The sequence below is a fragment of the Zea mays genome, chromosome 3, assembly GCF_902167145.1.
Source record: "Zea mays cultivar B73 chromosome 3, Zm-B73-REFERENCE-NAM-5.0, whole genome shotgun sequence".
Lineage (NCBI taxonomy): Eukaryota > Viridiplantae > Streptophyta > Magnoliopsida > Poales > Poaceae > Zea > Zea mays.
This window is the reverse complement of record NC_050098.1, coordinates 16,601,109-16,672,736: the sequence shown is the minus strand read 5'-3', so window position 1 is coordinate 16,672,736 and position 71,628 is coordinate 16,601,109. Positions and strand designations below refer to the sequence as shown.

Genomic DNA, 71,628 nt, shown 5'->3' with positions numbered 1-71,628 from the left:
CATCCCGACAAGGTAGTCTTTCTGAACTGTATAGCCAAGATACACTAATTACAAGGTACCTACCTAACTTATGAGGAGAAATTTACCTAAACACTACCCACCTCAGATTTGCAAAGATGGACCAATATCATTATATCAATATGTCATATGCTGAGTTTTTATAATCAGAAGATCAAACCCCACGTTCGATTGGAAGAAAATACCTGAACTTTCCTAGAGTTAGTTCGCTAGCCAGTGAACCGTACTACTAAATCGGGACCAAACCGAACACACCTCTCAATCCAAAGATCCAAAGCAAAATGGTAAATTCAGGGCGAACACGAGGTCACGGAACTGTACCGTAATCGAGCCTGTCCCCGCTGGCGATGTGCATCCAGGACGAGAAGTAGTTATGGAGATGTGTAAATCCCTCTACATGGAGCAACTGAACTCTAGTCTCCAGTAAACAAACATCGACTAAAATAAATTGAGATGACAATAGTCAGGAGCTGAAGAATTTGCAGACCAACTAAAATAATCTTCAAACTTTACATTTTCTATAAAATTAATTGATGTGTGACCCAAAACACATTCACATATTATATTCGATTACCAGGTATGAAGCTTATATCAAAAGTAACAGTACATCATATGTACGACATCAGCATATTAAATTTGTAGTGAGGTGTGCAAAGGTTATGATATTGTTTTTTCTTCCGGTTCTACTCCTACCATGTTCAATATTTCTACACTAAGACAACCTAAGGTTTTCTTTTGCTCATGTAATAGCACCCAATCCACATTAGACAAGAAAATGAACATCAATTCTAAAACTTTATTTAGCGCCAGGAGATAACTTTGATTTGTATCTACATTACTCCAAGATTCACCTTGACAAACTGTGCTACTGTCAGAATCCCAGCAACCCATGCTACAAGAGAGGAACACTTATATAGAAAACAAGATCAGATTGGTCGTACCTTTGCAGATCCCATGTCATTGCGCTTGGCAGCCACCCTGATGTCTTTCTCCACATTCTTCTCCTCTCTCTACAAAGACAAAGAGAAATAAGAACAACCCACTCCAAAATTTAACAAGAAAAATAGTGAAAACAACAACAGTGAAAACAACATGAATAATTGAGTTCAATTATTTTTTTAGCCAATAGCTCAACTCTATTCACTGAGTTGCATAATATAATGGATTGGTTCATTTGAAGCTGGCAAACACACAAAAAATAGGAAATGTATCAGTTTATACTTAACACAAGAAATAGAGTCAATGTTTTGTTGTACCTTTTAGAAAAGTATATTTAGGTAATGAACTTTCTGTCTTTCTTCAACAAAAGCATAATAATGTGTGATTCCTTTCAGGGTTAGTTCATCGATTAGATTAATCAAATAAGGTCTAGGCAGATATTTCTCTTTGAATTCCTTAGCAGTTACAGAAAAGGTAGGTTAATATCAGATCAGTGCCTACAATACACTTCCTCTACTAATCCAAGTAAGCTTACAAACGACATCAAGGCACCAAAACAAAACTCGACGAGAATGGGGGAGAATTTGGTATCTGTGATGATATAGGAATGTAGCTATTTAGGTAGCTTCTGAAATAGTTGTGCCTTGGTTGGATAACTCACTTGATGGGTTGCTATGTACATATGGTCTCAAAATAAATAAAATGTGTTTGACGCTCATGAAGCTGTCGCTATCATCATTGGCAGTATACGAACAGGTCAATTTGTGGGGGTATTGTTTTAATTTCTGTTCCAAGTTTTTTTATCAATACTATATCTGCAAAACAAAGAGAAAACACGACCATGAATCTTGATGCCAGACTAAGAAATAGACCACTTTATTAATGTAGGCTTACAAGTTGAAACAATCTTTGTAAGTGGTCAAGTTCACTGCCAAACCAAGGTGTCCATATCTCCCAGAACGGCCAACCTAGGAATATGACAACACAAATAATTTTAAACTCAGGAAGGTTATAAAACAATCAACTTCTAGAGAAGAAAAGATATAAAAAGCACCCTGTGTAAATATGTCTTAGATGTCTTAGGGGAGTCAAAATTAGTGACCACATAAACAGCCTAGATATCAATTCCTCTGGTAAACATATCTGCAAAAAAAGAACCATGACACTTTTATAAATAAACAGCCTAGATGCGAGACTAAGAAACAGAGCCATGATATTTTTATAAAGAAACCTTCATAAATGACAATTGAACAGATGCTGAGAATTAAACTACTAAATTCAAAAAATACTAATAAGGTAGGAAAACATCAGTACAGACACTCAGTTTCTGTTGTCTTGCAACATCTTAGGCTCTTAGCATGAATGTGAAGCATGAATAGCCAAGTTCAGTTATTTTCTTAGCCAGTAGCTCAATTCTATTCACAGAGTTGCATAATATAATGGACTGGTTAATTTGAAGCGGGCAAACACACAAAAACGAGAAATGTATAAGTTTATACTTAACTGCGTTTTGTAGGTGAAATGTAACTGCTGCCTAGGTTATTGGCTCCATTAATTTGGTGAGTCATTTGAGTATTTTGACACAATTCATGTCTACAAATTGAGTTCTGAGTTCTAATAACAATACGTTCCTTAAATGATTAGACCTTAAATGATTAGAGATGCTGCTCCACTGCACCGTCCTGCTCCTACAAAAGCAGTAATCCAGGAACATAAAGAAAGATATTCAAAACACGCAATGAAGCAAATACATACACGAAGTTAGTAAGCTACCACAATTCATGCCTAGCAAAAACAAAAACTGGAATCCATGCTGAAACCCAAGCAACCAGAGGACTCGACGCGAGATCTCTCTGCATCATTGCGGCAAAATACGATACCACACAGGCAGAGAAAAACAAGCAAAAAACGATACAAAAGGCTAAGATTCCTCCGACCTGCGGGTGACATTGCTCCCAAACCCAACCCCGAGCGGAGCACAACTTCCCTGGAGCGAGTAGTGGAGGTCACAACATTGCGGTGAACCGAGCGGGAGCAGGCGTGGGGAAGGGAGGGCGACGAGCCTAGATCTGGGGCCAGGCAGATCTACACCTTGAGAGACCTTGGTGGCCTTGTCCTTGATGATGATGACCTCCTCGACAGTGGCGACCTCGCAGAACAAGACGAGCAGGTTGGCCTCGGTCACGTGCTTGGGCACGTCGCCATGGTAGAGGCACGCACAGCAACGCGGCGAGGGAGGCGAGATGGCGCCCAGCAACAGGACGAGGTGAACAAAGGGACGCGCCGTGTCAGGCGTTCGAGCCATGGAGCGACGACGGTGTGGACTCCTCCTGCGCGGAGATAATGCCGGCGACACATCGGTGAGGGAGAGGTCCAACCACGCTCCACCACACGCATCAGTGTCCCCGGGGAACTACGACAGTGTAGGTGTCACGCCGTCCTTGCCGGCGACTACGCAGATGTGCATTTGTGAGGGAGAGGTCCCGGCGCGCTCCACCGCACGCATCAGCATCCCTAGGCGAACCGCGGAAGTCGGTGGGAGACGGTGGTTTAAGGGAGACCGAGGGGGGCTTCGCGAGTGGGTGGTGGGGAGCTGTTGGTGGTGCTGGACCAGCAGTGGCTGTTGCGAGGCGAGCGCCATGCCGAGCGGGCAGTGGCGGCCGTTGCGGGCGAGCCTCGATGGTTGAGGGCGGCAGTTGCGAGGAAGCGAAAGAGGCAACGATAGGGTCACCGACGTACCTTGGCGACGTCGAGGGGGTTGACGAGAATGGCGGACACGACGGCGGCGCCGGCCGCCACCAGAGCCCGCTTGGTGAATCCGGCGAATCCCCTAGCCTTACTCCATGGCTGGCCGGCCACGTTGAGAGCGGAGGCAGGGGAAGGGACCGGAAGGAGGAGGGGCGCTAACCATCTCGGGTGGGAGTGGCGGGCATGTGGAGGACAAGGGCGGCGGGGAGGCACGTTGATGGTGCGGTAGGGGCGAACGAGGCGGGGGAGGAGAACACGCGGGTGAGGGGGCGAGGCCGGAGCTAGTGGATTGGGATGCAGAGTGGGTGTGCAGTTGTTGAGCGGAGGCAAGGTGGGTGCGGATCTCCCGGCCATTTCGCGGAGACGGGCGATGTACAACAGTGAGTGCGCCGCTGGGCCAACGATGGGCCTTTCGTCCACACGCTGGGCCGCACGAACCCCTAGCACAGGCGCACTGGTATGGCATTTGTTTCATTAGTGCCACACCGACTATTGAGAGTGACGGAACATGGTTTATAAGCGTAGCTGTGTATCATATGTTGCTCACTGAGAGAGATGGAACTGTGTATGAACTGTTTATTTTGTTGCGCGGGACTAACGGAGGCAGAACAGCCGTTGGCAGAACGCGTCAGAGGCAGAACGGCAGACTACTATTGCTTACTTAATAAGTAGTAGAGATTTTGCACCCACCACAACGCGGGACTAATCGTGCACGCAACAACAATAATGTGCCCACAAAACTGTCGTCGCCATCACTCGGTCCATGGGGGTACACGGGAGGGCAATGGTTCATGTCCTGCGGGTATATATATCTCTGGCACACGGTATCTGCCGCGCGCGCATCGCAGTGTTGCGATAAGTGGAAGAGGCTGCATGCATGCATAGGATTCCCGGGAGGGCGGCGGCGGCGCAAAGCGGAGCATGAGCCGCGTTTTACGTACGTGTACCTGCAGTACAGGGCAAGCGAGATCTCTCGCTCACATGGCGCCGTACCCTTTTCTTTGTTTGCCCTTTGCCGGGGGTGGGGTGGGGTGGGGTGGGGTGGTGTGGTGTGGATGGATAGATGGATGTGGATGTGTGGGTGGGTGGGTGCGTGCTGCGTGCTTCTACTACTACGGTACCACACCGCGGATCGGAGGAGAACGTGCAGAGATACCTTGGCGGCTTTGGCCAACCACCGCCACCAGCCAACTATAGCTAGCTGGTAGCCATCTGTCTGCCCCCGTGTCTTTCATCGCAGAAGCGTCGCTGGCTTCTGGTGTGGTTTTGGTTGGTGCCTTTTGTTGTTGTTAACGGAGTAGTACGTACTAGCCCGCTAGCCGCATGGGATTTCGACGCGAAAGCAAGGGACGAGGATGGTAAAAGCCGAAAGGTATGTATGTACTGCCCGTCTCGGATCCCAGAGTGATTGATTTAGCAAATGTTATTTACTGTTCTCTACTGCACTCCGTAAACAAACTACTGCTGTACTACTGTACGACGATTAGTTAGTTAGTTAGTTAGTTAGGGCTAGTTTCGCAACCCTGTTTTTCCAAGGAAGATTTCCGTTTCCCCAAAATAAAATTAGTTTATTTTCCTTTGGTAAAATGGAGTTGGTAAAGTAGCTCTTTAGAATATTATTACCAGGTGCAAAGTCGCATCCATCCATGATGAAACGCGGCTGCGCGCAAAACAAAAAAAAACAATAAAAAGATCCAGCTACCGGTACCGGGGTGGTGGTGCGGTGCAAATCGAGATCCAGAAGCAAGCAACATACTGATACACAGTATATATAAAGCGATGGAGGAGTGCATGCATGTGGAGTGTGCCGGCGGCGGCGGTGGTAACAGGTAGGCATTGCAATGTACCGTACCTTTCTTTCTTTTTTTTTTTTTTGTGTGTGTGTGTGTGTGACATGGCTGGTTAGTGGTTAGAGCATTGATTAAAGCAGTTACCGCGAGGCAATTATAGTAGAAGTACTATACTAATAGTTAAGCGTTGAGAAGTAGTACTGCTATACTCCCCCGTAATATGCATGCCACGCCACGCCACGCGGCTGCATGTTCTTTACGTACTATTCACCGAGCAGGACGACGACCCGACACTTGTCAGGCTCAGTTAAGGGCGGCGAACTACTGCCACTGCTCCAGTACCATGCTGCCACTTGCCAGGCACAGCGGCGGCAGGGGGAGATTTGCGTCTGTCAGACGCGTCGAGAATATTGGGAATGTTTGGGGACAGCAGCCGAAGGGAAGCCACGGACGACAGAGAGACAGACAGGTGACAGACCGCACCGTCGCAGTCGACGGAGCGGAGCTGACAGCAGAAGCAGATAGCAGGAACACGTCTGTCCCGTTTTTTTATTTATTTATTTACTGCCCGGGGAGCCCCGCACGCTACAGCTTGCAGCGGCAGAGGCAGAGCCGTGTGATGCCGTGCGCCAGGAACGGAACGGAACGGAACGGGAACGGGAATCCTACCTTGGTTGCATGAGACGTCCAACGTCCGGGCTTCGCTAATGGCTTACTAGTCGTACACTACTATGCACACCCGTTTTGACTTTGGAGCCCTGCCACTGATCGCCTCCTAATTTTACGGCGACACCAGACGAACAATGCAAGTAATAAATAATGCCCCCACCGGAATGCGGACATACTCCGCCGTTACTCCTAGGGGTGACCAGGAGTCCAGGACACACACATACTCCTCGGATGCGCTCGTAGTACTGCTCACATATATATATTTTTAGTCCCTTCGCAACCTCCTGTTCACCTGCTCCTAGTGGTGAATGGATCTTTGGTGTGGACCCGGCAGATCGCCATGTGAAGGAAGAAAGGAAGGAAGGAAGCAGTCCTCGACGCTTCGTCCCCTGCCTTGTTTTCCTCCTCTCCACTTGACCAGGGGAGAAGCCAACGAACCGTTCAGTCAGTAGCCTGGGGTTAAATCCATCCGCCCAACCCCACCGATGTCAAACAACTACTGACTGAATGGCAGATTCTCACGCTTGCCTCTGCAGACACTCCTTGCGCCGTTGTGCTGCCGACCAACTTTTTCGCTGCACTCGACACACGAACCAAGGTCATGATAGAAGCAACACAAAACTACACCCGTATAGAGCAAAAGCTCATCGTTTTTCTTCAACTGTCAGCAAGTATAGTTTAACAAATACAACGAACAAATCTGTAGGAATTCTCTTTACAAGCTTTCAATTCCCCCATTCATCCTCCCCCATGCATAAACAACAGCCTCTTTCCCAATTCTACACTCCCCCCCTCCAAAAAAAAAACAGAACTTATTTGTACGAGAGCCCTGTACCATGCCATGACCGCGCGGCGCACCTACTGACTGACTGACGGCGTCGCGACGGCCGACGGCGGACCGGGCACCAGATCCACGCCACGCCGGTCCCGTCCCGTGCTGCGCGCCAGGGAGAACGCCACCGCCCCCGTCGTCAGCCCGCGCGGATCCGCTTCTTGGGCGGCGCCAGGGCGCGGAACACGGTGGTGAGGTCGCGCGCGACGGGGAAGAAGGCCCGGCGCGCCGGCGCCGGCGCCGGCGCCGCGGAGGAGGGCGGGGACGGCCTGCTGCGCTTGCTGGCGGGCGTCGGCGGCGGCGGAGGCGCCCACGCCGGCTTCCGCGGCGCCGGCGGGCACTCGGCCGGCCGCCGCAGCAGGCTCCCCTCGGACGTCGGCGTCGCGGGCTCCGCCTCCTGCGGGGCCTCCGGCCCGCGGGTCTCCCCCTGCTTCTGCTCCTCCGCCGGCGGCGGGGCCGCCACCGACTCCGCGTCCGGCGCCGGCACCGGCGACGGCGACGACGAGGCCGCCGACGAGCAGGCCGGCTCCGGCGCCCGTGGCTTATTCGTCCTGATCGGCGGCAGCGCCCGGAGCACGTCGGCCGCCGTGGAGCTCATCCTGCCGGTGCGAGCGACGGAGGGAGGGAGGGAGGGAGGGAGAGGGAGTGAAAGTGCAAGGCGGTAGCGCCAAGCCGTGGAGGTTGTTAAATAGTCGTCGACTAGAGCGACGAAGATTAACCGCTTTGAGCAACTTTTCTGTGGGCCCGCCTTTATTACTACTGTACCAAGTAGTACCATCCATCGACTTCGGCTACTAGTTTGGCATGGCGCATGCCAAACATGGATTTCCAACCACAAAAAACTACGTACAAGTAAAAAAAAAGAGCTCTTTCCCCATGCTGTTGATTCTCATGTAGGTTCGACTGCTGGATCAGAACCCATTGAGGCACATGCGGCAAAACTGACCACCGACCGGGTTCATGCTTGATGATGATGGATCCTTTGCTGATATTGTGGGGTTCCTTATAAAAGAATGAAAAAACTTCTGCACTTGTTGCCACTTTGACAAATCTAGCAGGACCGCTGAAATTTTACGACGGCCGTTCTCTATTTTCTGCGCGGAATTCAAAAGAAAGGAATACTCTGCCTATATATAAGCACAGAAAGTTCCCGTTGCAATTCCGACCGTCGGTATCCTAACAGCCACTAGTCTTTTGTTCACTAAACGAAAGTGGATTTCCAAATATTTCAATGAAGGTACAGTTAGATTTCCAAATATTTAAACGAAAGTTGTTCCAGCTTTCGAATGAGATGATGTCGCTGAATGAAGTTGGTGCTGTTGAAAGAATAGACAGTTCAGCCTATCAAGATGACCTTTTTGAAAATTCCCATCCTAATGCCACTGTTGGTCTTGAATTCCCGTTCTATCTCTTTTGTGGTTATTTTTTTAATTGAAAACAAAGATATGTATCGTTAAAGATAATTGAAGATGTATACAAACTCTAAGGAGAAATATATACAATCTTAGAGATATAGAAGGATTTTATCTAGTCAATTTGGCTTGCACTCCGAGACACTTCTACATCTCTACTCCTTTAAAGCACCAATTTCATGCATTCTACGTCACGTGCAAAGCACGTAGATCTGTTCTTCTCTTCCACTTCTCACCTACTAATTGGCTGCCACAGATAGGCTGTTACACTATAGTGGGTTGAGAAACCACTAAAACATAACATGATAGGAAGTCACTCCATCTCGCTAGATGAAGGATGATAAACGACTGAGCGGACTATAAAAAAATAGGTTGGACACTTCTTCAACTCGTACCATTCTCGGCCTTTTGGCTACAATAAGTTGTTATTTTTGTTCTTATTAGTTTATTATATGATATATGAATCATATGTTTACTTTAATATTAAATTTATTTTTATCGTTATTAAATATAATTATGTGTCGCGAGCATTATATACTAGTATGTAGCTATAAGTGTCTCCTAGCTGCCAATGCAAATAATAGCGTATGAATAGGGTTTTCTATCCATACCTAAATACTTTTCATATGATATCAAGAGCCATAGATAAGTGTCGTAATTCTAACTTCCGTTTTCGCTGCCCTAATAAGTAGATAAATCCCTAAATTCTCCGCAAACATCTGTCGGCTAGAAAGCCTCTCTAAATGAGATATAGATTAGATCCCCCATATATCTTCCCCATTTGTACCTAGAGATATCCTCCATGGGCAACAAATAATGTATCAATAGGATTTTCTCCGGTCCTGGCATTTTCTACAATATTTTTCCTCATTCTCCTATAACTAATAAGAAATTAACCTTAATTAAGTTGTCACTATTCTTTGCTATAGGTTGCTGATGTTAATTTGGACAAAGCAAATAATTTAATATCATAAATATTAGTACACTTATACATATTAAATATATTTATTATAAAACTATACTTTATAATTAATCTAATGATACTTACTATTATAAATATGAGTATCCTTTATATATTTAGTTACATTTAAGATTGTTTGGCCTCTTAAGGATATATAAAAACACATATGTAGCAGCCTATTAAATATAAATAAAACTATGTCCGGTCTAAGACGCGCACATATATTACGATTTAAAGTTTTAATTTTTTTATCAATAATTGAGCTAATGATTTTAAATTGCCATAATATAAATTTAATACTGCTAGATTTATAGGTAAATGTACCATCTAATTATCATGACACTATAAGGACAAATAATACAACAAAATTCATAAAAGTGTAATTTCGAAAATTATGTCATGCCAAATTGTGTGTTATAAAAGATAATGGAAATAGTAATCTTTTTTCTTATCCTTCTCCGTAGCTGTTTAGTCGTAGTAGAAAAAAGAAAGGAAAGAGATGCAACAGTTGGGTAGTTTTATTTGAAGTAGTTTGCGCGGTCAGCTTCGCCATAATCAATGCCGTAGCTGGAGCGGCGTGCTCATGTCCCATCGATCTCTCTCGCCATCTCAATCAGCACCTACGTATTTTTGTTTGATTTTTCGGGATGGATGATGATGATGATGATCAGTAGAGTAGAGTACGACTACGGAGTAGGATTTGCGTAGACGGAAACGCCACCGCCGGGTCGCGACGACAGCGAGTCATGGATGCAATGCAAGACAGCCAACCGATCCACTCAGGGACCATGCGCGAAACGCCGTTTCAAAATTAATTATCCCGCGAGGCCTCCACTGCATTATTAAGGTATGTATAACCTCATTTAATATTCGCAAAGAGACCGTCTCTTTACGACTCTCTATACATGTTGTCTTTTAATTACATTTATAATTTATAGTTTTAAGTTTATATTATACAGTCTCTTAGTTGTGTCTTATCTTATAAAGTCTCAGCTTGTACATGTTCTTAGCACGTCGAGGTATCGATTTTATTTTTTAGCGAAGGATATACAAATCTCACATCTCACAACTATTCTCATATCCTTTTTTATATGCTGAGGGAAAAGTTCAATCTACACCACGGTCAGTACCAACTAGTCAAGCACTTTCCGGAGCAATTCTTTATTGTCTTCTCGGACCCAAGGTCGAAACAGTGGGCATTGGATAGGAGATCAGTCTCGTTTCGTGGCCGGGTTTTCCACTTTCGTGATTGGTCGGAGGACAGCTATGCTAGGAGGACAAACTTTGAATTTAGAGTTAAAGTTCGTGTTGAAGGGATCCCGGTGCACTGCTGGGGGGAAGAAGTGGCTTCAAAGGCTTTGGGCAAGAGCTGCGCAATCCACTATGTGCAAGAGCGCACAAGGCGTAGGGAGCGTACTAGGTTTTTTGATCTCTAGGCCTGGTGCTCTGACCCTTGTGACATTCCTAAAAAGGTCATGCTAACGGTTTTAGAACCAGACAGAGAACTTCCACCGGTCACCACACCCTTAACTCTAGTTGGTGCCCAACACGATACTCCTGCTGATCTGAAAGCTGGACACGTCTACACTCTTCGCAACCACATTGAGGTGGTGGAGGACCTCTCATTCCTCCGTGGGAGGGGTTCCAGGGGGAACCGCCTAATCGTAAGCAGCGTAGGGAGTTTGTGTGGAGTTACGGCGCTCCGGACACAGTGGGCGAAAAAAGAGAACGTGCTGAAGCTTGCAGAGGAAGAGAGATGGTGCGCCGTGATTGGGGTCATGATGATGATAATGGGGATTTCCACCGTGACAGACGCAGCGGCAACCGTCGACATCGCAGCCTCTCTGGTTGGGCGCGTTCGTCACGATGCAGGGGGGAATGGATGACTGCTACAGCTCCAACGACAGGAATAGGCACTCAACACCCTTTCGTCGTCGTGGTCTTGGTTTGATGTCGTCAGCGCGCTGGGTGCCCAAGGGGAAGGTCAGCTCTGTCTCTTTTGCAGACCCCGTTGTTACCGCTGTTTGGCCGCAGGTGGAGTGCCATGGGCCATCTGAAGATGTTGGAGACAGACCCGGTTCGATGGCCGCTGACGTTCAGGTTGCGCTGCACGGCCCTACTGCCTCCACGCACAAGGTAAACAATACGGTTGATCTTGCTAATGTTTTCACCACAATTTACAAAAGCTTAGACAGTGTGCCTGTTTGCTCCCCCGGCCTTGGCATGATCAAAATGAGTACAACTTTACTGAACACTGCCCAGCTGCCCATCCGATTGAGTGTCCACATCCCAATTGCTTAGACAGTGTCCTGGAGAGTGGCCCTAGCGTTGAACCGAACTCTGCTTGGCCGGCCAATATCTTATCTGGCCACCAGACTATGCTTTCAGAGTTACAACTTGTGAACGATAATTGAGCTATTGACTTCACCATGCCTGCTGCCGATCTGGGCGGGCTGATAGGTGTCTCAGCCACCCACGATCCAGCCGTAACTGACAATCAGGAAGCCGTGAGAAATCTACCTTCCCTCGGATCAGAGAACGTCCCGACAGACAACACCAAATTGATAGACTTCATAGCGACAATAACCAAGCCACCAGAGCCACCTTTGATCTCATCCCCGCCGCAATCACACCCGTTAAAATCTCAGAAGCAATCCATCACTAGAAGATCAAGTGTTAGACTGGCTGCAAAGAAATGCATTAAGACCGGGCGTAACCGGGATGCAATATCCAAGGCCCAGGAAATCATACTTGCCAAACTTAACAATTCGGCTGTTAAAAAAGTTGACTGCACTAGTTCTTCAAAATGTTCTAACTTTGATGAGTCATTTGAGCAGATGGCAAGCCTTCTCACAAAGCCTCTCTCCAAGAAGCAAATGGATGCAATCATGGAGCTGTTAAATCAAGACAAGGTGAAGACAGCGAAGAATAAAAAGAAGGGGAGAAAGGTGATGCCGGCCATCAAAGCTGTCGAGGTGGGGGAGAACTGAGCTGCTTTGTCTGGACCGGTTGGTGGTGCTTTTGGTGACCAATGTGTTCTCAGATGGTCAGGCTCTCTCGGAGCGGTTGTATCTCTGCTGGCGTTATTGCTTCTGGGCGCTGGTTTAGGTCCCCCAGCATGCTTGTGTATCTCTGTTGTACTTTCAGGTTGTCGGTTAGGGTCGGGCTGTGTTTTTGCTCGGCGAACCCTTGTTTGAAGGTTCTACCTCCTGTTAGGTTATTACAGCAGGCTCTCCTGCTGCTTCATGTGTGGTGGCAGCGTGCCGTTTTAAGTGGAGTGGTAGTTTTTACCTTATGAATCAAAAATGTGCTATTTTTTCTTGGAATGTTCGGGGGCTAAATGACCACGCGAAGAGAGAAAGTGTTAGACATACAATTCTGTCCACCGGTGCTTCCATTGTTTGCCTACAAGAGACAAAGATCTCGAATTGGTCCAATGTTTTATTAAAGGAAACTGTAGGCGCCAAGCTTGCTAATCAATCTTTTCACTTGCCTTCTCTGGGCGCCTCGGGCGGCATCCTTATCGCAGCTGATTCAGATTTCTTTGACATGGCTCTCTTACCATGTTCAGCAGCATATTCTCTATCAGTCAGGATCAGCTCTAGATCACATGAGGAGGTTTGGGACCTCACGGGGGTTTACGGGCCCCAGCTGGACAATGAAAAAAATGATTTTCCTTTCTGAACTCCGTAACATCCAAACCGTGGTCAAACCATAATGGGTATTACTAGGTGACTTCAACATGATCAGGAGAGCAAGGGAGAAAAACAAAGGGTCAGTCAACAGAAGAGTCATGAGACAATTTAATAACACGATTGATGATCTGCACCTCTTAGAGCTAGAGCTCACCGATAGAGCATTCACCTGGTCAAATGAACAACTTAACCCAACCATGACTAAGATTGACAGATTCTTAGCGACAACAGAGTGGCACGACCTATTCCCCTCGGCTGACCTTCGCTCCATGTGCACCATGACGTCGGACCACTGCCCTCTTATAATGCAAAGCCACTCTTTGGGTTCCCCATACCATGGGTTCAGATTCGAATCTTTTTGGCCTCAGATTGAGGGGTTCAATGAGGTAGTCAATCAAGCATGGAACTCTACAGTGAACACTGATAATGCCATCCTTCGACTTCATGTAAGGATGTCTCGCACAACCAAGGCTCTTTTGGTCTGGAGGCGCAACACTGTTGGCAACTTCAAAGTGCAGATGGCCATCATTCAGATCATCCTCACTCTCCTGGAAAAAGCGCAAGAGATTAGACAACTATCCTTTGAAGAATAGGAATTCAGGAGGTCTCTTAAAACCAAGATTCTTGATATGGCCTCCGCACAGAGGGCACGAGCAAGACAACACTCCGGGCTTACTTGGATGCGATTGGGCGATGCTAACACTAAGTTCTTTCACATGACAGCCAATAACAGAAGACGGAAAAATTTAATCAGATCATTAATGAGTAATGGCACACTGCTGACGAGTCAGGAAGACAAAATGAACGAGGTCCAACATCACTTTAGCCAGGTGCTAGGCACGACAGGTAGGAGGAGCAGTGTTGTCCGTTGGGACCATCTGGGGTACACCCCTTTTGAGTTATCTGAGCTAGACAACTTGATTGATGACAGTGAAATAAAGAATGTTGTGATGGGGCTTCAATCTGAAAAGGCCCCCGGGCCGGACGGATTCATCGGGCTGTTCTACAAAAGTTGCTTCGAGCTGATAAAAAATGACCTCTCCATGGCAATAAATGATTTTTCCATCATAGATCCAAAAGCCTGCATCGGGTCAATGAAGCAAACATCATCCTCATACCAAAGGGGGAAAACGCAGACATAATTGATAGATTTAGGCCGATCAGCCTGATCAATAGCTTCATGAAAATTATAACAAAAATCATGGCAAATAGGCTAGCTCCAAGAATGAACAAAATTATCTCCAGTGCTCAGAACGCTTTCATCCAGAACCGATCAATTCACGACAATTTTCTATACGTGCAAAGGGTGATTATGAATTTGCATAAAAAAGGTAATCCAGCTCTCTTCGTCAAGCTAGACATCTCTAAAGCCTTCGACACCCTAAATTGGGCATATCTCCTAGATGTGTTAAGAGCCTGTGGGTTCTCCCTGAAATGGCGCAATTGGGTAGCGGATATTCTGAGATCATCATCCTCAAGAATAATTATCAACGGACAGCGGTCAAACGCGATCAAACACAGACGTGGGGTGCGACAAGGAGACCCGCTATCCCCTTCCTTTTCATTTTAGCAATGGACCCGTTACATCGGATGATTGAGAAAGCTGCTGACGAGGGACTGCTGGGACAGGTACTGCCTAGAGGGGCTAAGCTTCGATGCTCCCTCTACGCGGATGATGCGGGAGTGTTCATTAAAGCTGACAAATCAGACTTCACTACAGGAAACACATAAAATTTCATGGGCCCAGATATTTTCGTCGGCCGGCCCACGAAAATAAGGAAGGTATTTTCGTCGGCCTCGTCACCGACGAAAATCCAGAGTATTTTCGTGGGCCGGGAGCTATATTCGTCGGCGGGCCCACGAAAATACTGAATATATTTTCGTCGGCTTCGTAACCGACGACAATCCGTGTTATTTACGTGGGCCTGTGCCGTGCCGACGAAAATACGTCAATCATTTTCGTCGGCCCCACGGTGGCCGACGAAAATACAACAACTATTTTCGTCGGCCCCAATGCGGCCGACAAAAATAAAAAGCCTAAACCGCCAGCGCGCCCGCACCTTCTCTCTCGCTCGCGCGTTTCTCTCGCTCGGTCGTTTTCGCCGTGAAGCCACCGCACGCCGCGCCGCCGCCGCCACCACACGCCGTGCGCCCGGCCCTCCGCGCTCGCGCGATCGAACGCCGCGCCGCCGCTGCACGCCGCGCGCTCGCACGCCGCGCGTCCGGCCCGCCACCGCACGCCGCGCGCCCGGCCCTCCGTGCTCGCACACCGCGCGCCCGGCCGTCCCCTCGCGCGCTCGAAGCGCGAGCACGCCGCGCCGCCGCTGCACGCCGCGCGCCCGCCCTCCCCTCGCGCGTGAGCACGCTGCGCCGCCGCCACCACTCGGTATATCCGCCTCTGCCTCCTCTGCTCCGCCCTGCCGCCGCAAGGATCCAACATCCGTACGTCGCCTTCTCCGCCGCCTTTCTTCCCGAGGTACGTCATCTCCACCCCCGTCGTTGCTCACTTGCTCTGCCTGGGTACACACATACAGGGTTTAAGCTCGGGATGGATTGGGCAGCGCCACCCGAGGTTTTGCATGCGTCCGACCGCAGACGGCAATTGGCAATGGCATGGTTACTGGGGTGGGTGAATGGTTTTGGGATAGACAATTGTTTGTGGGAGCTACGCTGGCGAAATGTAGGCTATCTATTGTTGCAATTGCAGGATGGATGGGTAGCCTCTGGCCGGCTCTGCTAGTGTGTAGTGTTGCTGTCTGTGGTCTATTCAGGGATGCCCATGTCCATACCCATGCAGATTGCTAGGTTTCGTTCTGTCGGTACATGGTTGGTGGCGTGTCTGCGTCTTTGCTATCACTGGGTGTAAGGTTTAAGGTGTAGTATCAGTGGGTACCCTCATGAATTAGGGGTTAAGCCCAATGTTCCAGTGTAGCTATCGTGCAGTATTCTGTGTTGGCAACCATCGTGTTGTTGTTTCTTTGCAGGTTTTAGAAACATCACTTTATAGTGGAGGTGCTACCGATTTTTTTATTGACAATAGTAATTTTTTTACATAGGTGTTCTTCCGACTTGACCTTCTCCACCGTTAGCTGGACTCGTACATTATTCTCAGGTATACATTGTTTTCGTAATTTCGGTTAATGTGGTCATTTATTATTTACTATATAGTTATTAGTAAATAAGTGCCGTGGCGTGCCGTGCGCGCGGCCGTGCGCGTGCCGTCTTTTGAATGTTATTTATCTTTTGTTTAATTAGCCTTTGAAATGGACGGTGATCGGAGGGTGATGTCTTTTGTTTAATCTCCGAGATATTTTTTAATGTTTAGAGTTCAGTTTTAATCGTTAACCGTAGCGAACCGTATGCGTCACCCGTTCGAGAATGGCGAACGTCACATTGGCTTGTGAGGTTCGCCGTTTCGGAATTGTCCACGTATTTTGGACAGCCTGAGAGTGTAGGCCGATGCTTGTGATTTATGACATGTGCCTTACAATTGACGCGGAATTTCGGTTGTGTAACCCAGTTGTTCTCCAACGCACCATGTTCAGGCGTGTGCTTGGAGAGCAGCGGGGTTATGCTGCCGAAATTTCGCGGCAATCGTAGGCTACACGTCACAAATCACAAGCATCGGCCTACACTCTTGGGTGGGTTTAGGGCCTTTACCTAATAGGGAGTTCACCTAAGCCACAAACGATCGTTGATTTTCTTTGTCTTTTGTTTAGCCTTTGAAATGGACGGTGATCGGAGGGTGATGTATGACGGGTGGAGAAAGGATGGGGCACATTCGAATGAATGGATGGGTGTAACAAAGGCTTTTCTTGAGCACGCTTTCAAAGATGCAACGGGTCGTCTAGTGAAGTGTCCTTGCAATCGCTGCGAGAACAAGTGGCCTCAGAAGAAGGAAGAAATGGAGAAACACCTTTGCAAAAGTGGGTTTATGCCGAACTACCTTGTATGGTACCGGCATGGAGAGTCTATTAGACACGTTGACGCGGAGGTGGAACTTGATGACGATCATGATAGGATGGATGACATGTTGCATGATCTTGGTAGGGATGTTGAAATAAACGCTGAGGAGCCGGGGCAGCTTCCACGCGATGCTCAGGAATTCTTCCGGCTACTCGCCGCGGGAGAAGAGAGACTGCACGAGCACACTCAGATGTCAGTTCTTGGGACTCTCACAAGACTAATGGCGATAAAGTCGAAGCACAACATTTCAAACAGTGCTTACAACGACATCATCCAACTGATGGGCGAGGTTCTCCCGGAGAATCATAAGTTGCCAAAGAATATGTACTTCGCAAAGAAGATGTTGGCTGGTCTTGGGATGACATATGAGAAGATCGACGTGTGTCCCAACAGTTGCATGCTATTCTTTGAGGAGGATGACAAGCTGGACCGTTGTAAGCATTGCGAAGCTTCTAGATATGTTGAGGTGACAAATGATGAGGGTGAATTGGTAGTTACGAAGGTCGCAGCTAAGCAACTTCGTCGGTTGCCCATCATTCCTCGGCTTTCAAGGTTGTTCCTCAACAAGGAAATAGCTCTGCATATGACGTGGCCAAAGAATGGTGTATGTCTCGTCACTGATCCAGACATAATGGTCCATCCGTCGGACGGTGATGCGTGGAAGGCATTTGACGAGTTTGATCCCGAATTTGCAAACGACCCTAGGAGTGTATGACTTGGTCTATCGACGGACGAATTCACACCTTTCAATACCAGTGCAAGCCTTACTCGTGTTGGCCTGTCTTCATTGTGCCATATAATCTTCCTCCTGAGTTGGTCAATAAAGAAGAGTTCATGTTCCTTGCACTAGTCATCCCAGGCCCCGAGCATCCAGGGCCAAAGCTGAATATGTTTGTTCGCCCTTTAATTGAAGAGCTGAAACAATTGTGGAGAGGTGTGAAGGCTTATGACAGCCATACTGAAAAGGAGTTTACCATGCGCGCTGCTTATTTGTGGTCAGTGCATGATCTGCTGGCGTATGGAGATTGGTCTGGATGGTGTGTTCATGGTCGGTTGTGCTGTCCCATATGTATGAATGATACAGATGCATTCAGATTGAAGCATGGTGGGAAAGTGTCATTCTTTGATGCTCATCGACGTTGGACTCCATTCAAGCATGATTTCAGGAGTTCGCTTACTGCATTCAGAAGTGGAGCCAAAATCAGAAATGGGCCACCAAAGAGGCAAACTGCACCGCAGATAATGGCATGGCATGCTTGTCTGAAGCAAGGAGAAAATGATAGGTTCCAAGGCTACGGGGAGGACCACAACTGGACCCATATTTCATCAATATGGGAGCTTCCGTATGCAAAAGCCTTGATCATGCTGCACAACATAGACTTGATGCACCAAGAGCGTAACGTTGCTGAAAGCATCATAAGCACATGTTTCGATGTGACTGATAAAACGAAAGATAATATGAAGGCAAGAAAAGACATGGCTGAAATTTGTAAGAGGCCGATGCTCGAGTTGAAAGTAAGCGATAAAGGGCATGAGAGTAGGCCGCGAGCTGATTACTGCCTCAAGCCGGATGAAAGGAAAGAAATATTTAAGTGGCTGAAGAATCTGAAATTTCCAGATCGGTATGCGGCAAATCTGAAACGGGCAGTCAATCTGAAGACCGGTAAATTGATCGGTTTGAAAAGCCATGACTACCATATTATTATGGAGAGGCTGATGCCCGTGATGTTTCGAGGCTATTTTAAGGATGAGCTTTGGAGCATATTTGCAGAGCTGAGTTACTTCTATAGGGAAGTATGCGCAAAGACGGTATCGAAGAGGTTGATGCAGAAATTTGAGAAAGAAATTCCAATTCTTATTTGTAAATTTGAAAAGGTTTTCCCGCCAGGATTCTTCAATGTGATGCAACATCTAATTGTGCATTTGCCTTGGGAAGCTTTGGTAGGCGGACCAGTGCAATTCAGGTGGATGTATCCTATAGAAAGGGCGTTGAAAAAGCTCAGGGCGTCTGTTCGCAACAAGGCTAGAGTCGAAGGGTGTATTGCGGAGGCTTTTGCCCTTAAGGAGATATCTCAATTCTCAACCAGGTATTTCGCTCGAGCCAACAATGTGTTTGCTCCTTCAGTGCGACTTCATGTCGAAAATGAATCGCCCCAAAGCACCCTTCAAATTTTTGCGAATCCGGGTAAAGCAGTTGGAAAAGGGAGTGTACGTCACATTGAAGGATCAGATTTGAACACGCTAATGCTATATATGTATAGCAATATTGACAGCACACAGGAGGCGTTCGAGTAAGTTTTCCTCATAGTTACTTCCATTTTCTCATCTCATAATTTCTATAGTGTGTAATCTCCATGTTTCCAATATGTCCAGCATGTTTGATGAAGAATGTTGGAAATCTACTAGTAAACCTACGGCCATCCAATTAGAAAATCTTCGACGTGATGGGTTGAAAGGTGGACCAAACTTCGTGCAGTGGTTTCGTAATTATGTTAGTAATTGTCGTTCTCTCATTGTCCATACTTAATCTTTGAATTTTGGACTTGGAAGATATAATGCATATACTAATTCCTTGTATAGGTTTCCAAAAACTCTGTGCATCCGGACTTGCAGCAAATGGCACATACCTCTGTGTCCGTCCGGAACTATACTCGCTATGATGTGAATGGATATCACTTCCGAACCGCGAAATTGGAGAAGAGTCGACCATTGGCAGCCACCACCAATAGTGGTTTGTTGGCAAGTTCATATGTTGACGATGACAAAGTAGTGGACTATTACGGTGTTCTTCAAAACATTGTAGAGTTGATTTTCGATGGCCCCAAGGAACTTAAAGTCGTGTTTTTCGAGTGCGACTGGTTTGATGCTCATAGTGGGACTCATGTCGACAAGTATGGTAATGTCGAGGTGAAGCATAGCTCTAGGATTCCGAGCAGTATGAGCGATGTTGTCCTTGCAAATCAGGCAAAACAGGTGTACTACCTGCCATATCCTCACCCAAGCCTTAGGGCTTGGTGGGTTGCAATCAAAGTCAACCCACAAGTCGTCGCTCCAGAGAGTGCTGACTACGTGAATACGAGCAGGGACAACGATGACGCTGTTTTTCAACCAGAAGCGGCGTCGAATCAAGACATAGCTCACCGATTCCATGTGACCAATGGAGAAGGCCTTGAAAATCTCTGTTGCAATTCAAGCGACTTAATTGAAGAACCTAGGTCAAAGCGCAAACGACCTGTCGTCGTTAGAAGATCAGTAAGGATCCAACGAAATCAAGAGCGTATGAATAAACAACGAGCCGAAGAAGCATCATCGGATGCGGATGACTTTTGATTAGTATGTTTCTTTTAATTAATCAATTAAGCTATGTATACAGTAATTTTCATATTATTTGTTTCATATACTGTGGTTTGACATTAATTTATCTACAGTTGAACATGTTTGTAGGTCATGGGAAGACTTGACTTGGGACGGTACAGGCAGACGTCCCAAGGTAAACGTGGTGTTGGGTAGCCTCTGTCGCTTCTACTACCCTGGCATGGTGGAGCTCAATGGCGAGAGGTTCGCGGCTATGCAGTGGGCTGACTGGGGTCTAAAGGACTATGTCCAGCCAGGGGAGTCAGGGGAAAGCAGTAGCGGAGGGGGAAGTTCGGAAAAAAAACGAAGGACTTGTCAGGTGGCTGTGTGGGACGAGTTCTGGGTGAGTTTACTTTCGTATATAAGCAATTCACTGAATTATTGCTTCTCCTAATCTTACTTTAACTTAACTTCTCCATTGATATGTAGGGGAGGTTCCAATTGCCGGATGACATCGAGGACGATCAGGCTCAGTGGGCACGTGTGAAGAGGCACTTTCGGAAGTGCGCTGATAAGGTCATCAAGGATGCCATGTACAATGCTCGCATCGCGGCCGTCAACTACTACTACAAGAAGATAAAGGGGCAGAAAATGAGCAAAGCATTAGGGGCCAATGAGATCTACCTCACAGAGGAGCAGTACCTGGAGAGCGTTGTGGATTGGCTGGTGAAGGACATGGAAGCCTGGAGGTGGTTGGCTAAGAGATGGGCGTCGCCTGAGTGGATTGCAGAGTCCAACAAGCACCGTGTCAACCGTGGCACTGAAGGACCGGGGCATAGGTACGGCGCCGATGGACACCTTGGTACCGCACGCCGCATGGTAAGTATATAAATCAAACTTGTATGTTACATCTATGAAAATTATATGGTTTAACTCTTCTTTTTCATGCAGGAAGCTGAAAGTGGAGTTGCTCCAAGTTTTATGGAGGTTTACGTCCGTGGTCACCGTGGCCCTGATCCGGCGAACCCTGATGAGCTATGCAGCGAGGCGGTAAGGGAGAAAATGGTAAACAAGTTTGTATTTACGAATTAAATTGCATGTTTTGTGTCTAACTCCAACTTTCTTTGCAGAATGCATATGGGGAGGAAATGACTCAACGCCATGGGCCTGACTTCGACTGGATGCATTCAGACTTAGATGCCTCGGCGTTGTACCATAGTGGTGGGGGTAGAAAGCATGGCAGGTGAGGTGTTTGTGTTTGATTCGACGATTTCATTAACAAGAATGTGTCCACTTAATGGCTCAACTATGTGTATCTGTAAGTGCAATCAACCCTAATTGAGGGTTTTGGTGATTAATGACAAAACAAACTATGATTCTAACAAGTTTGCTCCTAGTGTGTACACAGTATTTCTACAGACAGGAGAAGCACAGATCCTACGATAATAAAAGTATAAAGCACAGCGGATTTAAAATTCCACATCCAATGGCGTGCTCCAAGTGCTATGAAACAACGGCGGTGCTAAGTTTATAATTCTTGAGTCATAGGAATCGCCGTACAATTAAGAGGGATCCGCGACGGTTAAGTAAGTTGTGAAACAAGCCAAGTTCAATTCTTTTGAAAACTCCTTTGAGATCATTTTTTCCCAGATCATGAATGCTCTTGAGAAAAACAAATTTCACTTCCCACAAAGTCTCCACCTTAGTTCTCTTCAAAATTCTCAAAGTTTGGTTTCAGCCCCCAAAACCGGTTCAACCGGTCCTGAAACCGGTTCAACCGGTTCTGGTACTGTTCATCCTGCCACCTCTGCTCTGACCTGTCTGACAGTCAGAGCTGTCAGAAAAGTCGCAGCAGATATTTTTCTGAAACCAGTTGAGCCGAAATTTGACCCTACTCAGCCGGTTTTGAAACCGGTCCAGTGTCCGGCTGAGTAGACCAGTGGACCGGGATCCCCCTGGTAGAAACCGGTTCAACCGGTTTGAAAACCGGTTCAACCGGTTTTTGCCCACTTTCTCCCAACGGCTGCCAGCTTTTGGGGGATCCTTTATATACCCCCTCACACTCTCTCTCTTATTAACTTCTGCCTCTCCCACGAATCTTTGGCCGACCAACCCTCAAACAAGAGCATTCACTTCACCTCTCACACCCGCAATCGCATCTCCTTCAATCATTTGAAGGACCCTTGGTGTGAGGTGAACTCGATCGAACTCGCTGTCAATTTCATCTCGATTCTCCCATTCTCTTGTTCTTGAGCTCGTTGCAAACTTAACCGTGTGCGGATTTGTTATTCTTGGAACCTCGTGTTCCTTGACGGTTAGAGGTTGCTTGGGAGTCTCCAAATTTGTGGACGACCCCAAGAAGTTTGTATCACCCGCTCCTTGAGCAGATTTGAGAAGAAGATTGCCTTGACCTTTGTGGTCGGCTTGTGGAGGATTAGGGTTGGAAAAGACCCGGCCCTTTGTGGGTTCCTCAACGAGGAGTAGGACACCTTTGTGGTGGTTGCCGAACCTCGGGTTATATCGCGTGTTCTTGTGTGTTCTTGTTAAGCATTTCATATTCGGTGGTTGGTTCATATTATTCATTCAAGTAGTTCTTGTGTAGGGCAAATCTTTAGCTATTTTCTTTACTACTTCGAATTTGTTCAATAGATTATTAAATTTAAGTTGAGTGGGTTCAAACTTGTTCAGTTGTGATTAAAATCGACTGAACCGGTTTGCACCTGTGCAACTTTAATTTAACCTATTTCGAAGTTTTTAGTGAAAATTTTCAGGTGTAGCCTATTCACCCCCCCTCTAGGCTACTTTCAATTGGTATCAGAGCTTCGTGCCTCGTTTTACGCTTAACCGCGTGAGGAAACGATCATGTCTACACAACGGGACCATGTGGATCCTCTTCTCGAGGAAATCCCCGTCACATCTTCCGGTGAGGAAGTGGACCCCAAGGTCCTCGACCTCGCCATGAAGATTGCCGAGAAAATGTTCCTCAAAATGAAAGAGGAAGATGCTAGGAAAAAGGCCGAAGAAGAGGAAACAAGAAGAAAGGCCGAAGAAGGTAAAGGTAAGGGAACATTTGATTATAATGACGATCTAGTGGATCTTTTGGTGTCTAAGGTATTGAGCAAGGTAAGTCTCAACACCGAAGGATCATCTACCAAAAGCAAAGGTAATGACTTTAGCAAAGTTCAATTCGATTACTCTAGAAATTATATTCCCAACTTCTCTTCCGCCCCACTTGGAAAGTTACCAACTCTTAGTGAGTTGAACTATGATGAGTGGGCCGACAAGATGAAGTCGCATTTAATCGGTGTGCATCCTAGTCTTTGGGAGATTGTTAATGTAGGTATGTATAAGCCCGCCCAAGGAGAAGAGATGACTCCGGAAATGATGCAAGAGGTTCATCGAAATGCTCAAGCAGTGAGCATAATCAAAGGAAGTCTTTGTCCGGAAGAATACCGGAAAGTTCAAGGAAGAGAAGATGCTCGTGACATTTGGAACATTCTTAGAATGTCACATGAAGGAGATCCCAAAGCTAAAAGACATAGAGTTGAAGCTTTGGAAAGTGAGCTTGCAAGGTATGATTGGACAAAGGGTGAGTCGCTCCAATCACTCTTTGATCGATTGATGGTATTGGTCAACAAAATAAGAGTACTTGGGAGTGAAGATTGGAGTGACTCCAAGGTCACAAGATTGTTCATGAGAGCTTATAAAGAGAAGGATAAAAGTCTTGCAAGGATGATAAGGGATCGTGATGATTATGAGGACATGACGCCTCATCAACTATTTGCAAAAATTCAACAACACGAGTCCGAAGAAGCCCCCATCAAGACAAGAGACTCTCATGCCTTGATCACAAATGAACAAGACAATCTCAAGAAGAGCAAAGACCACAAAGCAAAGAAAGTGGTCGAGACCTCAAGTGATGAAGATAGCTCAAGTGATGAAGACACAGCTATGTTCATCAAAACTTTCAAGAAATTTGTAAGGAAGAATGACAAGTTCCAAAGGAAAGGAAAGAAGAGGGCATGCTATGAATGTGGCCAAACCGGTCATTTCATAGCGGATTGTCCTAACAAGAAGGAACAAGAAGCCAAGAAGGAATACAAGAAGGATAAGTTTAAAAAGGGAGGCAAGACCAAGGGATACTTCAAGAAGAAGAAGTATGGACAAGCTCATATTGGTGAAGAATGGAACTCCGATTATGAGAGCTCTAGCTCCGAGGAAGAGGAAGTGGTGGCAAATGTTGCCATCCAATCTACCTCAAGCGCGCAACTCTTCACCAACCTTCAAGACGACTCCTACATTCCAACTTGCCTCATGGCAAAGGGAGATAAGGTAACTTTATTTAGTAATGATTTTTCAAATGATGATGATGATGATCAAATTGCCATGAAAAATAAAATGATTAAAGAATTTGGCTTAAATGGATACAATGTTATCACAAAGTTAATGGAAAAGCTAGATAAAAGAAAGGCAACTCTTGATGCTCAAGAAGACTTGCTTATCCTTGAAAAGGAAAGAAACCTAGAGCTTCAAGAGTTGATTCACAATAAAGATATAGAAGTAACTAACTTGAAAACCTCTATTGATAACCTTGCAAATGAAAAGAATGCACTTGAATCAAGCATGTTAAGCTTGAATGTTCAAAATCAAGAACTTCAAGTGCAACTTGAAAATTGCAAGAACATCAATGCCCCCACTTTAGTATTTGAATCTAAGTCTAGCTCTAATGATAATTCCTGCAAGCATTGTGCCAAATATCATGCTTCTTGTTGTCTAACTAACCATGCAAGGAAGCAAAGCCCACAAGTGAAGGTCAAAGAAATTTTGAAAAGATGCTCTAGCAATGATGGGTTAAAGAAAGTTGAACCCAAGTACAAGTCCCTTAAGCCCAACAAGGGTAGAAGGGGGCTTGGGTTCAACTCATCCAAGGAAAACCCTAGCACAGTGCATAAGGGGTGGAGATCCCCCAAGTTCATAGAGGGAACCACTCTATATGATGCCTTGGGGAGGATCCACTCCTCAAATGACAAGTCATCTCAGGTAAAGGTTAACTTGAGTTCCACAAAGAGTAAGATGAAGGAAGTGGGATCCTCAAGTGGACAAAAATCTAATGCTCCCATTTCCCACTCATATCTTTGTGATTATATGTTGACTTGGGATTCAGGGAAATTAGTTGTGAAATATGTGGGTGCCTACACTAAACAAAAAGTCATGAAAAGAAGTGTGTGGGTACCCAAGACTATAACTAACACTGTAGGACCCAATTCAATTTGGGTACCTAAAAGTATAGCCTAAACTTGTTTTGCAGGTCTACTCCTCTGGTGGGTCAAGTTGGGTGCTTGACAGTGGATGTACAAATCACATGACCGGGGAGAAAGACATGTTTCATACATTGCAACTAACTCAAGAAGCACAAGAAATTGTGTTTGGAGATAGTGGCAAGAGTAAGGTGATTGGTATTGGTAAAATTCCTATCTCTGACCAACAATCACTTTCAAATGTTTTATTAGTAGATTCCTTGAGCTATAATTTGTTGTCCGTTTCACAACTTTGTGGAATAAGTTATAATTGCTTATTTTCGGATGTGGATGTGAAAATCCTTAGAAGGGAGGACTCCTCAGTTGCCTTTACAGGTCGCTTGAAGGGTAAGCTTTATCTTGTTGATTTCACAACAAGTAAAGTGACGCCTGAGACTTGTTTAGTGGCAAAATCCGACAAGGGTTGGCTATGGCATCGCCGGCTAGCCCATGTCGGTATGAGGAATTTGGCCAAACTTCAAAAGGATAATCACATCATTGGACTAACAAATGTTGTATTTGAGAAAGATAGGGTTTGTGGCGCATGCCAAGCAGGAAAGCAACATGGAGTCCCACATCAATCAAAGAATGTGGTCACAACAAAGAGGCCATTGGAGCTTCTTCACATGGACCTCTTCGGACCTGTGGCCTACATTAGCATTGGTGGTAGTAAGTATGGTTTAGTTATTGTTGATGATTTTTCTCGATTCACTTGAGTTTTCTTTTTGAGTGACAAAGGTGAAACTCAAGAAATCTTAAAGAAATTCATGAGGAGAGCTCAAAATGAATTTGAGCTCAAAATCAAGAAAGTGAGAAGCGATAATGGGACGGAATTCAAGAACACAGGTGTCGAAGAATTCTTAGGAGAAGAGGGAATCAAGCATGAGTTCTCGGTGCCTTACACTCCACAACAAAATGGTGTTGCGGAAAGAAAGAACCGGACTCTAATTGAAGCTGCAAGAACCATGTTGGATGAATACAAGACACCTGACAACTTCTGGGTAGAGGCTGTCAACACCGCCTGTCATGCAATCAACCGCCTCTATCTTCATAAGATCTACAAAAAGACTGCCTATGAGCTTCTCACTGGTAACAAACCTAAAGTTGATTATTTTAGAGTATTCGGTTGTAAATGTTTTATTCTTAACAAGAAAGTCAAGAGCTCAAAGTTTGCTCCTAGAGTGGACGAGGGTTTCTTGCTTGGTTATGCATCAAATGCGCATGGATATCGTGTTTTCAACAATTCCACCGGTCTTGTTGAAATAGCGATAGACGTGACATTTGATGAGTCTAATGGCTCGCAAGGGCATGTTTCTAATGACACTGCAGGAAATGAAAAACTACCTTGTGAGGCCATAAAGAAACTTGCCATAGGTGAGGTGAGACCTCAAGAAAGGGATGATGAAGAAGGAACCTTGTGGATGACCAATGAGGTAGTTGATGTGGGTGCAAGGGTGGTGAGTGACAATGTCTCCACCCAAGCAAACCCATCAACCTCAAGTCATCCAAACCACGAAGAAAATCATCAAAGGATGCCAACAGTGGTAGAAGATGAACAAGAAAATATTGATGGTGAAGTGCCTCTTGATCAAGTAACTGATGAGGAAGAGCAAATACAAAGACATCCATCAGTGCCTCATCCAAGAGTCCATCATTCAATTCAAAGGGATCATCCGGTGGACAACATCCTGGGTAGCATCAGGAGAGGGGTAACGACTCGATCTCGTTTAGCTAATTTTTGTGAATTTTACTCGTTTGTTTCCTCTCTTGAGCCACTTAAGGTTGAAGAAGCATTGGGTGATCCGGATTGGATAACTGCGATGCAAGAGGAGTTGAACAACTTCACTAGGAATGAAGTCTGGTCCTTAGTCCAAAGACCCAAACAAAATGTGATTGGGACTAAATGGGTCTTTAGGAACAAGCAAGATGAAAATGGCGTTGTTACAAGAAACAAGGCAAGGTTGGTTGCCCAAGGCTATACTCAAGTGGAAGGACTTGACTTTGGTGAAACATATGCGCCGGTAGCAAGGTTAGAATCAATTAGAATATTAATTGCCTATGCTACTAACCATGATTTCAAGCTATATCAAATGGATGTCAAGAGCGCTTTTCTAAATGGACCACTACAAGAAAGAGTATATGTGGAGCAACCACCAGGCTTCGAAGACCCAAAGAAGCCAAATCATGTTTATCTTCTTCACAAGGCACTCTACGGGCTTAAACAAGCCCCTAGAGCTTGGTATGACTGTCTTAAAGATTTTCTAATTAAAAATGGATTTACAATAGGAAAAGCTGACTCTACTTTGTTTACTCGAAAAGTTGATAATGAATTATTTGTGTGCCAAATATATGTTGATGACATTATATTTGGTAGTACTAATGAAAAATTTTGTGAAGAGTTTAGCAAAGTAATGACGAACAGGTTTGAGATGTCTATGATGGGCGAGCTTAAATACTTCCTGGGATTTCAAGTCAAACAACTCAAGGAAGGTACCTTTCTATGCCAAACTAAATATACTCAAGATATGCTCAAGAAGTTTGGCATGGAAAAGGCAAAGCACGCCAAGACTCCAATGTCATCAAATGGACATCTCGACCTAAATGAGGAAGGTAAACCTGTAGATCAAAAATTATATAGATCAATGATAGGATCACTGCTTTACTTATGTGCATCTAGGCCTGATATAATGTTGAGTGTTTGTATGTGTGCACGTTTTCAAGCAAATCCTAAAGACTGCCATCTTGTAGCCGTTAAGAGAATTCTAAGATACTTAGTCCACACCCAAAACCTAGGATTATGGTATCCTAAAGGCTCCTTTTTCGATTTGCTTGGCTATTCTGACTCAGATTATGCCGGTTGCAAAGTAGATCGAAAAAGCACTACTGGGACTTGCCAATTCCTTGGGCGGTCCTTAGTGTCATGGAGTTCCAAGAAACAAAATTGTGTTGCACTCTCCACTGCAGAAGCTGAATACATAGCAGCTGGGGCATGTTGTGCACAGTTGCTATGGATGAAGCAAACCCTTAGAGATTTTGGTTGTGAGTTTAACAAAATTCCTCTTTTGTGTGACAATGAGAGTGCCATAAAACTTGCAAACAATCCAGTGCAACACTCTAGAACTAAACATATTGACATTAGACACCATTTCTTGAGAGACCATGAAGCCAAAGGAGATATCGAACTATTTCATGTGAGCACCGAAAATCAACTAGCCGATATCTTCACAAAACCCCTTGATGAGACTAGGTTTTGTTTTCTTAGGAGTGAGCTAAATATCTTGGATTCTCGAAACGTGACTTAATAACTAAAATTTTGATCAAATTTGATGATTGAAAATTGATTGTTTGAGCAATATGAATTGAGAAATGTCATTTTTATCTTTATAATATCTCATGTCATATTTGCTAAGTGCTATTACAGCCCTTCCAGGCAATATTTGAAATCTGGTTGAGTAAACTGGCTGAGTAGACCACTCAACCGGTTTCTTCCTGGTGGAAACCGGTTGAACCGGTTTTGGCCGTCGCGCCGTCAGTCCGCGCGCAGTCTGCGCTGACAGCTGCGCAGTCTGCGCTGTCAGTTTTGCAGTCTGTGCTGTCAGACTGCCAGGTTTTTCGCGCAGTCAACACTGTTTTCTGCGCGCTTTTACTGCGCCGTTTGACCCGAAACCGGTTGAACCGGTTTTGAAACCGGTTGAACCGGTTTTCGGTTTTCTGGCGGCCGACTCCTCTCCTTTTTATACCTCTCCCTCTCTTCTCTTCCCTTCTCAGCCTTGTTTCCAGCCGCCGCCGCCACTTCTGTTTCTTCTCTCTCCACTCCAAACTCTCTCAAGCCCTCACCTTTTGGAAGTGTGGTTGGAGATCCGTTCTTCCTGGCGTGTTTCCACCATCTTCCTCCTTCTCGTTGGGAGATCTTGACCCCCATCTTCGGATCAAGGTATTGTTCTATGTTATTTCCTTGTACTCGATCCTACGCGTTCTTGATTATCTTATGTATCATTCGTTGGGTACATTCTGGTTTAAGTGATTGCAACACTTAGACTATCTTCATTTTGTCACAAACACTGTTTGAGATTAGCGATTTGATATTGTTCGTTGTAGTTGAACCGCTCATATGAACGGTTGAAGTGCATGATTCAATCTCTTATGCGTTTCTTCTCAAACGTGGTTGATCCTTGCTCATCATAGGTTCTATCTCTTATTTCTTAGAATGGTGCGACGAAGGAACCCGTCAGTGGTCGAATCCGACTCATCGGATGACCAGGAGATCCATGGTGATACCCCTCCTCGCTCTCGATCCAAGCGAGGGCGCGGATGTGGCAATGTCATGCCGGGTACTGAGGCCTCCGGGTCTCAAAGTGCTCGCGGTCGGACTTCCCGGACTCCCTCCGGTCGGTCTCGACCTGCTACGAATCCGCAGGCGTGGGAGCCTGCAAGTGATGATGATGGTGGGAAGGACGATGAAGTTGATCTTCCCCCGGCGTCGGCTCCTGTGATTCGCGGCTTGGTTCTCCACCGGGCCGAGGCTCGGCGTGCTGGCAATGAGCCAGTCACTGACTTCACGGCCAGTGGAGGGTCTGCTCTTCTCCAGGATCTGCGTTTCCAAAATCCGGTATTGCGTATTCGCGATGCCAGGATCGATGGAAATCGTTTCTGGACTCTTCACCATGTTGATTTCTATAATTCAGTTATTCTTCCCAAGAAGCATCAGCCCATCCTTCATCAACGTTATATTAACTGGGAAGGTTGCGAAGCAATTGGGGACCCAGAGATGTCACAGGCACTGAGGGCCTGTGAAAGGAAGCAAATGAAGAACATCATGACATTCCAATATGATTGGAATGATGAAGTGATTGCACAATTTTATTCCACTCTCTGGATAAAGCTGGCTGATGAGGAGAGCCATTACAACTACCCCTATCTGAACTTCTTCATTGAAGGTAGTTGGTACAAGGTGAGCTATCGTCGATTTGCTCACATTCTTGGTTTTTCTGACGAGGATATATCTGGAGACAAGATCAAGATTCATGATTTCCGGCAGCCCACAAGAGATGAAGCCAAGGACCTTCATTTGTCTGAGTCTGGAAAGTATTGGGAGTCAACCAACATTCACAAGTATTATCGCTATATCAACTCCCTCTGCAGGATGACCCTCATTCCAAAAGGGGGAAATCAGATGAACATCCTTGGGGAGAGCAAAGTCTTGCTCTCTTTTATGAAACCAAACAGCTCAGAAAGGATTAATGTCTTTGACATGATTTGGCAGGAAATTATTCATGCAGCCTGCTTTCCTTTGAAGGGGTGTCTTCATGCCCCATTCATTATGAAGATGATTGAGGTCGTGACCCAATTCAGATTTGAGAAAGGCACTCGACATCAGTCATACACCCCTTTCTGGATTGATCCCAACAATCCAGCTGGGCGTCTCAGGAAAGCCCCCTCAAGTTCTCGTGGTCATACATCTGCTGGTCCGTCTGCCGGTGCTGCTGCTGCTGCTGGTGCCTCGCGCCCTTCCCCTGGCCGCGGATCTCCCACACCACGTGGTCGTGGTCGTGGTCGAGGTCGTGGACGTGGGATGGGTGCCCGCCTGGCCCACGGGTTTGCGGCCTTCTTCTCCATGTGCCGCAATATTGCTGCAGATGTCCATGAGGTGGCTCGACGTCAGCGGGAGACCGACGACAACCTTCGTCGTCAAGCTTCTGCTTTGGGTACTCCCTTCGCCCCTCGCTCTCCTGATGTGCCTCTTCACCCTCCTCCTCCAGATGTCAATGAGTGGTACCAGCAGGCGTATGGGGTACCTTTCTCTTCAGCCGATGACGTCGAAGAAGAAACCTATTTTGATGATCCGGAGCAGTTTGACCCACCCCCATATCGCGGGGATCCGGGCCAATCGTCCTCTTACCCTCCGCCCCAGGACCCGTCTGGCAGTGCTCCTCCTCCGGCCCAGTCTGGAGAGGAACATTTTGCCTACGACCTGACGCAACACCTCTTTGCTCCTCATCAACCTCCTCCCCACTGGTGATCCTTGGATTGACGCTTCTCTCTCTCTTTTTGGTTCTTGGTGCCAAAAAGGGGGAGAACGTTTATTATTCAGTACTTTATTTTTGTAATGAACACTTGGTCTGTAATAACTACTATTTGCTGCATGCATGGCTTGAAAGCCATAAACACTTGATGATGTGATGAGACGAGCTCTCACTATTGTAATAGCTGTAGACCTTTTTTCATATCATATGCTATGCGATGATGAGCTTGAATGTGTTTTTACTCTTTATATTCAATTATGTTTCATATCTCATCATTTTTGTGTATGGTGTTGATTGTTCTCTCTCTCTAAATATGTTGCAAATTGACATATCAAGTCAATGTTAATATCGCAAAACTCATGCACATATTTAGGGGGAGCTACACATACACAAAAGACTTTTCATCACAAGTATTTGTAACTTTTAATTATTATTTCCATTCTAGTTTGTTTTGGCATCAATCACCAAAAAGGGGGAGATTGTAAGTGCAATCAACCCTAATTGAGGGTTTTGGTGATTAATGACAAAACAAACTATGATTCTAACAAGTTTGCTCCTAGTGTGTACACAGTATTTCTACAGACAGGAGAAGCACAGATCCTACGATAATAAAAGTATAAAGCACAGCGGATTTAAAATTCCACATCCAATGGCGTGCTCCAAGTGCTATGAAACAACGGCGGTGCTAAGTTTATAATTCTTGAGTCATAGGAATCGCCGTACAATTAAGAGGGATCCGCGACGGTTAAGTAAGTTGTGAAACAAGCCAAGTTCAATTCTTTTGAAAACTCCTTTGAGATCATTTTTCCCAGATCATGAATGCTCTTGAGAAAAACAAATTTCACTTCCCACAAAGTCTCCACCTTAGTTCTCTTCAAAATTCTCAAAGTTTGGTTTCAGTCCCCAAAACCGGTTCAACCGGTCCTGAAACCGGTTCAACCGGTTTTGGTACTGTTCATCCTGCCACCTCTGCTCTGACCTGTCTGACAGTCAGAGCTGTCAGAAAAGTCGCAGCAGATATTTTTCTGAAACCGGTTGAGCCGAAATTTGACCCTACTCAGCCGGTTTTGAAACCGGTCCAGTGTCCGGCTGAGTAGACCAGTGGACCGGGATCCCCCTGGTAGAAACCGGTTCAACCGGTTTGAAAACCGGTTCAACCGGTTTTTGCCCACTTTCTCCCAACGGCTGCCAGCTTTTGGGGGATCCTTTATATACCCCCTCACACTCTCTCTCTTATTAACTTCTGCCTCTCCCACGAATCTTTGGCCGACCAACCCTCAAACAAGAGCATTCACTTCACCTCTCACACCCGCAATCGCATCTCCTTCAATCATTTGAAGGACCCTTGGTGTGAGGTGAACTCGATCGAACTCGCTGTCAATTTCATCTCGATTCTCCCATTCTCTTGTTCTTGAGCTCGTTGCAAACTTAACCGTGTGCGGATTTGTTACTCTTGGAACCTCGTGTTCCTTGACGGTTAGAGGTTGCTTGGGAGTCTCCAAATTTGTGGACGACCCCAAGAAGTTTGTATCACCCGCTCCTTGAGCAGATTTGAGAAGAAGATTGCCTTGACCTTTGTGGTCGGCTTGTGGAGGATTAGGGTTGGAAAAGACCCGGCCCTTTGTGGGTTCCTCAACGAGGAGTAGGACACCTTTGTGGTGGTTGCCGAACCTCGGGTTATATCGCGTGTTCTTGTGTGTTCTTGTTAAGCATTTCATATTCGGTGGTTGGTTCATATTATTCATTCAAGTAGTTCTTGTGTAGGGCAAATCTTTAGCTATTTTCTTTACTACTTCGAATTTGTTCAATAGATTATTAAATTTAAGTTGAGTGGGTTCAAACTTGTTCAGTTGTGATTAAAATCGACTGAACCGGTTTGCACCTGTGCAACTTTAATTTAACCTATTTAGAAGTTTTTAGTGAAAATTTTCAGGTGTAGCCTATTCACCCCCCCTCTAGGCTACTTTCAGTATCATGCAGGTTTGCCTTTGGCACCGGCGTTGTGGAGTACAACAAGACATTAGGTCAAGGGAAGGCATCGTCTTCGGGAGGGAGTTCTCGCTCCTCCAGGTCTGCTCGAGAGGCTCAGCTGGAGGAGGAGACTCGGGCAGCACAGGAGCAGGCTCGAGCAGCACAGGAGCAGGCTCGAGCAGCGCAGGAGCAGGTTGGGCAGCTGACGCAATATATGGCTTCTTATTTTCAGGTAATTTGTCTATCTCATCACGTGTCGTCATTGAATTCAAAGTATAATGTTGCGATTCTAACGTTGCATCCATTTGCAGGAAATGACTACTAGACTCGGCCCTGATATGAACTTGCCCGCTTTTCGCCCTCCCCAGGTAACACTATCTGAACACTTCAATTCCATAGCAACTCTTTCTTTATTATCAAAAATGGCTCGCAGGCACAAGGATGGGGACAGTGGCCAGGACAAGCTCCAGCGTCGCAGCCACAGTTGTTGGGTGGACGCAGGCACCTCCAGGCACTTGGACGCCTCCACCCCAAGGATCGCAGCCAGTCCCGGGATGGGTGCCACCGGTCTCCCAGCCACCGGCGGGCTCTCAGCCATTTCAAGCGTGGATGGCACCGCCACCGACGGGGTGGGTGCCACCACCTCTGGGGTGGCCACCACAACAGTACCCGTGGATGCATGCACAGCCTCCACCTCACCATGGATCACAGGTGACGTTCCATGTTTAGTTTTATGCAAATATTGACCAAACACAGCAATGTATATGTATACAACCTTATTTGAATGATTGATGAATTGCAGGGTTCAGCGTCACATGCTCATGGATCGGAGGGTGGTGTCAACGTCCAAGACTTCCTCGTCCATGGTGCTGGAGGGAGTGGCCACCTTCCTGGTGGCGGAGGAGGGAGTGGCCAAAACTCCCACAGCCCGCCGGAGTGATCAGTGAGGAGTGAGTAGTGAGTAGTTAGTAGCTTATGGACTTATGGACTCTAGACTTATGGACTAGAGTTTTGTGAATTGTGTATTTGAATGGACAATGGACTTTTGGACTTATGGATACTCTAGACTTATTTGAATGGACTATTTATGTATATGTGAATGTGTTTTGTGAATTATGTATTAGGCTTGTGAATCTGTATATGTGAATTGTGATATTGTGTATATTGCTGTGAATTATTAATAGGTGCAGAAAAATCTGTTTTGGGGGGGGGGGAACCATCAATTTTCGTCGGCCTCGGTGGTGGCCGACGAAAATATGTTCCCAGGCTATTTTCGTCGGCCACCACCTAGGCCGACGAAACTATCCTGGCGTATTTTCGTCGGCCACCATCGGCCGACGAAAATAAATGGTCGACTGACTATTTTCGTCGGCCGTGCGAAAACCGACGAAAATAGGTTAGTTTCGTCGGTACCGACGAAAATAGACGCCTATTTTCGTCGACCTTATTTTCGGCGGCTATTTTCGTCGGCCTGCCGACGAAAATACTATATTTTCGTCGGTTTAGGCTTATTTTCGTGGGTTTTTGGCCCACGAAAATTTAGGCGTTTCCTGTAGTGCTTGGAGGTGCTGAAAGAGATTCTCAATGCGTTCGAGGGATGTTCAGGACTAAAGATAAACTATGACAAAACAGAAATTTTCCCAATTCGGTACCCGACATCATCATGGTCGGCGCTTAAGGAGGTGTTTCCGGGCAAATACTCTAGTCTTCCCGGGAAGTACCTTGGGCTACCCCTTCACTACAAGAATGTGAAGAGGATCGATCTTCAACCCCTTATTGAAAAAATTAACAACATGTTGGCTGGCTGGAAAGGAAAGCTATTGTCCAAAGCTGGAAGAGAAACAATTGTAAAAGCGGTGCTATCCGCACAGCCAATCTACCATCTAACGGGTTTTCCACCCAAAAAATGGCTGCTGCAAGCAATTGACAAAATAAGAAGAAACTTTCTTTGGAGAGGTAGCAATCCACAAGCTTGCAGCAGGGGTCACTACCTCATCAATTGGTCCATTACATGCCTTCCAAAGAACAAGGGGGGTCTTGGAATTCTGGATCTTGATCGTTTTGCGAGGGGGCTAAGACTAAGATGGCTGTGGCTACGATGGAAGAGCAAAGACAGGGCGTGGACCGCCATGAGACTTCCATGTGACAAAATTGATGAAGACCTCTTCAATGCCTCCACAACTGTTACGATAGGCAATGGAAAGATAGCGGAATTCTGGAATTCTAGTTGGATCCAAGGCCAAGCCCCTAGGAATATTGCGCCCTCACTGTTCAAGAAGGCAAAGAGGAAGAACATCACGGTCGCCAAAGCGCTCACTAACAACACTTGGATTCGATTATGCTCCCCATTCACGGGTGAGGGGAGTTTAGTGAGTTCGCCTCCCTTTGGCAGGCCATTGGTAGCATGCAAGAGCTCAACGGGACAGAGGACAACATTTCTTGGAGATGGACGACAGATGGGCAGTACAGTGCTAGCAGTGCATACAAAATACAATTCGCATCCAATTTCAGCAGAATGAATCTCTGCCCCATTTGGAAGGCTAAAGTGGAACCGAAGTGCCGTTTTTTTGCTTGGACGCTACTTCATAAGAGAATACTGACTGCTGATAACCTTCAAAAAAGAGGCTGGCCTTGTAACCCAATCTGTTGTCTCTGCAACTCAGCCTCGGAAACAATTCTGCACTTATGCAAGGATTGCCCCTTTAGTAGAGAGGTGTGGAACAAAGTTTTGTCTCGGGCCAACCTTCCTTTCCTGACTGGGCTCCCTAGTGGCACTTCCTTGTACGATTGGTGGACGGACCTGCGTAGTCTTTGCAGCAGACAGATAAGAAGGGACTTCGACGGTCTGCTAATTCAATTCTGGTGGAATCTATGACTGGAAAGAAATTTCAGAATCTTTCAAGGTCAGCATAGGGGTGTAGACCAAGTTACCATGGCTATCATGGGCAATGCTAGTAGCTGAGGCCTTGTTAGGTTTTTTTCTAGTGGCTATTTTGTTTTTGCCCTGTTTTTTCCTTTTTTGATTTCTTTCTTGTTCTCTTGATTTTCCTTGTTTCTTCTTCACTTCAGTTGCTTCGAGTCTGTTGTTCCCCTTTGTTTACTTCCTCATCTAATATAGATCGGAGCGGCAAGCCTTTTTGCCCCTTCCTTTCAAAAAAAATTCCAAAACAGTATATGTATGTATGTACACGAGTGTTTCTTGCGATGCAATGCAATGCATGTTTGGTGGACGTTTTTAGCTAACCTATGGAACAATTGGGTTTAATGAGGTGGGCCGCCGGCCTTGCCATGTGAGGAAAGAGGATCTGCCCCACCGACCCTTCCTATCCATGCGAGCCCTTTCTCTGAACAGAGATACCTAGATCTTAATAAAATCAATAAAATATTCATACATGATTTAACTTGGTAATAATATGAATATACTTTCAATACAATGGAGCATGAATATTTTTGTTAATTTTATTAAGATCTGGATATCTCTGTTTAGGGAGGAGCTCGAATGGATAGGAAGGGCCGATGGGCCAGATCCTCTTTCCTCAGATGGCAAGGCCGGCGGCCCACCACGCTCGATTGACAAAGGCAAACAAAGGCTGATGGGCCCTGCCAACGAAAATCAATTACTACCGTGTCTATAAATGTGGTGCCATTTAATCGCCGTTCATTTGGACACGGCACCATTTCCCATTTACGCTCACTAATCAATTCGCCACTTTAAATTAAATTTACCGTCTGTGCAGTACGGTTTGTGGTGGTGGTCATAAAAATATGAGCTATAATTCTCTGCGCAGCTCATAACAGGAGTGGATCGATGTTGCGCGAGAATCTGTCAATAAATATTAAGGCCTGTTTGGATCACATGAATTGAAACCAATATCTAGAAAGTGTTTTCTATTTTATTACTAGATTACTTTCGAATTCCTCTCGATTCCTGGGAGCCAAACAGGGCCTTAGGTTAAAGCTAGTTTAGTTCCAACATGAACTATCGACTATACGATTAACTCTATGGTTAGTCACTATCTGCTACAATGCTCAAGTCCATAATCTTTTATCAACAGTCTGCAATCATCTCAATACCACGCCAGCTTTTTTTACATGCTCTTAGCTTTTTTTTTACATGATCATTTTGATATGGTACGGACACGACACGACACGATAGTAACGATGTCCGAGCCGGCACGAGACCTGCCATGGGCCATGTTTAGGTTCGGATACAAGTCCATCGGGCGGCATAGGTCGGCCCATCAAACCAAGCACGACCCAACATGCCCCGTTTGTGGCTCAATCTTATTTGTCCTAATTTAGCCCACAATATATACAAATATGACTAACTTGGTCCCCGTTTTAAAACTAATTTTGAGTTTTGTTACTAAAAAATAAGAAAAATGAGCAACAAAAATAGAAAAAAGTTATTTTCTAGCTCTGTTACAAGGCATGTCTTAGGTCGCACGACACGGCACGTTTAAAACTAGTAGAGCCGTGTTTAGGTTCAGAGTTTGGTTCACATATGGACACGACACGGCTCACTATTTATCTGTACCCTGCCTGAATCTGATTAAATCGACACACGGCCCGTGGACACGTATAGTCGTCAGGAACTCGTGAAAGGAAAAGCTATAACTGGCGTACTGGGCTAAAGGCCGAAGCGGTCTTAGTTTCATTTGGCCCGGGAAAGCCTCGGGACCACCAAGACCCAGCCCATGAGAGAGAGAGGTGCGGATAGGAAGCCAACGTTTTGGATCCGTGACATGGTGGCCTTCCCGTAGCCAGGCGACTTCAGAGATAAAGAAAACGCTAACACGTCACTTCATTTACGGCCCTGGCTGCCACGCACTCTTGCGCACACCGTCACCTGACATGCGACCACTGCACTCGGTCCGTGCCACATACTCGTTCAAACTGGCTAGCGCACGCCTGCAGCGGTTTTCCGAGCTTGTCCTGCCTCCCCGTACCAGTGTTCTTTCTTCTTCCAGTGGGCTGGTCGACATCCTTCCCTATCCGGCAGGCAATACCAGCAGCGCGGAAGGCTGGTTTGCTGCGCAAAAACCCACCACGAAAACCGTACCCGCTGCGAGGCCATCCCGCGCCAGGCCAAGTGATCCGCAACTCCGGTTTCGTTACGCGCGCTTGCTGCTCCCTCTCACCCTGTCGCTCTCGCCTCTCAGGCTCTCACTCACAGACTCACTCACCTCTCTAGACTCTAGTAGTATAAACTACCGGCGCAGCTTGCCCTGCTAGCTCACCTCGTGCTACCTGCACTGCTCGATCCAAACCGTCCAGTCCAACAATCCAATCCAAGCAGAGTTTCAGTCGATTATCATCACAGATTCCACAGGCACAGGCGGAGGTGGGTTCGGGTCTGGCTACGGGGGAGAAGCAGAGGACGGTGGTGGTGGTCGCTGTGGACGACAGCGACCACAGCTACCACGCGCTGGAGTGGACGGTGCGGCACGTGGCGGCGCCCGGCGGCGTGGCGGGCGGGGGGGGCCGACCTCGTCATCGTCCACGCCAAGCCCTCGCCGTCCTCCATCGTCAGCTTCGGCGGCCCCGGTACGTCCTTCGCCCGCCGTCAGCTTCCTCCTCGCCTCCCCTCTCGGTCACAATCACCTCACCCTTTCTCCGTTCTACATACGTATGCTCTGCTCGATCGACCGACTGAGCAGGAGCCGGCGAGGCGATCAGGCACGTGGACGCCGGCCTGCGCAAGACGGCGGAGGCCGTCGTCGCCAGGGCGCGCCGCGTCTGCGCCGCCGCCAGCTCGGCGCGCGCCCTGGTCGAGGTGGTGGAAGGCGAGCCCAGGACCGTGCTGTGCAGCGCGGCGGAGAAGCACCGCGCCGACCTGCTCGTGCTGGGCAGCCACGGCTACGGCGCCGTCAAGAGGGCGCTGCTCGGGAGCGTCAGCGACTACTGCGCGCACCACGCGCACTGCTCCGTCATGATAGTCAAGCAGCCAACAAAATCCAAATGAAAACAAAAAAGAAAAAAAAATTGACAGCCTGCTGATGATGATGAAGGTGGTGATCGAGCGGCCGCAGCGCAAATCCATGTTACCCCGTTAGCGATTACAGGCAGCAGCCAGCCCACAGGCCCAGTGATAGCGCGCTGTGTATAAATATGTGCAGCGTGTGGAGTGTGTCCTGTGTATGTGTTCTGTGTTGTTTAATTTTGTTGCGAGTAACTGCATGTAAAATAAAGGAGATAGGGAAATAGTAAATTAGCTTCCAGCGTGAGGAGGAGGTTTGACTAGCCACATATCCATCTAACAGAATTAGATTAAAAAAAGTGAAATGATTTCACCGTAAAAAATATTAGTGCACTCCTCCTTGATCAACCCATCCGGTGGCACGAGCAAGATTTGTCGAGCAAGCAAGCTCACTACAAGCGCAGTATCAGGCGTAGTGCAATGAGGATTTTGCACCGAACTGGACAAAGTAAAGCTCATTGTTGGATCCAGAAAAGTCAAATACACGTTGTCTCGCAATCGCAACCCACGGGCTCGGCCAGGCCCAGGCCCAGGCCCTTCGTGTCTTTGAAGTTACCATGAAGTGCTGGCCAAGAAACTGCCTGAATTATGCACGGTGGATCTGCATACCGCCTCCTATGTAGCGCTTATTATAGAGCAACAGTTTTTTTTTTTAAAAAAAGGAACAAATCGAATATGGCCACCGGTCGCCGACGGAGCCACCAATATACATGTCCAATGGGCCGTGCCGGGCCGGCCCGGCCCGGGCACGGCTTGGCCCGGCACGATAGACTGCAGTCCAAGCCCGGCACGGTTTGGTATCGTGCCGGGCCGGGCCGGCCCGCGGGCTGGCTAATGTGGCCCAGGCCCGGCACGGTTATTCTTACACGGGCCGTGCCGGGCCGGAGGCACGGCGGGCCTGTCGTGCCGGGTCGGGCCCGGTCCCATAAACACAAAAAAACACTCCAAAATTCAGAATTTAAAGGTAATATTCAAATTTATTTTAGATTTAATTAATTATATTTATAATTTAGATACATATTTAGACAAAGAATTTCAGATACACATATCACAAGTCAGAATGCTCTCATATAATAACATATCATAAGTATTATAGCTAAAAATAGACTGACCGTTACAAAATCAGTCCCTCAAACGGGCCGTTACCGTGCCTACCAATTAACCGTGTCGGGCCCGTGCCTGCACCGCGGGCCCGACAGCCAGCCCAAGCCCGGCACGGCTATTGGACCGGGCCAGCCCGGGCACGCCTCTAGTCGGGCCGGGCCGTGTTCGTGCCGGGCCACGACCGTGCCGGGTCACGGGCCCACTGCCGGGCCGGCCCGTTTGGACATGTATAGCCACCAACCGCAGAAGCTTCGCGTTTCCAAACGGGAGCAGAGCATCCAGCTCAGATTTTAAAATCGCATCGAGGCAGCCGTTTGCAGAATGTAACATATGGGTCGGTCTATGGAGACAACGGAGAGCACAAATTAAGTAAGCTCTGGTGTTCTTCCAGGGGTTCGAAGCCAGTTTCACAAACATGCGAGTGTCTTGTTCAGCGGTGTTGGCATTAATTAACAAAATTAAATAGAAAATCTTGCCTAAACTACTGAAACATTCCAGCAAGGAAGGTAGGTAGGTAGCGCAGGAGGTAGCACAGCACAGCACAGAAGCCAAGCCAGGCAGCCGCTGTCTACTCGTCGTCGCCGCCGCCGCCGCCGAATAGCGCCGACCTGTAGTAGAGGAGGGCGGCGATGAGCGCGAGCGCGAGCGCGACCCCGACGGGCGAGCCGCCGACGCGGTGCACGGAGTCCGGGGAGCCGCCGAGGGAGAGGGCGCCGGCGAGCGCGGCGGCGCCGCGGTCGGAGGAGAGGACGCGGATGACGAGGACGAGGCCGACGGGGAGCAGGAGCAGGCCCGTGGGGCCGAGCAGGTCCGCCACGGCGGACGTGACCGCCTCGCCGCCGTCGCCCAGGAACAGCGGGCCCGCCACCACCAGCCCCACCACCACCGCCATGATCAGGCCGTGCGGCGCGCCGCCGCCGGGGCCGTGCTGCTGCTGGTACCGGTACTCGTCATCGCCCCGCATCATCGTCGGGGCGGAGGAGGCGGGGGGCGGAGATCGCGAGGTGGGTCGATCGTTGGTGGGTGTGGAGGGCGGAGGTTGGGAGTGGGAGGGTAGTGAAGTCAGGAGGAGGTACTGAGTAGCTAGGTGCGTGGTGGCCTGGTGGGATGAGGGAGTTGGAAGGAATTGAGTGTGTCGACGACGACGACGACGACGACGACGAGGGAAGGAGAAGATGGCGTCTGGTGTGGGGGCGGGTCGCGATCACATGAGGTGAGCGCTGCTTTGGACCTTTTCGATCGCCATCCCACTTGTGCCTTGGACAAGGCTCATCAGGGTTGACCAGCCGTCTCCGTGTGGCTGTTCTGGGACGGGCACTGGCTAATAGCCATGGTGATGATTCGGGACGGGGTGTGCTCGTCGAGAGCCGCCGCCCGCGGCTGCCGTGTCCGGGTGGGAGCTAGCAGCGTTCTTTCGCGGAAACAGCGGGCCACGCGCTTGGTGGTGGGCGACAAGAGCCGAGAAGCCAAAGCCATAGACCGGCGGCGACGACCTTACCGAGACACGGATTTCTCACCCGACGGCGGCGATCGACCTCCAAAGCCCAGAAGCCAATATCAACACTAAAGTTGGCGTGGCCTTATAGGTAGCCATGCAGCCTGCTAGCACGATCCAAACCCGACCTGGCCCAGAGGCTATTGTGCTTGCCTAGGCCCACGGGTGGGCACGGCCCGACACGACTGTTAGGCGGCAGCCCAACACTGGCCTAGCCACATAGCCCCTCCCCTCCCCCCCCCCCCCCCCCCCCGCCTCACCCGCGTGGTCGTGACCCGTGCGGCTATGCCTCCTCTGACTCCGACGCCCTAACACTAAATCGACACCTCTGCCTTGACGTCTCCATGCCTCTGACTGATTGCCTCTCCGGCGAGGCAACGAGCCGCCCTCAGAGCTCTACCCGCGCCTTCGGGATCCGGCCTCTCCCTAACTACCTCTCCGCTCTCTGGCTTCTCCGCCGACTACGGTGACCTTGAACTCGAAACGCCTGTCGTCGACGACATCGCCTCCCTCTTTGCCTCTCCCTTTTCCATCTCTCTATCTCCCTCTTCTCCACCGATGAATCGGTGATTATGTGAGTTTGTTGTCGTGTGTCCCTCCTCCGCCGATTACCGTTCTTGCTAATTGAGTGTCGTCTTCTCTGATGGTTCTTGCTTCTTGTTCTTGGTGTGCTCGTTGCCTTCTCCGACACCAGGTTTGCGCAGGTAAAATCTTAGCCCTCTCCCTAACCCTAAGTCTCTCATTCTTGTAGTTTAAAGTTGTTTTCCTTTGTTTTGTTTGCTTAGGTCGGTAGCCGATGCATTGTCTTCTAGCTATGGCCTAGGACGTGTTAGGTGACCACCCGCACCGTCGAGGAACGGGTCCGACGAGGACGCCATGGCTGAAGATGACGACGTTCTTCTTCCTGGCCTGGCACATGAGGGCGAGAACGACGACCTCAGAGATGATGTTGTTGCCTTGTTCGGTATTGATCTTGGCGATGCTCCTGTGCCCCTGTTGATCTTGACGACAGCGGTGGAGAAGGGGCCACTGGTAACTCCAACTCAAACTCCTTTGCTCCATCAATGGCTTTTTTTGGGAATAGAAAGATTTTATTAATTTCAAACACATCGCATCAAGTTAATACAAGTTTTTGAAAATTCTTATGGCCTCTTCTCATCAAAAAACATAGCCTAAAATTAAGGACCACAAACACTCTAGTGGCAATCAATCAGATGAGTAGGTCGTCACCCATAGGTCTGGGAATAAAAGTCCTTGACCACCTGCACCAACAATCACATAGCTTCCACAACCATATCTTGCTGCTTCGCCTTATGTAGCAACGCCTATGTACGGAGTCAATGGGAAATGGCATAAATCACCTGCAAAGGAGAGTAAATTGATTTTTTTTCTCAAAAACAATATCATTTCTACTTAGCCAAAGAGCCCAACAAGTGCTTGCCGCCCCTAGCAAAATGATGTTCCTAAGGTTGTGCTCAAACCCCTCTAGCTAGCTTCCAAACATATTAGAAACACTAGAAGATGTAGGTATCCCAAAGGCTAAAAAAATTACACCCCAGACCCTATGAGCGAATCGACATTCAAAGAAAAAGTGCTTAATTGTCTTTGGCTTATGACAAAAGCAACAAGATTGTTTCCATGCCAATTGTGTTTGACAATATTATCCTTAGTTAGGATTACTCCCAATGGCTGATACAGGTAATCTTGGTAAGCGCAAATCACCTGTGTGGGCTGATTTTGATGAAGTGTTTGAGGAGGTTAATGGTGTTAAGATTTGCACTAAGGCAGTGTGTAAGATGTGCAAATCTACCTTATCTGCTAGATCTGCTGCTAGCACTGGTCACTTAAAAAGGCACCAAAAATCATGTAGGCTTAAAATTGTCCAACGTGCTAGGGTTCAATCTAGGCTTTCTTACAATCCTGATGGCTCTGTTTGATGTTGCTATATTTGAATTATATCGTTTGATTGCTAAACTTGATTTGCCTTTAGAAATTGGTGAGACAGATGCTTGGAAAGAATATATTGTAAGAGTCCATAATCCTAGGTGCTTCTTCTGTTGCTTTGACATCAGACATTTAGTCTGGTAATGCTAAGGAAGATTATATCTTTGTTGTTGCTTATTATATTTGGTGCTGACTGGGAGTGTCGGTGTTTCGGACTCAGGGGGGCCCTTAACCGACTAGTGAATTTTATGTTGCGTGTCCCTGCCTAGATGGATTGATGCAAGATGAAACACAAGGTTTATCCTGGTTCGAGCTAAGAAGGCCCTACTTCCAGCAGAGGGAGGATGAGGCTTATATTATCTTGCACCGGGGTGCTTGTAGTAGGGGATACAAGCTTTGCGAGAAAGGGAACGGGTCCCAGATCTCTTGAGAGGTCTAGTGTTGTGGAGAGAAGGTTTGCCCTGAAGTGTTTTTTGTTGATGTTGGGTGAGCCGTCTGGGTGAGCTTTCAAAGCTTGCCTTGGGAAGGCCCTAGGTATCTCCTTTTACAGGTACAGGGAGGTGACCCAGCTGTACATATGGGGGTGTAGCTATGCACTAATGTGGACGGCGGAGAAGTGTTTGAGCCCTGTAGAAGCATGGCCGGCGGCGCGGCCCCAGGTCCTGACCCCTGTAGCGGCGCGGCTGGCTCCACCGAGTTGAAGCCGAGCTCTGTCGCGCCTGTAAGGAAAATGGACCCCGGGCCATTTGGCTAATTAAGTTTTGGTGTTTGATGATTAACACAACCTGTGGACTAACGCATTTGCTAGTGTTTATGATTGTAGTTCACAGGATGCAAGAATTACTTGGACTAAGGAATTGAGGAAAGCAACACCTCAAAAGAAGACATTAAGAAGATCCAAGAAAAGTCCAAGTGTGTTGCTGCGGACTGTCTGTGCGAAGGTGCACCAGACTGTCCGGTGGCACACCGGACTGTCCGGTGCCCACACGCCGGACTGTCCGGTGCACCAGGGAACTCCAGCTCCAACGGCTAGTTCCAGGTGGCACTCGGAGAAAAGACCACCGGACTGTCCGGTGGCACACCGGACTGTCCGGTGTGAAAAGCCTGTGCGCGCCAACGGTCGACTGCTCTGTCAGAGCAACGGATAGGCGCACCGGACATGCTACAGTGCAGTGTCCGGTGGTGCACCGGACTGTCCGGTGCACCCGACGACAGAAAGCTGCTGCTTTCTGTCCAACGGCTAGTTTGGGGTGTGGAGGCTATAAATACCACCCAACCGGCCATTCTCATGTGTGGGAGCCCAAGCAACATACCAAGGCATATAGTGCACATTTCTAAGAGCTCAAACACCCAAGTGCTTAATAGAATCACTCGGTGATTAGCGTAGGTGCTTTGCGAAGTGCTTAGGTTAGTTAGACCGCTTTAGCGCTTGCTCTAGGTGAACCCTAGTTAGTTGAGTGAGTTTTGTAAAACCACACAACCCCTCGGCTCTTGCGTGAGTCATTGTAATTGTACCGAGTGGGGCGAGAGTCTTGCGAGACCGTGACAACCGCGTTTGTGTCACGGCCGCCACCGTGTACCGGAGGGAACGAGGCCCGCGGCGTTTTGGCCGGAAGCTCGATAGTGGAGACGGCGGGGAGCGTCCGAGAGGAGCCGGAAGCGGAGCACCACTTGCGCGTGGAGAAGGCCCGTGGCCCTCTACGGAGTTACTCGACCGTGGTGCTTGGCCCTCGCGTGGGCTTCCCTTTGCGTAGGGGCACCAACGAGGATTAGTCGGAACCTTGCGTGGTTCCGGATACCTCGGTAAAAATACCGGCGTCTTCCACGAGAGTTTGCTTCTCTACTTAGCTCTTTACATTCCGCATTTATATTAAGCATTTAAGTTTCAATCTTATTGTCATACTTATTTAGTGTAGATTGAAACTTAGCCTTTGCGGTAGAGATATCAACACTTAGACAAAACCGAGTTTGCACATTCTAGTTTTGATTATTTGCATAGGTTTTGCTCTAGGGATTTAATTGTGGCCTAGTTTAGTAAAAGTTTTAGAAGTCCTAATTCACCCCCCCTCTTAGGCGTCACCCGTTTCCTACAAGTGGTATCAGAGCCCGGTTTGGCTCATTTGAAACGCGTTAGCTTCACCGCTAAAAGAGCCGACGCTTTTTAGAGGAAGGGATGGATACCCATAGGCCACCACACTTCGACGGCACTAACTTCCCATATTATAGTGCTAGAATGGCTTGTTACCTAGAGGCTGTTGATCTAGGTGTTTGGAGAGTCACTCGTGACGGGATGAAACCCCTCAAAAATCCCGAGAAACCCACCACGAGTGAGGAAAAAGAAATCCATTTAAATGCTAGAGCCAAAAATTGCTTGTATGAATCTCTTAGCATGGATATTTTTAATCAAGTATTTACCTTGAAAACTGCTAATGAGATTTGGCTAAAATTGCATGAGCTCCATGACGGCACATCCAATGTCCGTGAGCAAAAACATTGCCTAGTCTTAAATGAGTATAATTCTTTTGCTATGAAAGATGATGAGCTTGTTAGAGACATGTATTCTCGTTTGAATCTAATAATCAATGAGCTCAACTCTATTGGCATTAATAAGCTAGGCGATGCGGACATTGTGAGGAAGATTATCTCCCTGCTACCACAACAAAGATATGGGAGCATCATCACCATCCTTCACAACATGGAGGACTTGAGCAACATGACCCCGACCATTGTGATTGGGAAAATCGCGGCCTTCGAGATGTCGCGAAAAATGAGTCGGGGAGAGGAGCCAACTTCCTCAAGACCATATGCTTTTGCATGTGATGAAAGGAAGGGCAAAAAGAAGGCTCCCACTCCAAGTTCCTCAAGTGAAGAAGAGGAGGAAGAAGAAAGTGATGATGATGAAGATAATCAACCATGCACATCATCCTCTGAGGACGAAGAAACAATCCGACGCGTCGGAAAGGTAATGAGGATGATCCGCAAGATTAATCTAATGGGTGTGCCCCTGCAGGTCGAGGATCTTCTCTTTAACATTGACAGGAAAAAGCAAAGAAAGAGAGGATGCTTCGCATGTGGGGAGAAGGGCCACTTCAGGGACAGCTGTCCAACTTTGGCCGAACCCAAAAAGGAGAGGAGCAAAGGCAAGGCGCTAACAAGTGTTAGAACTTGGGATGATTCTTCAAGTGAAGATGAACCTCCAAGGACGCGCAGCCACCGATCCTCATCACGCTCATCACGGTCATCACACAAATGCCTTATGGCAATAGGTAACAAAAGCATTCCATCCTCTAGTGATGAAAGTAGTAGCGATGATGAAGGTGAGGGAAAGCCCTCTGTAGATGAGCTTGCGGAAGCCGTAGAATTTTTCCAGGATGTTTGCACTAAGCAAAAAGCTCAACTTAAAACTTTGAAAAATAAGTTGGTTAGCTCTCAAAATGATTACAAAGGTTTGCTAGAAAAATTTGAATCTTTTGCAAACTTAAATAGTGAGCTATCAACTAAAATTGAGCTATTAGAATCTAGTGCTCCATCCACTGCTACCGATGATAGCCTTATTAAAAAGAATGAAAAACTGAAAGCTAAGTTAGCTAGCTCCCAAGAAGCTATTGAAAATTTGCTAGAGAAAATGGAAATTCTCAGCATTCACAATAGTGAGCTAACTACTAAGCTAGAAAACATTGGTATCACCCCAGCAGCATCTTTAGTTGAAATACCTGAAATAATTAAGAAAGATGCTTCTACTTCCTGCTTTGATTTAATTGATGATTCTAACCCCTGCAACCAAGTCGTTGTTGAGAATATTGTTGTAGAGACATGTTCGGATGAGGTTGCAAAGGAAAATGAACAATTAAAGCAAGAAGTGGCTCGCCTTGGCAAGGCTTTGTATGACAAGAAAGGCAAAGCCAAACAAATCCAACCTCCACAGGATAACACCACTGCGGGAGTGAACAAGCCTATGGAGGGAGAAACTGTGATTTGTAGGCTATGCCACAAGGAAGGCCACAAGTCTTTCCAATGCAAGGCGATGACCGGGGATAAACAAAGGCAAAAGCTCAAGCAAAAGCCATCAAGCAAAATCTCCAACACCTACATCAAAAAGGTGGATAAAAAGACTACTACACCATACTTAATCAAAAAGAAGAAGAATGGAAAGGTGATAGCAATCAAGGCCAACAAGCAAGCCAACAAAGCAAAGGGGGCCAAACGCATCTGGGTGCCAAAGGAAATAATTTCAACCATGAAGAGCACCAAGAAGGTTTGGATTCCGAAAGGGAAGTGAGTGGACCGAAGGTCTTTGGGAAATTTGGAGACTTGGCAAAATTGGGATGTATATCATGGGATACATCATATTGGATCAAGTTTATTGCCAAGTGGGTTAGTGAAAACTTTGGACCCAAATTTCCCACCCATAACTAAGGTAACTAGTTTTATTGTATTCCTCGTTTTTGGATATGCGTATCTATTTATCTTTTATATAGTTTACCTTTCTTGCCTAGTATTACATTTGTTATGTACTTTTGTTTAAAATCATGCATACTAGGTAAATCATATGGTAGGATTGCTTGCTTTTAATTCATATACCTAAGCAAACCTACATGGCTTAAAATGTTTATTTAAGCACGGCACATAGCTTTTATATCTCTCTGTAGTAAATGATGCAATAATTGAAAATTTTGATTTCTACAAGTTGTATCATTTAACTTATATGTGCCAATGTTAGGATTGTAGATAATTTGCCCCTCTTGATATCAAATCAAAGTGCATGTCTCCTACAAGTATTCAAAACTTGTATGCACACCTTTAGGGGGAGATTACTCTATAATCTAACACTTTGAGACTAACACCTTTTCAAGTCTATTTTATGTGATAGTCCCATTGTAAGGAATATGAGGTCCCCGGAGAAAGACAACAATCTTCCACTGCAAAATCTCCAAGAACTCTCATGTCTCTCAAGCTCGCCATTGACTTTTAATTGGTATCTTTTGAGACTACATTAGTATCATTTACATGTCTTCTCCATTATTTGATTAGACTATATTTCATATCATATGCTTCCATGTTGCAAAAATGCATAAGTAGTTAACTCATATTCTGTTACCTATGCATAAGGGAAGTTAGTCTTTTCAAATCATGTCTTGCACCTCTAATTTTCACATGCTTTTTCCTAAGTAGAGGATCTCTGTCAGGGGGAGTATTTCTTCATCTCTAAAAAGGGGGAGAAACTTCTTTCTAAAGAGAACACTCATTTAGGGGGAGTTTCTTTCAACTGGTATCATTCATATGGTTTATTTTAATATCCTTCCACTACAGGAAACTGGTTAAAGAACGTGGGTGAAAAACCGTCGAACTTAATGTAATAAGCCGTCGAACTTACCGTAAGAACGTGGGTTTACCGACGAATATAGCCGACGGCGATTTTTGGACGAACTTAGAGAAGTAAGTTCGACGGCCCCGTCGAACTTAACATTAAGAACGTGGGTACCGTCGAACTTAACATTAAGAACGTGGGTACCGTCGAACTTAACATTAAGAACGTGCGTTTTTAAGTTCGACGGGGGCCGTCGAATTTATTCACATAAGTTCGACGGCACCCATGTTCTTAAGGTTAAGTTCGACGGGGACACGTGGCCGTCGAACTTATGTGTGCTGCGTGCAGCTGCGAGGACTACACAATAAGTTCGACGGTACCCACGTTCTTAACCTTAAGAACGTGGGTACCCACGTTCTAAACCCTGCGTGCGTCTGCAAGGACTGCACAATAAGTTCGACGGTACCCACGTTCTTAAGCTTAAGAACGTGGGTACCCACGTTCTTAACCCTTTTCCAGAAAAAATAAAAAATACAAAAATAAAAAATTAGACACACATAATATCACATGCAACACAATATATCACATACAATACAGATTTCAAACACATTGATATATGTTCATATCACAAATTCACACAAGTCCAAATATATAAGTTCACAAATTCACATATGTCTAAATAAATAAGTTCACATATTCACACAAGTTCACATCCATAGTTCACATTTTTAGTTCACAAGTTCAAACACACAAGTTCAAACATTAGCTCCATCGCTCTCGATCAGGACATCAGATTGTTGTTCGTAGCTCCACCACTAGAATTGAGACATCTGTCCGCAAAGTCAATGTGAGGGGAAGGAGTCACTTGATGAGAGCCGGAATCCTACAAAATAAACCAAAATTCTCATAAATACACAACTGACATTAAATCACATGTACACAAAGATATAGGAAAGCATGATAAACACAAAATGTGGCTTCCATATTTGTGCATGAACATGAACATGAGAGTGGAAACAGACTTCATTTCAAGACGCAACACCGTGTTATTTAAAATGATGCATCGTGCAAAGGATCCGCGATGTTAACTGTCCAAGAAACTATTTGGAAATTCAGACTTAGACGTTATTCCAAATCTAAAAATTCAGAATTCAGCCACCTAACAGCCCAAAGCATGTCACAATAAAACAGCTCTCACAACACTAAATTCCAGATTCACTAAAGCATGTTCAGGTTAGTTTACCTGACAGAATTCAGAATTTAGTGTTGAACTGAGCACCAAACTAACCAGACAGAGAGTTACTCTACCATAGCGCTACACCACAATTAACCACTCCCCTCCAGCACCTCAACAACACAAGGAACAATTTTCAGCCCAAAATTTCCGAATCCGTTATTGCCCCCCAACTGAAGCTAGGAGTCGAAGCTACAAGGGTTATAACACCAGATCTCGGGAAACGACCGGGGATTGAAGAGGAATCGCGTGTTAGTGTTTACCTTGCGGAGAGGCTCCTTGCTTGCTCCGTCCATGAACCGTAACAATTCATCACCCCGGGCTCTCTTCACGATGCCTAGTTCCCTTGTTCCCCTTCTCGTGCTTTGGGATTCTCGGGGCCGTTTCGATTCCTGGTTCCCTTCATTTTGATGCCTGGTTCCCTTGTTCGCTTTGAATGGTCATTATAAATTTTAGCATTGAAGGTGACAGCAGAGAGAAAATGAAACTAAAAGTGCTGACATATATCTTAAGCAGTTCAATATGATAAACACAAGACAATTAAATAGCACTTAGCAGCAACCCCTACCAATTGAAAATTCCATATACATGACAAGAGCGGTACCAAGCTTCATTACTCCAAATTTACTTTTTAGCAAAAGCAACAGTAATCAAAAGAGATATCAAACTCAAAATAATAGTACTATCAGATTAACATAGATTAAGACAACATTAAACAAACTCCTTCATAAGTATGTAGCAAGTATGAACATTGACAATATTGTGCACCTCCAAGTGCAGAAAAAGGATTTCAGTCCACATTCTCATATCCGTCCCCATGCCAATGCAATACAGATCATTATTCCATAGAAATAATGAAGGATTTCAGTCCACAGTGGGCATACATAGCTAACCTAAAGATTACCACTGAAAATTTTGAAGGAAGAAGTCAGTTTCAGTACCAGTTGCCTAGAGATCCATGGATGGAGAGAGAGGTCGTCGCTGCATCTGAAGCTGCATCTGAACGTCGTCCCTGCTAGGGAATCGGAATTGGCTCCGGAGCGAGCTGACATCGGTGGCCAGATTGGACCTCCACATTGCAGATCGACTCTGCCGCCAGGAACGTGGTCTCCAACCCAGACCATCTGCCATTGGGAGAAATGTGTGCTGCTAGACACCATATCCCGGCCAAATCTCCTGTTGCCGCTTCCTGCCATGGCTCCATGAAGAAGAAGAGCGCGCGAGGGTGGAAAGCAAAACAGGAAACCACAGCGATGCGCGCGCGTGAGTGGATTGGGGAACCTTGGCTCGCACAAATTCTCGACGGCGCGCTGGAACTGGTACTCTCCCCCATACACCTCCGCGGCGGCGGAGCGAGATCCCGCGAGGCCCTGGATCGCCGCCTTGAGCTTGTACATCGGGCCCTTCCTGCGCTTCCGCGCGTCGGCCTCAGTCGGGTCGCCGTCGCCGTCGTCGGCCTCCTGCTTGAACGCGCGGCACCACAGCAGGGATGGCCGGTGAGTGGGCGAGGAGGAGGAGGAGGGGGACAGCCGATGATCCGGAGAGCGGTGGTGCAGCGGCGGCGCGGCCTGCTGGTGAGAGAGAGAAGCGCGTGGGTGAGAATGAGAGAGGTGAGAGAGAGCCGCGCGTGGCATTGGATTTAGGTTTTCATGATTAAGGTCGACGGTGTCCACGTGCCCGACGAACTTAACTTAAGAACGTGGGTACCCACGTTTCTAACTCGTTAAGTTCGACGGTTTTAGTCAGGGCTGACGAACTTAACTTAAGAACGTCGGTACCCACGTTCTTAACATAACTCATGAACTTAACTCAAGTAAGAACGTCGGTACCCACGTTCTTATTTTTACCCACGAACATTTATCAGTTTCTTGTAGTGTTCTAGTGATATCATTTGATACAATTTTTGTTGAGGGCAAGCTTTTATTTACTTCCTACATGCTTTTAATGTCTTCCTTTTCGGTGGTTGATGCCAAAGGGAGAGAAGTTTAGGGACCAAAGCAATGAAAACTATATCAAACACCAAACACCACCAATTTAAAATTTTATATCTACAAATGGTTTTTCTAGTGGTTTTGGTTATTTGGTCCAAAAGTAGGAAGTAAGTGAATTATGGAGTTAGGGGGAGGCTTAAGTCCATAATTTCACATTATGGGGATAATCATGCATCTTAGCAAGTAGATTGCATATTTTAATTCAAATACTTGTATAATTTGCTTGCTTTGGTTGTGTTGTCATCAAGCACCAAAAAGGGGGAGATTGTAAGGAAAATGGACCCCGGGCCATTTGGCTAATTAAGTTTTGGTGTTTGATGATTAACACAACCTGTGGACTAACGCATTTGCTAGTGTTTATGATTGTAGTTCACAGGATGCAAGAATTACTTGGACTAAGGAATTGAGGAAAGCAACACCTCAAAAGAAGACATTAAGAAGATCCAAGAAAAGTCCAAGTGTGCTGCTGCGGACTGTCTGTGCGAAGGTGCACCGGACTGTCCGGTGCACCAGGGAACTCCAGCTCCAACGGCTAGTTCCAGGTGGCACTCGGAGAAAAGACCACCGGACTGTCCGGTGGCACACCGGACTGTCCGGTGTGAAAAGCCTGTGCGCGCCAACGGTCGACTGCTCTGTCAGAGCAACGGATAGGCGCACCGGACATGCTACAGTGCAGTGTCCGGTGGTGCACCGGACTGTCCGGTGCACCCGACGACAGAAAGCTGCTGCTTTCTGTCCAACGGCTAGTTTGGGGTGTGGAGGCTATAAATACCACCCCAACCGGTCATTCTCATGTGTGGGAGCCCAAGCAACATACCAAGGCATATAGTGCACATTTCCAAGAGCTCAAACACCCAAGTGCTTAATAGAATCACTCGATGATTAGCGTAGGTGCTTTGCGAAGTGCTTAGGTTAGTTAGACCGCTTTAGCGCTTGCTCTAGGTGAACCCTAGTTAGTTGAGTGAGTTTTGTAAAACCACACAACCCCTCGGCTCTTGCGTGAGTCGTTGTAATTGTACCGAGTGGGGCGAGAGTCTTGCGAGACCGTGACAACCGCGTTTGTGTCACGGCCGCCACCGTGTACCGGAGGGAACGAGGCCCGCGGCGTTTCGGCCGGAAGCTCGATAGTGGAGATGGCGGGGAGCGTCCGAGAGGAGCCGGAAGCGGAGCACCACTTGCGCGTGGAGAAGGCATGTGGCTCTCTACGGAGTTACTCGACCGTGGTGCTTGGCCCTCGCGTGGGCTTCCCTTTGCGTAGGGGCACCAACGAGGATTAGTCGGAACCTTGCGTGGTTCCGGATACCTCGGTAAAAATACCGGCGTCTTCCACAAGAGTTTGCTTCTCTACTTAGCTCTTTACATTCCGCATTTATATTAAGCATTTAAGTTTCAATCTTATTGTCATACTTATTTAGTGTAGATTGAAACTTAGCCTTTGCGGTAGAGATAGCAACACTTAGACAAAACCGAGTTTGCACATTCTAGTTTTGATTATTTGCATAGGTTTTGCTCTAGGGATTTAATTGTGGCCTAGTTTAGTAAAAGTTTTAGAAGTCCTAATTCACCCCCCCCCTCTTAGGCGTCACCCGTTTCCTACAGCGTCGTGGCCGGCGGTATGGCCTGGTCGTCGAGGTGGCCTTGAAGTTTGTGTCCTGCTGACATTTCTTTGACTTTGTAGAGAGCTGAGGACAGTCGACGTCATGGCGCATGCCGGGGATCATCATTACCTGTTATTGGAGTAATTTGATGTGACACCGGTCATGTTCTTTCGTAGCCTGAGGTGGCTAGCTAGAGGAAGGATAGTGTTGTATTCCCTGTTCGAGTAGTCGGTCCGAGGCCGTCTCGGGCGAGGCAGTGATTTCTCCCGAAGCTGAGGCCTAGGTCGGGTGAGGCGAAGATCTCCTCCTGAGGCCGAGGCCGAGGCCTAGGTCGGGCGAGGCGAAGACCTCCTCCCGAGGCCGAGATTGAGGCTGAGGCCTGGGTCGGGCGTGGTGACGATTCCTCCCGAGGACGAGGCTGGGGTCGAGCGAGGCGGAACTCCCTGTTGCGCCCGAGGCTGAACTCGGGAGAGGCGGTAACTTACTGTTGTTAGTCTTACCCCGGTGGTTGGCACAGTGGTCAGAACAGGGTGAATAGTGTTGTTATCCTGTCAGAACGATCAGTAAAAGGGTGAAGTGACTATGGTCATTTCGATCTTGCCAACTGCGGTGCGTGTGTCGGGATAAGGTGTCAGGTGATCCCTGCATTAAATGCGCACATGATATGGTCGGTGGCAAGGCGGTTTGGCCGAGGCCGCTATACGACAAAGTTTACCCGAGTTTTGCCTCGGGCGAGCCGGGGGTGCACCCACTGCCTGAGGGGACCCTCGGGCGAGTCGTGAATCCGTACGGGACTATTTTCTTGCCCGAGGCTGGGCTCGGGTGAGACAGGACCGCGTCCCTTAGTAAACGAGGCCTTGACTTGAACCGTGCTTACCAGTCTTTACGGTTTGTTTTAAAGATGTTCTCCAACCATGTTTAGGAGTACTGGGGGTACCCCTAATTATGTGTAGCACCCAAAATTCTATTTTTGAAAACTAAGAAAATTTCTCCAAAGTTTTTTGAATTATGATATCAATTAATGATACTTATCTTATTCTTGAAGTTAACATCTCCTAAAAAACAAAAAAATATAGTTTCTAATAAGGATTTAATAAAAGTACCCCTATATGATTTTAGTCATCTCCTTGTTGAAATATATATTCCTAATTATTCTCCAAAGAATTCTAAAATAAAGATTTAATTTCTTAAAATACCTACTCTCTATTTTAGTGTGTATAAATTTCAGGATTAACAACATTTGTTTAAATAGTATAATAAGTAAATTAACTAAACAAATTAAACTCATGATTGAGTATTTTTGTTGTGCATTTATTTTTGAAGATGAAACTTAGACTTGAATCCAAATTATAATTTGAATTCGAAGTTTAAGAAAAAAAAAAGGAAAGAAAACTAAAATAGAAAAGAGAAGGGAAAGGATATACACTATAGCAAGAAAAAAAGTATTAATGCAAATAGCAGAAAATACACCCTCAATAAAGTTGTTTGATATTTAGGAATTTGAAAGTTCAAACCAGAAACTTAAACTTAATGGAAGCTTTGAATTTGGAAATAAACTAGAATTAAGAAAAGAAAAGAGAAAATATAAAAGAAAAGGGGGGGGGGGGGGGGGGGGAACTGTCGTACTGGGCCAAACTCTACCGCACAACCGACCCATCTTCTCCCCATACCGCTGCCGTGCTCACTTTCTTCCTGACGCCGTCGTGTGGCCCTCATCGGTCAGTTTGGTCTTCCTCCTTTCGCGGACCAGTCGTTGCAACAGCCCGCACGGTGCGGCCGGGGGAGCTGGGAGCGAAGCCTTCCGCGCCTGGAGATAAAGTCGCGACCCCTAGGGTTTCCGCCTAGTGCCTCCTAGACCAAAACTCGGCTGCGCCTGCGTGCAAGCACCACCGACAGAGAGAGGTCGAGAGAGAAAGGCCGCTACCGGAGTACCATAAACAGCAGGGGAGGTCGTGTTCCAGTCCCGCCCGTGGATGGCGCTCTCCTCCATTCCCGTCTTCCTCGACGCCACCGTTGAGCAGGCATCGACGCTCGTGTCCTGGGCGTCTCCTTCCTGACCACCTCGCCGGAGAATGTGAATCGGACACGGGATCCGTCGTTGCCATTTTCCGACCGAGATGGAGTTGAGAGAACAGGGGCAAGCCCTCGGTGTTCGTCGGGCGCGTGGGACCAGTTCACAGAAGAAGCAGGTTGTATCATGGCGTGCGGCGACCGGAATTTCGTCATCGTGCGACTGGATCCGCTACTCGCCGCGACTACCTCTGTCACTGCTTCGACCGTCGTTGAGGTATCCTTTATCCTGTCCCCCTTCATCAGTGCGTCCTCTAGAACCCATCGGAACTCGTGATTAGGTAGCATTGGGAGCTTAATTGCTCATTGTAGTACGGGTGTCGCCACTTCCCCGTCGAGTGTCGTGGGTAGGAACCTTGGCCTGACAATTCATGTGGGGAGGGTAGCTAACGTGTTCCCGACGGGCGGGCCGTAGCTTAACTTCGGTCAGAGGCGGGGTCCATGCAGGGAATCCGCGAATCGCGTGCTGCGCCGGCGAACTGTGCCGTGCGGTGGTGGCACCACCGCCACTGGGCACGACAGAGGGAGAAGACGACCTCCCTGCTGTCCATCCAAGTTTGGACGGTAGGGATTAGATCTGGGATAGCGTTTCAGGAGAGTCAATCCGTGATCGTCCATTCTGCGTTTGACGGTCACGATTACATCGCGAGTGTTTAAAATCCGAGCCGTTGGATATGGATCAGAGCGCTCGTGATGCATACCAGTTCGAGTTGATCGGATTTAATCTGGGGCGTCCGATTGTAATCTGACGGCCCATATCGAGAGATACCCCTTCGGCCCTGGCTGTCTTTTAAAAGAGCCCCTCAAGTTTACTCGAATAAACCCGCAGTCCTCTCTGGTAGGATTCTGAGTCTTAGAACCTTTTTGCGCAGTGAACCCTAAACTTTCTAATTATAGCAGCGCAGTTCGGTCAGGGAATAAACTATGAAAATTCGCTTAGAAAATGATTATTAGTGCAAAATTTATTCTAGAAACCTATTTAATTCCCAGAAAATTCATATGAACTCCAAATTGGTCCATTCCAATTTCTATAATTTTATAATAATGTTGTTTATCACCTATTGCCTCTGTTTTGATATGAAAAAAATAATAAAATTGATCTCCTAATTAATCTCATATCAAATACATAAAATCTTTGGAAATTCATAATTTCTCCATTTTAACTCCGAATTGACTCGTTCCAGTTGCGTTAGTTCCGTATAAATATGTACCACGCAGTAACAATATTTATTATACCATGTCTCGGTATTTTATAATTAGATCTTTATTTAACTTATGTTGGTTAGTTTGTTAATCTGCTTATTAATGTAGTAGAAGATGATCTATGACCAATTTATGACTTAGATTAAAGTTGAGATAAGTATTTATAGAATCACCTCTCATATGATTTATATTAACTAATTTATGATATAGTTTAATATTTTAATCACATGAATCCTCTATATAATCATAACCCCTTAATTGTAACTCCGATCTTAGTGATTCTCGTTCCCACGATCTCGTAGCGACGTGTAGATCATTATTATTCAGTTTGTACTTATGTTTGGTGTGATGTTAATTTTATCTATACCATGTATGTTTGTATTGCTACGACTAGCGCGAGGTTTCGAGGATCTGAAGAATTACCCTGGTAACTGGAATCTCAAGTGCAAGGCAAGTTGTGCCCTTGATCACTTTCATTTACCCAATAATGTTCTTTATTACCACTTATCAATGCATAGGTTTAATTTTGATGGGACCCAATTGGTCACCCTAGTCTGTTTATCCTGTTCACCTTGTTTACCCCTGATTCATTGGGTAGTTATGCTATTGCTTTACACGGTTTCCGGGTTAATATTTCATTATATCCATGTTCCAATTATTCTGTTATGTTATTTATGTTCATGATAAGATCATTATGTTAATTGGAACATGGAGCGACCACCCGGAAAAACAGTGCTACCACAAGGGTTTAATGGGACGCCCTTGGCTGATTAACTAGGAAAGCTAGTGGATGACTACCTTACCCGAAAGGGGCAAGGGCAGTAGGGGAGTGGTCAGTGTAGGGAGGTCCTTGGGTTGATTTTGCTGCGATGGCGGTCAGGCGAGGTATTCCTGCACTGGAGATTCCTATAAACTATAGCGGGTTTTCTGAAGCTAGTGGAACTTTGTAAAGGCCTCGTAGTGTTACCCTGCCTCGCTTCCTTGGTAGAGGTGTATGGGATTCATGACCCCTTGGCAGATGGGTAACACGGCTTGTGGGTAAAGATGTGCAACCTCTGTAGAGTGTAAAACTAGTATACTAGCCGTGCTCACGATCATGAGCGGCTCGGACCCTCACATGATTAAACTATGGAACTTAAATTCAATTGGTCATTTGCATTTACATGGGATTATTTATTAATTTTGTTCTATTATTTATTATGGTTTGGTATATACTTATACTTAGTAATTGCTAATAAAATTTTGACTAACTTATAAAAGCAATGCTCAGCTTCAACCTTTATTTTGTTGATCAGCCTTACACTTCACATGAACTCCCACCTTTGGTGAGTTCATGCCACATTATTCCCCACAACTTGTTGAGCGATGAACATGTGTGAGCTCACCCTTGCTGTCTCACACCCCCCATAGGAAAAGAACAGGTGGTTCGAGAGGAGCCGCATCTCGAGGAGTTCGATTCGATCTAGGTGGCGTCTCCCAGTTTACTTTGTGGCGCCAAGGATAGATTTTAGATCCTGTTATATTTATCTTTTATTTTTGTAAGTCTTCCGCTATATAATAAGTACTCTGATTATACTATGACATTTATCTCTATATTATATATGTTGTCTTCTTTGGCACATGTATGAGATGCACCCGGTTTTGTCCCTTAAAGCCCGGGGTGTTACATTATGGTACCCGACAGTAGCCCCCGAGCCTCAAAGGGAGTGTAGGCACTCGCTTGAAGGTTCTACCGGATTTTTGTAAGGTGACTGGTCTTTTTTAGTAGTATTTTGTTTCGATGGGTGCGCGCGAGCGCACCCACCGGGTGTAGCCCCCGAGGCCTCGGAGGAGTGGTTTGACTCCTCTGAGGTCTTAATTCTTCTTGTGATTCCTCGGTCGGCCTTGTTGTTCCCTCATGCGGCCTGGCCGCAGCCCGGGTGCATGGTCAGGCTCCGAGTTTTTAAGTTAGTTTGTCGACGCGGTCAACAATTTAGCCATAGCCTGGTGCAAGAGCAGCCCTCGAGCCTCTGCACGAAGTGAGAGGACGATCAAGGACTGTCTCGGCTTTTTATAGTACGCCCCTTCGTCGCCTTTCCGCAAGGAGGAAGGGGGGAACGCGCCATGTTACCCTCGGTGGGCACCGAACATGGTGTTTCCAGTGAGTTGCTAACGGGTAATCCGGGTGGACGCCCGAGCCCCGTTCGATAAGGGTCGGCTAGTGGCCCAGAGGCGCGCTCCAAAAGTACCTGCAGGTGATTCGCTGGACCCGGACCCATTTGATAGGGTCCAAGGGCTCGGTGCCTCCCTCTGGTGGGACTCCATTACAAATTGTTTCCGCTAGTCTCGGAAATGTCTTAGGGTACCTCGTGAGCGTAGCCCGAGCCTCGGCCATGTAACGGACGTACCTAGGGTCATCCCTGACTCTGCATGCTCTGGGGCGGGTGTCGAACCCTTCTGAGGGGCTAGCCTTCGAACCCTTGATCAGTAGTGGGCTCGGAGCCCGAGTGCTCTGGGGCGGTTGTCGAACCCCGCAGGGCGCAACCTTCGAACCCCTGATCAGTAGGAGGGCTCGGGGCCCGTTTCCTTTGCTGAGAAGGACTCTTTCGAAATATCTCCTTTCTCGATCCCTGCGGAGAGAGAGAGAGAGAGAGGGGGGAAAGGAAGAAAGGAAATAAACTAAAACAGTGTAGCGCACCTTTTTGAGGCGGTCATCATGACGGAGGCGAAATGGCGCCCGCTCGCCTGCCAGGGGTGACGCGTGTCCTGCTAGAGAGTTAATGCGACGGGACGGGCGACTCGCGGGGTGTCCGTTGCACGTGCGCGAGCCATTCGAGGAACGGAAAAAATCGTTTTGATTTCGAATTTAAAATTCACGAGGGGCTCGGGCGAAGTTTTGGGTGGATTTTGCCCGGGTCTTTATATACCTGGGAGAGGGACCGGCAGCGGTTGTTTACCCTGCCATTTGTGCTTCCGTCCTTGCCTTCTGCCTTTGCTTTCGCAACCTGAGAGAGTAGACAGAGAGAAGAGAAAACCACGCACTTCGTCCCCTCCGCCTCCACCGCTTCCGCTCGGCAATGGCTGACAAGACAACTGTCATTCCGCCGCGTGACCCGTGGCCCTTCTCCACCGTCACTGCGGAGGATCTGCAGGCCCTCGTTGCCGAGGGTTTGCTCCATCCTCTCTCCGATGGGCCGTAGCCTGAATGGTTGGCCCTCGGGAGCGAGGCCGACCCGACTCCGCCGTCGGGGTACGTGGTCAGCTTCACCCCTTTTCATGAGCAAGGGTTTGGGATGCCGGCGAGCCGCTTCATGCGGGCGCTCCCGCACTACTACGGGGTGGAGCTTCACAACTTCAACTCCAACTCCATCGTGCAGGCGACCATTTTCGCGGCGGTTTGCGAGGGGTTTTGGGGGATTGACCCCCACTGAGACCTGTGGACCCATCTCTTCTCCGCGGAGTTCTCCGTCGTGTCGACGGACGTGAAGAAGGTTCGTATGGTGGTGCGGGCTAGCGGCTGCACCCTCCAGCTGAGGTCGGGGCGGGCATAGCAGTACATCTCTGCCTCCCTTGTGTCTTCGAACAAGGGGTGGCAGAACCGGTGGTTTTATCTCCGGAATGACGACGGGGTGCTGCCGCCCTTTTCTCAACGAGTGGTGACCGCCGCCGGTGATAACTAGCGTTGGGGGGCCACACGCGAGAACCAGGAAAAGCTCCAGCCCCTTCTCCGTGCCCTGCAGAAGCTCCAAGCCGAAGGCCTTACCGCCGAGGGGGTTGTCGCCGCTATCCACCACCAGAGGGTGCTCCCTTTGGCAGAGCGGCGGTTGCGGCATTCAGAAATGAAGCCGGGGGTCAATTTGGAGGGTTCACGGATGTCCCCGAGCCCCCTCTCCACCGACGACCTCCTCAGACGGATAGCGAGCACGGTGGGGAGGCTGGACGCTCTGAAAGGGAAATAGGGTCAAACCTTTTTCCTATTTGATTTTGGTGGTTGAATTGCCCAACACAAATAATTAGACTAACTAGTTTGTTTAAGATTATATTCTACAGGTGCAAAAGGTTCAACACAAATCAATCAAAAGAACAAGTTAGGTCTCAAGAGAAAGGAGCAAGAAGGAAACCGAAGTGCTCCCTGGTCTGGCGGACCGGACTGTCCGGTGTGCCACCGGACAGTGTCCGGTGCACCAGGGTGCTTCAGCTCGAACTCTTCACCTTCAGGTTTCCCAGGCGCCGCTCCGCTATAATTCACCGGACATGCCCGGTTACCAGCGGAGCAACGGCTATCTACGTGCAACGGTCGACTCTGCAAAGTGTACAGTGCAAATCAGATGTCAGAGCAGACGGTCAGAGGGGCGCCGGACTGTCCGGTGTCGCACCGGACTGTCCGGTGCCACATGAGGACAAAGCCCCCAACGGTCGACAAGCTCCAAGAACTAACGGGAAGATGACGTGGCGGCGCACCGGACACTGTCCGGTGGCGCACCGGACTGTCCGGTGCGCCCTTTGCCAGCAGACTTCACCAACAGCTAGTTTTTGGATGGTGGCTATAAATACCACCCCAACCGGCCACTTCAAGGAGTGGGAGCCCAAGCAACATTCCAAGTCATCTAGTTGACTTACTCAAGCTCTCTCAACCACACATATTCATTGATCCATCCTATACACAAGATTTAGACCACTACAACCAACACAAGTGCCACAAAAGAGAGAGCAAGCAATTGAGAGCTACTCAATTGAGTTTAGCCCTAGCGCCTTGTGAGATTCATTGAGAGATAGTGTGTTCTACATCTTCGTGTTCATTTGTGTGCGGAGTATTGACTCCCATCAAACTTCCTCCAAAGTTTTGGAGGCTTGTAAAAGCTAGCAAGAGACACCAAAGAGTGTGGTGATCCTTGTGGGATCGAGAGTGATCCTTGAGAAGAAGAAGAGCTCACTGATCCTTGTGTGATCGGGGGAGAGAGGGAAAGGGTTGAAAAAGACCTGTCCTTAAGTGGACTCCTCAATGGGGACTAGGCCTTCGAAACTTTAAATTTGTACTCTGATTATATCTCTGTGAAGAAATAGATTCTTTATCAAATTTAAATTGACTAAGATGTGCATTCAATCTCATTCTCATCAATGCACTTATCCATTAGAATCTATTTCATGCCTTTGCTATATTTGTTATCATATTGATTTGCTTCCAAGTAATGATTAACTAAATTCAATGTGATAAAGTAAAATATCCAATGATTATTAAAATGCTTAAAAGGTGCTCACTCATATTTCTCAAATGAAATGCACTAATGTTAAGGATTTTACTTCTTGTCTATGTGACTTATGGATGATGAATTGTGCTTATTTTCTATCTAAAAGAAATCATCCCTCATTATATACTCCCTTGTATTACTAACATCTTTCTTGAGTATTTTCAATAAGTTTGAAAGAAAAAAAAAAGAAACAACTACAAAGGGAGGACTCTCAAATGAAAGAGGAGGATATCAAGAACAACACCACCTACTTGGATAGTAAGATCTACAAAACAATCTATGGTGTGGTTGTGAGTATTCTAAATCCTTTCATAATGTGAATGTTAGGCTTAAGTTGTTTACTGCAAAATTTTATAAGCCTTGATCAAGATGTATAATGCTTCTCCCTGCACATCTCTAAATTAAATGCATCTATTCATCTCATTCAAATTCTTGATGCATATCTCTAGGGGGAGTCTCTTTCTATATCTTGATTATGTTGAGACTATTACTTTATCTTAGTAATTTCATATAGTCTCATGCATGAGAATGAGTTTCTCATGAAGTATGCTACTATTTTCCAATTATTATCTTTCACTCTAAAGTAGCATATGTGCTGGATTCTCCTACTCTAAGCTTAATTGATAATTTATTGTGTATGTTGTTCTCTTGATCACATCTGTTATTTGTTTGATCATTGAATGACTTCTTTTAACAATCATGCCTCTTAGTGCCGCATATTCTATCAATCAATATCTCTTGATATGCACTAAGTTAAAAAGAGAATTCATGATTCATCTATGCAATTTGTGATCCACTTAATATATGCTAATCATGACTTAGAAAAGGATCACTAGTTGTAGAACTCTCTATTGTGCAAAATATTTCCGTATATTGTCATTGAGTATAGGTCTTAAGCATCTAAAACCAAAGACAAGGCACAATGAAGGGAGCGTCTCTATGTGAAGGTACAAAACGGTAAAACTACTTCCATTCATTTACATATGTACCTAAATCTTCCTTTTGTATACATTCCTTGCATATCTTGTGTAGAAGGAAGAGAAAGCATGTCCATGCATTATCCCTGCTTCATATCTAGTTTAACTTCTCAAAAATTCATTCATGCTTTAATGTATCCTTGTTGAAACTAGATGAAGTGATTTATTTGTCAAAGAGCTTAAAGCTTAACCTTGTAACGAGGATAAGCTACCTTTGTTCAAAAGGTGGATGGTCCTTAAGCCTCTTTGAAAACCTTAAGGGAAAATGCTCAAAATGTTTACAACATGCTTTCATAAGTGCATAAACTGTCATGAGCATCACACTTATTCTATGACACAATGCACTTCACCTTCTGTATGATATAGATATGTTCTCATTAACCTAATTATGTGCAATTGGCATTTTAGGCCAAAATATGTGTTCTTCCTCTCCATGCACATATTTAGGGGGAGCAATCTATGTTGTATAGAACTATGATCATGCTTAATTTGATATATCCTTTTGATCATATCTCCTTTATGTCTATGACTAATGGATTTTCAAGTGTATTCTCATGCTTAGTCATAGAATTGAAAGGGAAATGAAATATTCGGCAAAGACGACGCTTCCACTCAACTCCATCGGTATTATCCACTCTTTGTCGGTATTCCGCATAGTTCTCCACTTTGGTATAATCTTCACTCGTATGTTTTATTTGCCAAAGGAGAGAAAGAAAAGGGCTTATATATCACTCTAAGCATCCGTTTTTGGCGATTCATGCCAAAGGGGGAGAAAGTATTAGCCCAAAGCAAAAGGACCGCACCACCACCACCACCCTAATTTTAAAATTAATGATTTTCAATTAGTAAGTTTCAAATTGGTATCTCTTTGTGTTCTAAAGGGGGAGAAAGTAGTATTTTCAAAATTGATATCTTAAAACCCTCTTGAACACTAAGAGGTGAATTTATTGAGGGGGAGTTTTGTTTTAGTCAAAGGAAAGACATTTGAAACAAGGGGAGAAATTTTCAAATCTTATAAATGCTTCTCAAAATCTTATTCATTTACCTTTGACTATTTGCAAAAGGATTTTGAAAAAGGATTTACAAAAAGAATTTACAAAAACAAAACATGTGGTGCAAGCGTGGTCCAAAATGTTGAAAATGAAAAGGAAACAATCCATGCATATCTTATGAAATATAGATTGGTTTAATTCCAAGCAACCTTTGCACATATATTATGTAAACTAGTTCAATTATGCACTTATATATTTGCTTTGGTTTGTGTTGGCATCAATCACCAAAAAGGGGGAGATTGAAAGGGAAATAGGGTCAAACCTTTTTCCTATTTGATTTTGGTGGTTGAATTGCCCAACACAAATAATTAGACTAACTAGTTTGTTCAAGATTATATTCTACAGGTGCAAAAGGTTCAACACAAATCAATCAAAAGAACAAGTTAGGTCTCAAGAGAAAGGAGCAAGAAGGAAACCGAAGTGCTCCCTGGTCTGGCGGACCGGACTGTCCGGTGTGCCACCGGACAGTGTCCGGTGCACCAGGGTGCTTCAGCTCGAACTCTTCACCTTCAGGTTTCCCAGGCGCCGCTCCGCTATAATTCACCGGACTGTCCGGTGTACCAGCGGAGCAACGACTATCTACGTGCAACGGTCGACTATGCAAAGTGTACAGTGCAAATCAGATGTCAGAGCAGACGGTCAGAGGGGCACCGGACTGTCCGGTGTCGCACCGGACTGTCCGGTGCCACATGAGGACAAAGCCCCCAACGGTCGACAAGCTCCAAGACCTAACGGGAAGATGACGTGGCGGCGCACCGGACACTGTCCGGTGGCGCACCGGACTGTCCGGTGCGCCCTTCGACAGCAGACTTCACCAACGGCTAGTTTTTGGATGGTGGCTATAAATACCACCCCAACCGGCCACTTCAAGGAGTGGGAGCCCAAGCAACATTCCAAGTCATCTAGTTGACTTACTCAAGCCCTACCAACCACATATATTCATTGATCCATCCTATACACAAGATTTAGACCACTACAACCAACACAAGTGCCACAAAAGAGAGAGCAAGCAATTGAGAGCTACTCAATTGAGTTAACCCTAGCGCCTTGTGAGATTCATTGAGAGATAGTGTGTTCTACATCTTCGTGTTCATTTGTGTGCGGAGTATTGACTCCCATCGAACTTCCTCCAAAGTTTTGGAGGCTTGTAAAAGCTAGCAAGAGACACCAAATAGTGTGGTGATCCTTGTGGGATCGAGAGTGATCCTTGAGAAGAAGAAGAGCTCACCGATCCTTGTGTGATGGGGGGAGAGAGGGAAAGGGTTGAAAAAGACCCGTCCTTAAGTGGACTCCTCAACGGGGACTAGGCCTTCGAGGGCCGAACCTCGGTAAAACAAATCACCCGTGTCCATTGTGTTTATTGCTTGTGATTTGTTTGTTTTCCCTTGCTCTAAGTTTTCTTGTACCATTATTTGCTAATATCATTTGGTGTTGCATCAAGTTAAAATTCCCATTTAGTGAAGCAACACGTTGCAAGAAAGAACTTGTTCGAGTGCTCTTCTCATCTAAGGCTTCTTGCTTTGTTATTCTATAACTTATCAATTGTATTGATTTATCACTCCCACATTATTTAGCAATACTCTTTTCAAGCAAGAACTTAGTTGTATACTTCTATATTTGTATATCTTGTTCTAACCACTAATCAAGGGATCTAATTGGGGGATAAAGTTTTAATTTTCAGGTTTCGCCTATCCACCCCCCCCCCTAGGCGACTTTCACGCTCGCGTCCTTAACCAGTCCCCGATGCGTCCCGACCACGGGTATGTGTCCCTGGTAAGTGTCCGACCCTTCCTCTGTTTTGTGCCTTGTTTCTTATGTTTTTAGCTCTTACCCTTGGGATTTTTGCTCGTCTCCAGGGGCTGAAGAACTTTAAAACCTCCTGGCCACTAGTCCCGGAGGACGCGGCGGGCCGAACCGCGCGTAGGCTCGCCGCGGAGAAGGATAAGCAGAAAAAGATGCGGAAAAGGCCCGAGCTCACGAGAGGATGCAGGCTCAGGAAACCTTGGAGAAGCGTCGTCGGAGGCAAGAAAGGGACGGGCTCCCGTTGGAGCCATCGCCGGACACGCCCGACGATGACGATGATGATGATGACGACGAGGACGATGACCCGACTTGGCCTCAGTCTGGATCCGAGGCTGGTCTAGGGGTCGTCAAGCCAGCCTCTAGGTGGGCTGGCACCACTAGTGTTTGGGGCCGGGACGCCAGGGTCCCGGTCCGAGGAGCAGAGGCGGGCCGAGGGGGTACTTGACCCCTTGGCCGAGATAATTGGGGTGGCTCCGGGGGGTCAGGCCGACCCGCATGCCCCTCGAGAGCAAGTGCCCGTGCCAGCCGTGCGGGAAGTTGTTCCCTCGACTGTCGTGACATCGCCCGGGCAGGCCGCCCCCCTAGTGCCTCGGGCGTCCGAGGCGGAGGCGGCGTCGAAGCCGGCCGCTGGCCAACCCTCGATAGCGTCTGCGGAGGTCGGGGTCCGAGAGGTCTCCCCGCAGGCGCAATTGGCTCTGCCCCAGAGCGGATAAGTATCCGAGGGCACCCTTGTTTCAGCCATTTTTCTGTGTAACTTGATTTTGTCTTTTCTTCCTTTAAGCAAGCGGAGGCAGGGCTCGGTTGGTCTGGCCCCCATGAAGGCCCTTAAGACGGGGCCGACCTCTTCAGCCGGAGCTGCGGCGTGCCACACTGGTTGGTTGGCCTCCGCCAAGGCGCCCTCCGGCGGGGGGCCCAGGAGGCACGGGCTGCCATAGGGAAAGCCTCCCAGGTCGACCCCCCTGTTGGAGGGGCCATCGTGCCAGGGGAGGCCATTGAGGCGGCTGCGGCCTCGAGCCCGCCTTCCTTGTCGCCGACGCCGCCGCCGATTCCTGCCGGGGCCACCGCTGGTGCGCCCACGGAGCCGCCCGCCGCCGCCGATGTCGAGATGGCTGAGGTGCCTCCACCCCCGGCTCCTTCGGTCTTGGTCATCCCCGATTCCCCCATTTTCGACCATGGGGAGGGGGCGACCGTTGTTGCCGAGGTTGGTGAGCAGAGGCCTGTCGCCTTGACCGAGGAGAGGCCCGATGCGTCGGTTGCAGAGGGACTCGAAGCCTCGGTCACGGGGCACGCAGATCCTTGGCCCATCGTGGGGAGCAGCGGCCTCATCCCCACGCAGCTCAATCCCAATGAGTGGGGAGCGTAGCTGCTCGTGTTCTGGGGTCGCGATACCTCAGAGCCTCTCCTTTCCCTCAATGATGAGGGAGAGGAAAGGTTGCGAAAAGTTTTCCGCGACTATAGCGAGGCGGTGATGAGGTCGCTTAAGACGGTCATGGATGTCCTTTCCCAAGACATTCCTAGGGTCTTCTAGGTAAGGATTTAGACGCACACCTCGTGTGGTCAGAGCATTCTTTCTTATATTCTATTTTTCTTTTCAGGAGCTCACGGACATGAGCACCGCTAAGTCGATGTTCCACCGTCGTGAGAGCAGTGTTTGGGAATCGCTGCGGCTCCAGGGGGCCACGCTTACCGAGGCCAACGAGTGCCTCGCCCAACAGAGCACCGAGGCGGCAGACCTTCGGCTGCTCTGTGAGGAGCTGAAGTCGGAGGCAGCGACGGCGTGGACAGAGGCGGCGTCGACACGGACGAAGGCTTCATCGGCTCGAGAGCAAGTGGCTTCCTAGGCCGAGGAGATGCAGCAGCGGCAGCTGGAGCTTGGCCAGGTCACCAGCGAGCGGGACCAACTCTGGGGCCAAGCTGCCGAGGCCGCGAGCCGGGCTGAGACCCTTAAGGGACAGCTGGCTGAGGTCACGGAGCGGCTAGCCAAGGTGACTGCTCGGGCTGGGATCCTTTCGGAGGGCCTAGCCGTAGCCATCGGGTCAGCCTGGTCTGCCCAAGCTATGGCTTCACAGCAGAGTGCCTGGGCCAAAGGTATGTTTTGCCTGGTTTATGATTTTGCTTTAGCTTAACTCCTCTCCTCGTGTCTAAATATTGTCTGGTTGTCTTTAGAGTTCGAGACGGCTCTTAACGAGTCCATTAAGAACTGCAAGGCGCTTGCCCAGGCGGCTGAGCAGAAGGAGGCTGACCGCACGACCATGTCCGAGACTATTTCGGCCTTTTGCCGGACCTTTGGCCTTGACGACGTCCCCTCGGCCAGCTCCCCCTAGAGTCGCCTGCGGGCCTTGGGCGGCCATGTTCGCAGCAGACTCCGCGGGGCGCTGCATCACGGTGTTAGGCGGGCCTTCGCCGTCCTCGCTTCCCACTACGACGTGGATTTGGAGCGGGTCAGCGAGGGCTACTGCCTACCCGATGATGAGGATGCCGCCTTGGCCGAGGCCCAAAGGCTTAATGCGATTACCGAGGGTCCAGGCGCGGCGCTGGCTTCCTTTTTTGAGGTGGAGATCCTTCCGCCCGTGTCGTCGTCTGAGGCCGGGCCATATTCTGCCACCCCTGCCAGCGAGGCTGCTTCGTCTGCCACAGGTGGAAACAACGCCGAGGGTGCTGCTCCTCCCCCTACCGACGCCTAAACCTGCGTAGAACGATTATTTAAGTATGTGTATGTTTTCTGAGGCTGCCGAGGCCTGAACATTTGGATGTCTGAGTATAAAGCTGCATTGCTCTTGAGTCGTGTTTTTGGCTTGCTTTTTTCGCGGCATCACCATTAGAACCTGAGGCATCCCTTAGACGAAAAGGTGGTGAGTGGGGTATCCGTATCCCGGAGGCGTAGGAGTTCTCGCGGCTCGGCCGGCCTTATCGTTTTAGGGTTGTCCCTGGTTCATTTAGTGTTTTCGCGTGCAGCAGATCCGAAGCCACGAGTGCCCTTGCGTTTCTTTCCTCTCGTTTCGAGCATTAGGACTTGTTCGATAGCGGAATCACTTATCTGAGCATGAGTTACCCTTCACGGAAGGTGGCGAGTGAGGTATCCATATCCCGGAGGCGTAGGAGTCCCTCGGCTCGACTGGCCTTGCCGTTCGAGGTCTCTCTCGTTCGTTTTAGAATTCCGTTATCGATATAGTCGAAAGGCATGAAAGTCATTTTGGTAGAAAACTTTTCCGAGGAAAGAAAAGGGTGACACAGAAAGAAAATTTTGTACTGAAGTCGGGGTCGTCCTCTTCCTCGGGACCCGCGGGTTCGGAGGTAGAGGCGACCGTCAGTAGGTCCCAAGTTGACCACATATGGTTCCCCCCTTCTAGCCCCCGAGGGAGGGTCGGTCTTTGCCGAGGCAAGACCGATCCTTCCTTGACGGTTAGACTTTATTTATATATGTAAAGGAATAGAGATACATGAACGGCTTGAAACATTTAAGGGTAAAAGCGACGTAGCTGTTCGATGTTCCAAGCGTTGCTGTAGACCTCGCCTTGATCATTGGCCAGCTTGTATGTCCCGGGCTTCAATACTTTGGCGATGATGAACGGCCCTTCCCAGGGAGGAGTAAGCTTGTGGCGTCCTTGGGTGTCTTGTCGTAGCCGAAGCACCAAGTCTCCAACTTGGAAGCCTCAGGGCCAAATCCTTCGGGCATGATAGCGTCGCAGAGACTGCTGATACCGCGCTGAGTGCAGCAAGGCTATGTCCCGAGCCTCTTCCAGCTGGTCCAATGAATCCTCTCGGCTGGTTTGGTTGTCTCCGTCATGCTCCTCCTGATCGATGTGGAAGCACTCGCGAGTTGGATCGTAACCCTCGTCGTCAAGGCTGTGGCCATCGTCAGAGTCGCCGGAGAGGCAGTGGTCGCATGCGAACATGAAGTCTCACATGGCTCTGGGATCGCAGAGTTCAGAGAAATCCGTACTGAAGTCGGGGTCGTCCTCTTCCTCGGGACCCGCGGGTTCGGAGGTAGAGGCGACCGTCAGTAGGTCCCAAGTTGACCACATATGGTACTTCGGGAGGTCAGGATATGTCCTTGTGGAAGTGCTCGCCGAAGTGGGGTTGCCTGGCGGATCGAAGCTGAATCTAAAAGGAACAGGATGGAAAACCGATGGTACCTCCCGGTCGGTGGATGGTGGTGAGGTTGCAGTGGAGATGAAACGTGTCGCCATCTCAGGTGCGAGACTAATGCCCGACAAGTCCCTCGCAAGGATGCCGGCGTCATCAGTCCGCCTGGGGTTGACACGTTGTCGGGAAGCGACGCCCGTCGTTGTCCTAGGTGCGAGGCTAACGCCCAACATGTCCCCCGCATGGGTGCCGGCGCCGTCAACTCGCTCTGGTCCGACAGCCGACGAGGTGCTGCCTCTTGCCTGGCCATGGTTGCCCCGTCTCCGTCTCCTTCGGCGAGGAGGATGGCGGGGTAGACCCGAGTGTCCCTCTTCCGCCCTGGGGAGAGGACGTCGTCGGGTTTGCCTCCGCCGGGCGAGCCGACGACCATCGTTGGTGTTGTGCTGCGGTGGGAGGAGTATCATGTCGTAGCTGCCGTCGAGGGACATGAACTCGAGACTCCCAAAGTGGAGCACCGCCCCGGGCTGAAGAGGCTGCTGAAGATTGTCCATCTGGAACTTCACGGGAAAGTATTGTCAATACGCAGCGAGCCCCTACCTGGCGCGCCAGCTATCGGTGTTTCGAACCCGGGGGGGCCCTTAACTGACTAGTGAATTTTATGCTGTGTGCCCCTGCCCAGATGGATTGATGCAAGATGAAACACAAGGTTTATCCTGGTTCGGGCTAAGAAGGCCCTACTTCCAGCAGAGGGATGATGAGGCTTATATTATCTTGCACCAGGGTGCTTGTAGTAGGGGATACAAGCTTTGCGAGAGAGGGAACGGATCCCAAATCTCTTGAGAGGACTAGTGTTGTGGAGAGAAGGTTTGCCCTGAAGTGTTTTTTTGTTGATGTTGGGTGAGCCGTCTAGGTGATCTTTCAAAGCTTGCCTTGGGAAGGC

The 71,628-nt window shown here is 47.5% G+C and overlaps 3 protein-coding genes and 1 pseudogene across 3 annotated transcripts; 1 reads left to right on the top strand and 3 right to left on the bottom strand.

Annotated features, from left to right (window-relative positions):
- Positions 1-6,827: 6,827 nt before the first annotated feature.
- Positions 6,828-7,616, bottom strand: LOC100383606 (uncharacterized). The gene has a single exon (NM_001176254.1). It carries the CDS (start codon positions 7,592-7,594, stop codon positions 7,136-7,138), a length of 459 nt encoding a protein of 152 aa, NP_001169725.1. The 5' UTR covers positions 7,595-7,616; the 3' UTR covers positions 6,828-7,135.
- A 31,208-nt stretch (positions 7,617-38,824) lies between these two features.
- LOC103651794 (universal stress protein PHOS34-like) lies at positions 38,825-39,923 on the top strand (annotated as a pseudogene).
- A 1,184-nt stretch (positions 39,924-41,107) lies between these two features.
- LOC103649764 (uncharacterized) lies at positions 41,108-41,977 on the bottom strand. Its single transcript, NM_001152139.2, has one exon. It carries the CDS (start codon positions 41,664-41,666, stop codon positions 41,268-41,270), a length of 399 nt encoding a protein of 132 aa, NP_001145611.2. The 5' UTR covers positions 41,667-41,977; the 3' UTR covers positions 41,108-41,267.
- Positions 41,978-50,943: 8,966 nt separating this feature from the next.
- LOC103649763 (uncharacterized) lies at positions 50,944-52,318 on the bottom strand. The gene is made up of 2 exons (XM_020550124.1): positions 51,622-52,318; positions 50,944-51,110 (listed from the first exon to the last, which is right to left on the bottom strand). Exons 1-2 carry the CDS (start codon positions 52,312-52,314, stop codon positions 51,018-51,020), a joined length of 786 nt encoding a protein of 261 aa, XP_020405713.1. The 5' UTR covers positions 52,315-52,318; the 3' UTR covers positions 50,944-51,017.
- Between the last annotated feature and the right edge of the window lie 19,310 nt (positions 52,319-71,628).

Coding starts and splice junctions, on each gene's coding strand:
- LOC100383606 (NM_001176254.1), bottom strand. CDS start 7,594: ATGAGCTCCACGGCGGCCGACGTGCTCCGGGCGCTGCCGCCGATCAGG.
- LOC103649763 (XM_020550124.1), bottom strand. CDS start 52,314: ATGCCACGCGCGGCTCTCTCTCACCTCTCTCATTCTCACCCACGCGCT. Junction 51,111..51,621: donor CATGGATCTCTAGGCAACTG/GTACTGAAACTG, acceptor GACCATTCAAAG/CGAACAAGGGAACCAGGCAT.
- LOC103649764 (NM_001152139.2), bottom strand. CDS start 41,666: ATGATGCGGGGCGATGACGAGTACCGGTACCAGCAGCAGCACGGCCCC.